The following is a 72,089-nucleotide window of genomic DNA, read 5'->3' as shown; positions in this document are numbered from 1 at the left end:
ACAGAATAGGAAAAACAAGAGACCTCTTCAAGAAAATTAGAGATTCCAAGGGAACATTTCATGCAAAGATGGGCTCGATAAAGGACAGAAATGGTAGGGACCTAACAGAAGCAGAAGATATTAAGAAGAGGTGGCAAGAATACACAGAAGAACTGTACAAAAAAGATCTTCATGACCAAGATAGTCACGATAACGTGATCACTGACCTAGAGCCAGACATCTTGGAATGTGAAATCAAGTGGGCCTTAGAAAGCATTACTACGAACAAAGCTAGTGGAGGTGATGGAATTCCAGTTGAGCTATTTCAAGTCTTGAAAGATGATGTTGTGAAAGTGCTGCACTCAATATGCCAGCAAATTTGGAAAACTCAGCAGTGGCCACAGGACTGGAAAAGTTCAGTCTTCATTCCAATCCCAAAGAAAGGGAATCCCAAAGAATACTCAAGCTACCGCACAATTGCACTCATCTCACATGCTAGTAAAGTCATGCTCAAAATTCTCCAAGCCAGGCTTCAGCAATATGTGAAACGTGAACTTCCAGATGTTCAAGCAGGTTTTAGAAAAGGCAGAGGCACCAGAGATAAAATTGTCAACATCTGCTGGATCATGGAGAGAGCAAGAGAGTTCCAGAAGAACATCTATTTCTGCTTCATTGACTATGCCAAAGCCTTTGACTGTGTCGATCATAATAAACTGCGGAAAATTCTGAAAGAGATGGGAATAACAGACCACCTGAACTGCCTCTTGAGAAACCTGTATGCAGGTCAGGAAGCAACAGTTAGAACTGTACATGGAACAACAGACTGGTTCCAAATAGGAAAAGGAGTACGTCAAGGCTGTATATTGTCACCTTGCTTATTTAACTTATATGCAGAGTACATCATGAGGAATGCTGGGCTGGAAGAAGCACAAGCTGGAATCAAGATTGCTGGGAGAAATATCAATAACCTCAAATATGCAGATGACACCACCCTTGTGGCAGAAAGTGAAGAGGAACTCAAAAGCCTCTTGATGAAAATGAAAGAGGAGAGTGAAAAGGTTGGCTTGAAGCTCAACATTCAGAAAACAAAGATCATGGCATCTGGTCCCATCACTTCATGGGAAATAGATGGGGAAACAGTGGAAACAGTGTCAGACTTTATTTTGGGGGGCTCCAAAATCACTGCAGATGCTGATCCCAGCCATGAAATTAAAAGACACTTACTCTTTGGAAGGAAAGTTATGACCAACCTAGATAGTATATTAAAAAGCAGAGACATTACCAACCAAGGTCCGTCTAGTCAAGGCAATGGTGTTTCCCATGGTCATGTATGGATGTGAGAGTTGGACTGTGAAGAAAGCTGATCGCCGAAGAATTGATGCTTTTGAACTGTGGTGTTGGAGAAGACTCTTGAGAGTCCCTTGGACTGCACGGAGATCCAACCAGTCCATTCTAAAGGAGATCAATCCTGGGTGTTCATTGGAAGGACTGATGCTGAAGCTGAAACTGCAATACTTTGGCCACCTCATGCGACGAGTTGACTCACTGGAAAAGACTCTGATGCTGGGAAAGGTTGGGGGCGGGAGGAGAAGGGGATGCCAGAGAATGAAATGGCTGGATGGCATCGCCGACTTGATGGACATGAGTTTGAGTGAACTCCGGGAGTTGGTGATGGACAGGGAGGCCTGGCGTGCTATGATTCATGGGGTCGCGGAGAGTCGGACACGACTGAGCGACTGAATTGAACTGAATATTTGGCTTTGGGGACACCATTTATGCTTTGTTTTTCATTTCTGGAGAGCATGCCCTCTGGCTCACATTTTGGAAAAATAATATAGCTATGAACCTATGACTAAGAAACATTATTTAAAACTGTGTGGTCACAATATTGTTTAGAATATGGAGAAAAATTGGTTAAGATGAAACTCTTTTGAAATTCCAAAACTGGTTCTTTTTGCATACGTAATTAGAAAAAGCTGGTTTGATAAAATCATAATTCTGACCCTGAGACAACAAAAATATTCCTAGGAAAAAGTTTGAAGTTTTAACTCTAATCACACTTTTGAAATACAAACACAGCCCACTTTGCCTGAGAACTTTGACCTTAGAACTTTAAACCAAAGGAAAAGTGTGTTCAGTTCAGTTCAGTCGCTCAGTCGTGTCCGACTCTCCGCGACCCCATGAATCACAGCACGCCAGGCCTCCCTGTCCATCACCAACTCCCGGAGTACACTCAAACTCATGTCCACAGAGTCGGTGATGCCATCCAGCCATCTCATTCTCCGTCGTCCCCTTCTCCTCCCGCCCCCAACCTTTCCCAGCATCAGAGTCTTTTCCAGTGAGTCAACTCGTCGCATGAGGTGGCCAAAGTATTGCAGTTTCAGCTTTAGCATCAGTCTCTCCAATGAACATCCAGGATTGATCTCCTTTAGAATGGACTGGTTGGACCTCCTTGCAGTATAAGGGACTCTCAAGAGTCTTCTCCAACACCACAGTTCAAAAGCATCGATTCTTCGGCGATCAGCCTTCTTCACAGTCCAACTCTCACAACCATACATGACCACGGGAAAAACCGTTGCCTTGACTAGACGGACCTTGGTTGGCAAAGTAATGTCTCTGCTTTTTAATATACTATCAAGGTTGGTCATAACTTTCCTTCCAAGGAGCAAGCGTCTTTTAATTTCATGGCTGCAATCAGCATCTGCAGTGATTTTGGAGCCCAAAAAAACAAAGTCTGACACTGTTTCCACTGTTTTTCCATCTATTTCCCATGAAGTGATGGGACCAGATGCCATGATCTTCGTTTTCTGAATGTTGAGCTTCAAACCAACCTTTTCACTCTCCTCTTTCACTTTCATCAAGAGGCTTTTGAGTTCCTCTTCACTTTCTGCCATAAGGGTAGTGTCATCTGCATATCTGAGGTTATTGATATTTCTCCCAGCAATCTTGATTCCAGCTTGTGCTTCTTCCAGCCCAGCATTCCTCATGATGTACTCTGCATATAAGTTAAATAAGCAAGGTGACAATATACAACCTTGACGTACACCTTTTCCTATTTGGAACCAGTCTGTTGTTCCATGTCCAGTTCTAACTGTTGCTTCCTGACCTGCATACAGGTTTCTCAAGAGGCAGGTCAGGTGGTCTGGGATTCCCATCTCTTTCAGAATGTTCCACAGTTTATTGTGATCCACACAGTCAAAGGCTTTGGCATAGTCAATGAAGCAGAAATAGATGTTTTTCTGAAACTCTCTTGCTTTCTCCATGATCCAGCGGATGTTGGCAATTTGATCTCTGGTGCCTCTGCCTTTTCTAAAACCTGCTTGAACATCTGGGAGTTCACGGTTTACATATTGCTGAAGCCTGGCTTGGAGAATTTTGAGCATGACTTTGCTAGCGTGTGAGATGAGGGCAATTGTCCGGTAGTTTGAGCATTCTTTGGCATTGCCTTTCTTTGGGATTGGAATGAAGACTGACCTCTTCCAGTCCTGTGGCCACTGCTGAGTTTTCCAAATCTGCTGGCATATTGAGTGCAGCACTTTCACAGCATCATCTTTCAAGACTTGTAATAGCTCAACTGGAATTCCATCACCTCCACTAGCTTTGTTAGTAGTGATGCTTTCTAAGGCCCACTTGACTTCACATTCCAAGACGTCTGGCTCTAGGTCAGTGATCACGTTATCGTGACTATCTTGGTCGGGAAGATCTTTTTTGTACAGTTCTTCTGTGTATTCTTGCCACCTCTTCTTAATATCTTCTGCTTCTGTTAGGTCCATACCATTTCTGTCCTTTATCGAGCCCATCTTTGCATGAAATGTTCCCTTGGAATCTCTAATTTTCTTGAAGAGGTCTCTTGTTTTTCCTATTCTGTTGTTTTCCTCTATTTCTTTGCATTGATCGCTGAGGAAGTCTTTCTTATCTCTCCTTGCTATTCTTTGGAACTCTGCATTCAGATGCTTATATCTTTCCTTTTCTCCTTTGCTTTTCGCTTCTCTTCTTTTCACAGCTATTTGTAAGGCCTCCTCAGACAGCCATTTCGCTCTTTTGCATTTCTTTTCCATGGGGATGGTCTTGTTCCCTGTCTCCTGTACAATGTCACGAACCTCCGTCCAGAGTTCATCAGGCACTCTATCTATCAGATCTAGTCCCTTAAATCTATTTCTCACTTCCACTGTATAATCATAAGGGATTTGATTGAGGTCATATCTGAATGGTCTAGTGGTTTTCCCTACTTTCTTCAATTTAAGTCTGAACTTCGCAATAAGGAGTTCATGATCTGAGCCACAGTCAGCTCCTGGTCTTGTTTTTGCTAACTGTATACAGCTTCTCCATCTTTGGCTGCAAAGAATATAATCAATCTGATTTCGGTGTTGACCATCTGGTGATGTCCATGTGTAGAGTCTTCTCTTGTGTTGTTGGAAGAGGGTGTTTGCTATGACCAGTGAATTCTCTTGACAAAACTCTATTAGCCTTTGCCCTGCTTCATTCCGTGCTCCAAGGCCAAATTTGCCTGTTACTCCAGGTGTTTCTTGACTTCCTACTTTTGCATTCCAGTCCCCTATAATGAAAAGGACATCTTTTTTGGGTGTTAGTTCTAAAAGGTCTTGTAGGTCTTCATAGAACCGATTAACTTCAGCTTCTTCAGCATTACTGGTTGGGGCATAGGCCTGGATTACTGTAATACTAAATGGTTTGCCTTGGAAATGAACAGAAATCATCCTGTCATTTTTAAGATTGCATCCAAGTACTGCATTTCGGACTCTTTTGTTCACCATGATGGCTACTCCATTTCTTCTAAGGGATTCCTGCCCACAGTAGTAGATATAATGGTCATCTGAGTTAAATTCACCCATTCCAGTCCATTTTAGTTCACTGATTCCTAGAATGTCGACGTTCACTCTTGCCATCTCCTGTTTGACCACTTCCAATTTGCCTTGATTCATGGACCTAACATTCCAGGTTCCTATGCAATATTGCTCTTTACAGCACCGGACCTTGCTTCTATCACCGGTCACATCCACAACTGGGTATTGGTTTTGCTTTTGCTCCATCCCTTTATTCCTTCTATAGTTATTTCTCCACTGAGCTCCAGTAGCATACTGGGCACCTACTGACCTGGGGAATTCCTCATTCAGTATCCTATCATTTTGCCCTTTTTCAGTATCCTATCATTTTGCCCTTTTACAAAATTGTGTAAAGAGACTTTTTAAGCTCAAGTAAGTAAATTTAACTTGTTCTGAATGTTATTTTTGGTTTTCCATTTGCCAGTTAAATTGCCATGATATCCATGGTCATGATTCCCCTATCTTTCTATTTACATTTTGTTTTTTTCTTTAAAAGAGGGATTCTTGCTTGAAAAAAGAGAAAATTGTTGGACTTCGCCCTTTTGTTTATTCTGTGTATGTCTATGTGTAAGTGTGCCAGCCATGGGAAGCTCAAATTTGTTTCCCAATGCAACCCCTTGAGGTACATTTTCCAGAAATGGAGAATTTCAGCTGTAAGCCAATGAAATATGAAAAGATGATTTTCCTTTGTAATATATCCTGCCATAATACTCCCAGGATTCACGGGGAAAACTGCCCTTAAATAGATCTTTGAACTAAGTTTATTTACTTTTGCCTTTGATTAAGAGAAAAAACTTAAGATATTTGGATTTATCAGACACATGTCTTGTACCACATTAAAAATTATTCTATAAAAATGTATGTTTTTAGAGTTAATGATATATGCTTGTTTGTTAATCCCAAAATATTGGTATGACATACAGTTCACAATTACTTGCTTCTTGATTTTAAATTGATATTAAGGTTTTTATGGGTTAAAATGATAATATATGTAATTAAAGCTAATAAAATGATCACAAAAAGTATTTCGGTGTCTAAAGAAATTGGTATATATGTTGTCAATGATAGAAGATATGAAGACTGGAAATATATTTGTTGGAGACTGGGTGGGAAAAAAATGGGAGCAATTAAAATGGATTTAGAAAGCTATGAAAATTTTGTAGAAAAAGAATCTTGAAAAAAGAGTTTTGAACATGGCCAGAATTTATTAAGATTAGACTGAATTTAATTAGTTAAATGAATATTGTTACAAACAGTAAGCTAATACAGGTTCTGTCTATTATGAAAACAAAATTCTGTTAGAATGCTGCTTTTGATAACAGACTGAATTTCTTTCTCTAGCTAACTTTAAGATGCTTCAGGCAACTCAGAAAAATATTAAACTAACTGGGATTATTTGGTAGATTAAATTACAAGGGAAACATCATCAAATAAAAGGTAACATTAAGTCTTCTTTATGCTATGTCTATAAAAATGTATTTTATAAGTGTTCCAGAAATTATATGAAATTCCTGGAGATCATATATGTCCTGACATAAAATGTTATCTGTCATCAAAATTGAGGCCCACACTAAATGGACTGAATACAAGTCTTAAGAAAATGCTGTAACTGGCTTTCATGCAAAGGCAACAACAGAATATGTTAAGATTGTGGCACAGGTAGATAAAGTCCATTATACTTATACAAAAAATTAACCCCTCATGTCAGACTTTTGCCATCCTCATATCCTTGAATCATAGCAACAGTTTCTCCTAAATCAGAGGAATTAGGATGGGTAAACAATAGCTGTGAATTAAACAGTCAGGGCTATGGGACACCCAAGATAGTCAACTGACTCTTTCCAGCTCCCTGAACAACTCCATTTTTCTATCTGATGGGTTAAACCCTTCCCGTGATGCAAAGCCAATGCTCTCACAGTGAAAAAGGAAATGACTAAAAATGTATTTTCTACTGGGGTATACTGTCTACAATCTCCAGTGACCAAGGCACTCACTTCACTGGACAAATTACACAAGCCTTAACAAAAACCTCACAAACTTATTGAAATTATCTGTCATTATCCTCAACCATGAGGCAAGGTCAACAAAACTAATGAAAAGAAACAGACTTGAGCAGAACAAAAATTAATTACATAGAATTGAATGAACTAAAAAATACAATTACAAATTGTATGACATTTTGTCTGACATATTACTGGCTTAATCTTTGTTTTTCAGATTTAAAGGAACATTTGCCCTTAAGCTGATTATGATTTATAGCAACTTTGTGAATTATACCTTGTAAACAGAATTGAAATATTTCTCTTTCCTCCCTACCTGATCCCTCCAGAAATTAGAAACTCTCAGATGCCAGAAGCCTTATCAGGTGAGTAAGGAAGGTCAATTCTTAACAAGTTCAAGAATCTCAACAGAGTTCCCTGGTGGCCTAGTGGTTAGGATTCAGTACCATCACTGCTCTGGCCCAGCTTTGATCCTTGGTTGGGAACTGAGATCTTGCAAACTGGGATTATACATAATACACACACACACACACACACATATGTGTGTGTGTGTGTGTGTGTGTGTGTGTGTATCTCAAGATATTTTGAGGACCTTGAAAAGAGAAGAATTCACCCAAATCTATATATACTGCAGGCAGAATCTGTTACAAGTCTTTGGTGTGACTTGACTGACCTTAACACTCCTTTTAAAAGTTCAGTCTGAGAGGCTTTTAAAAGCTCAGTGTGAGATACCTTATGAGTTTCAGCACAGCCAATTTTTTCAAAGCCTATGTGATCAGTTAACCAGACTTACTTTGCAAGCAAACTAATATTAACTTGGCTATGTTTGGTAAAAATTAGGGTAATTTTAGAGAAAAAAATGATTGTGCTTCAATATAAAATTCTGCTGCTGCTACCGATGCTATTTAATCAGTGAGTCATGTCCAACTCTTTGTAACCCATGGACTGCATGCAGCCCACCAGGCTCCTCTGTACGTGGGAATTTCCAGGCAAGAATGCTGGAATGGGATGTCACTTCCTTCTCCAAAGGATCTTCCCGACCCAGGGACTGAACCCATGTCTTCTGCTTGGCAGGGGGTTCTTTACCACTGAGCCACATGGGAAGCCCATGTTAAATTCTAGTTTTGCTTATTGAGGTCAGTATTCACTGTCCAAACCTCATTGCCCAAGTAGCTATTTTTACTGTGTTACATTGTTGTAAAGCTTAATTAATTGAGTTATTGAAAATATATTCTAAGCTTGTTTCTGAAACTGATCACTGAAATCTATTTTGGGGGTGAAGATCAGATGCTCCCTGATCTACAATCAGGGGATTATGCATACTGGAAGAAGCATAATTTAAAGGATTGTCTCCAACCTAGATGAAAGATGACATCAGGTATCCTTAAGTACTTCATGCACTAAGAAACTGAAGGAAATTAACTCTTAAATTTATATTTCCTACTTAAGAAAGGCCACTACATTGGGCTGGTCTGTAGAAAGGACTGCTGTCCCCAAACAATATTAATACCAGGATGAGAAAACAACAGCAGTGATATGCAACTGACCCAGACCAGGCCTTAAAATCTGACATACAAATCTAAGGGAATTGTTTATCAAATGTTTTTCTCCCTATCAACACTGAAAGTTACTGTTTCAGTCGTTTCAGTAACAACTATATGTTGTCCTATAATGGAAGTCTAGAAAAAATTCCAAGTAAGAACTAATTAATATCTACCATTCACTGAGTTGTACATAGAATAATGACCCTCCAAAGATAATTATATTCTAATCCCAGAATTTGTGAATGTGTTAGGTTACATGGTTAAGGAAAATTAAGATCACAGATGGAATTAAGGTTGTTCCTCATCTGACTTTATTTTTTTTAATTGATGTTATATGTATTTTATGACAATTTTAAACATTTAAAAATAGCTTCAAATAACAAACAATAAATTTCACACATTAAAACTATATGAAAAGATCTCTTGTTTTTCCTATTCTGTTGTTTTCCTCTATTTCTTATCATTGATCGCTGAGGAAGCCTTTCTTATCTCTCCTTGCTATTCTTTGGAACTCTGCATTCAGATGCTTATATCTTTCCTTTTCTCCTTTGCTTTTCGCTTCTCTTCTTTTCACAGCTATTTGTAAGCCCTCCTCAGATAGCCATTTTGCTTTTTTGCATTTCTTTTCCATGGGGATGGTCTTGGTCCCTGTCTCCTATACAATGTCACGAACCTCCGTCCAGAGTTCATCAGGCACTCTATCTATCAGATCTAGTCCCTTAAATCTATTTCTCACTTCCACTGTATAATCATAAGGGATTTGATTTAGGTCATAACTGAAAGGTCTAGTGGTTTTCCCTACTTTCTTTAATTTAAGTCTGAATTTGGCAATAAGGAGTTCATGATCTGACCCACAGTCAGCTCCTGGTCTTGTTTTTGCTAACTGTATAGAGCTTCTCCATCTTTGGCTGCAAAGAATATAATCAATCTGATTTCGGTGCTGACCATCTGGTGATGTCCATGTGTAGAGTCTTCTCTTGTGTTGTTGGAAGAGGGTGATTGCTATGACCAGTGCGTTCTCTTGACAAAACTCTATTAGCCTTTGCCCTGCTTCATTCCGTGCTCCAAGGCCAAATTTGCCTGTTACTCCAGGTGTTTCTGGACTTCCTACTTTTGCATTCCAGTCCCCTAGAATGAAAAGGACATCTTTTTTGGGTGTTAGTTCTAAAAGGTCTTGTAGGTCTTCATAAAACCGTTCAACTTCGGCTTCTTCAGCATTACTGGTAGGGGCATAGACTTGGATTACTGTAATATTGACTGGTTTGTCTTGGAAACGAACAGAAATCATTCTGTCGTTTTTAAGATTGCATCCAAGTACTGCATTTCGGACTCTTTTGTTGACCATGATGGCTACTCCATTTCTTCTAAGGGATTCCTGCCCACAGTAGTAGTTATAATGGTCATCTGAGTTAAATTCACCCATTCCAGTCCATTTTAGTTCACTGATTCCTAGTATGTCGACGTTCACTGGAAGATATAAAGAAGAGGTGGCAAGAATACACAGAAGAACTGTACAAAAAAGATCTTCACGACGAAGATAATCATGATGGCGTGATCACTCACATGGAACCAGACATCTTGGAATGTGAAGTCAAGTGGGCCTTAGAGAGCATCACGACAAACAAAGCTAGTGGACGTGATGGAATTCCAAATGAGCTATTTCAAATCCTGAAAGATGATGCTGTGAAAGTGCTGCACTCAATATGCCAGCAAATTTGGAAAACTCAGCAGTGGCCACAGGACTCGAAAAGGTCAGTCTTCATTCCAATCCCAAAGAAAGACAATACCAAAGAATGCTCAAAATACCGCACAATTGCACTCATCTCACACGCTAGTAAAGTCATGCTCAAAATTCTCCAAGCCAGGCTTCAGCAATATGTGAACCGTGAACTCCCAGATGTTCAAGCAGGTTTTAGAAAAGGCAGAGGCACCAGAGATCAAATTGCCAACATCCGCTGGATCATGGAGAAAACAAGAGAGTTCCAGAAAAACATCTATTTCTGCTTCATTGACTATGCCAAAGCCTTTGACTGTGTGGATCACAATAAACTGTGGAACATTCTGAAAGAGAAGGGAATCCCAGACCACCTGACCTGCCTCTTGAGAAACCTGTATGCAGGTCAGGAAGCAACAGTCAAAACTGTATATGGAACAACAGACTGGTTCCAAATAGGAAAAGGAGTGCGTCAAGGCTGTATATTGTCATCTTGCTTATTGAACTTATATGCAGAGTACATCATGAGGAACGCTGGATTCCAGCACAAGCTGGAATCAAGATTGCCGGGGGAAATATCAATAATCTCAGATATGCTGATGACACTACCCTTATGGCAGAAAGTGGAGAGGAACTCAAAAGCCTCTTGATGAAATTGAAAGAGGAGAGTGAAAAGGTTGGCTTGAAGCTCAACATTCAGAAAACGAAGATCATGGCATCTGGTCCCATCACTTCATGGGAAATCGATGGGGAAACAGTGGAAACAGTGTCAGACTTTATTTTTTTGGGCTTCAAAATCACTGCAGATGCTGATTGCAGCCATGAAATTCAGTTCAGTTCAGTCGCTCAGTCGTGTCCGACTCTCCGCGACCCCATGAATCACAGCACGCCAGGCCTCCCTGTCCATCACCAACTCACAGTTCAGTTCAGTTCAGTTCAGTCGCTCAGTCGTGTCCGACTCTCCGCGACCCCATGAATCACAGCACGCCAGGCCTCCCTGTCCATCACCAACTCCCGGAGTACACTCAAACTCATGTCCACAGAGTCGGTGATGCCATCCAGCCATCTCATTCTCCGTCGTCCCCTTCTCCTCCCGCCCCCAACCTTTCCCAGCATCAGAGTCTTTTCCAGTGAGTCAACTCGTCGCATGAGGTGGCCAAAGTATTGGAGTTTCAGCTTTAGCATCAGTCCCTCCAATGAACATCCAGGATTGATCTCCTTTAGAATGGACTGGTTGGATCTCCTTGCAGTATAAGGGACTCTCAAGAGTCTTCTCCAACACCACAGTTCAAAAGCATCGATTCTTCGGCGATCAGCTTTCTTCACAGTCCAACTCTCACATCCATACATGACCACGGGAAAAACCATTGCCTTGACTAGACGGACCTTGGTCGGCAAAGTAATGTCTCTGCTTTTTAATATACTATCAAGGTTGGTCATAACTTTCCTTCCAAGGAGCAAGCGTCTTTTAATTTCATGGCTGCAATCAGCATCTGCAGTGATTTTGGAGCCCAAAAAAACAAAGTCTGACACTGTTTCCACTGTTTTTCCATCTATTTCCCATGAAGTGATGGGACCAGATGCCATGATCTTTGTTTTCTGAATGTTGAGCTTCAAGCCAACCTTTTCACTCTCCTCTTTCACTTTCATCAAGAGGCTTTTGAGTTCCTCTTCACTTTCTGCCATAAGGGTAGTGTCATCTGCATATCTGAGGTTATTGATATTTCTCCCAGCAATCTTGATTCCAGCTTGTGCTTCTTCCAGCCCAGCGTTCCTCATGATGTACTCTGCATATAAGTTAAATAAGCAAGGTGACAATATACAACCTTGACGCACTCCTTTTCCTATTTGGAACCAGTCTGTTGTTCCATGACCGGTTCTAACTGTTGCTTCCTGACCTGCATACAGGTTTCTCAAGAGGCAGGTCAGGTGGTCTGGGATTCCCATCTCTTTCAGAATGTTCCACAGTTTATTGTGATCGACACAGTCAAAGGCTTTGGCATAGTCAATGAAGCAGAAATAGATGTTTTTCTGAAACTCTCTTGCTTTCTCCATGATCCAGCGGATGTTGGCAATTTGATCTCTGGTGCCTCTGCCTTTTCTAAAACCTGCTTGAACATCTGGGAGTTCACGGTTTACATACTGCTGAAGCCTGGCTTGGAGAATTTTGAGCATGACTTTACTAGCGTGTGAGATGAGTGCAATTGTGCGGTAGTTTGAGCATTCTTTGGCATTGCCTTTCTTTGGGATTGGAATGAAGACTGACCTCTTCCAGTCCTGTGGCCACTGCTGAGTTTTCCAAATCTGCTGGCATATTGAGTGCAGCACTTTCACAGCATCATCTTTCAAGACTTGAAATAGCTCAACTGGAATTCCATCACCACCACTAGCTTTGTTCGTAGTGATGCTTTCTAAGGCCCACTTGACTTCACATTCCAAGATGTCTGGCTCTAGGTCAGTGATCACATTATCGTGACTATCTTCGTCGTGAAGATCTTTTTTGTACAGTTCTTCTGTGTATTCCTGCCACCTCTTCTTAATATCTTCTGCTTCTGTTAGGTCCATACCATTTCTGTCCTTTATCGAGCCCATCTTTGCATGAAAAGTTCCCTTGGAATCTCTAATTTTCTTGAAGAGGTCTCTTGTTTTTCCTATTCTGTTGTTTTCCTCTATTTCTTTGCATTGATCACTGAGGAAGGCTTTCTTATCTCTCCTTGCTATTCTTTGGAACTCTGCGTTCAGATGCTTATATCTTTCCTTTTCTCCTTTGCTTTTCGCCTCTCTTCTTTTTACAGCTATTTGTAAGGCCTCCTCAGACAGCCATTTCGCTCTTTTGCATTTCTTTTCCATGGGGATGGTCTTGGTCCCTGTCTCCTGTACAATGTCACGAACCTCCGTCCAGAGTTCATCAGGCACTCTATCAATCAGATCTAGTCCCTTAAATCTATTTCTCACTTCCACTGCATAATCATAAGGGATTTGATTGAGGTCATATCTGAATGGTCTAGTGGTTTTCCCTACTTTCTTCAATTTAAGTCTGAACTTCGCAATAAGGAGTTCATGATCTGAGCCACAGTCAGCTCCTGGTCTTGTTTTCGCTAACTGTATACAGCTTCTCCATCTCAATGTTAGGTCCATGAATCAAGGCAAATTGGAAGTGGTCAAACAGGAGATGGCAAGAGTGAACGTCGACATTCTAGGAATCAGTGAATTAAAATGGACTGGAATGGGTGAATTTAACTCAGATGACCATTATATCTACTACTGTGGGCAGGAATCCCTTAGAAGAAATGGAGTAGCCATCATGGTCAACAAAAGAGTCCGAAATGCAGTACTTGGATGCAATCTTAAAAATGACAGGATGATTTCTGTTCGTTTCCAAGGCAAACCATTCAATATTACAGTAATCCAGGCCTATGCCCCAACCAGTAATGCTGAAGAAGCCGAAGTTAATCGGTTCTATGAAGACCTACAAGACCTTTTAGAACTAACACCCAAAAAAGATGTCCTTTTCATTATAGGGGACTGGAATGCAAAAGTAGGAAGTCAAGAAACACCTGGAGTAACAGGCAAATTTGGCCTTGGAGCACGGAATGAAGCAGGGCAAAGGCTAATAGAGTTTTGTCAAGAGAATGCACTGGTCATAGCAAACACCCTCTTCCAACAACACAAGAGAAGACTCTACACATGGACATCACCAGATGGTCACCAACTCACAGAGTTCACTCAAATTCATGTCCACAGAATCGGTGATGCCATCCAGCCATCTCATTCTCGGTTGTCCCCTTCTCCTCCCGCCCCCAACCTTTCCCAGCATCAGAGTCTTTTCCAGTGAGTCAAGTCGTCGCATGAGGTGGCCAAAGTATTGCAGTTTCAGCTTTAGCATCAGTCCTTCCAATGAACACCCAGGACTGATCTCCTTTAGAATGGACTGGTTGGATCTCCGTGCAGTCCAAGGGACTCTCAAGAGTCTTCTCCAGCACCACAGTTCAAAAGCATCAATTTTTGAGCGATCAGCTTTCTTCACAGTCCAACTCTCACATCCATACATGACCACAGGAAAAACCATAGCCTTGACTAGACGGACCTTTGTTGGCAAAGTAATGTGTCTGCTTTTTAATATATTATCAAGGTTGGTCAAAACTTTCCTTCCAAGTAGTAAGCGTCTTTTAATTTCATGGCTGCAATCAGCATCTGCAGTGATTTTTGAGCCCAAAAATATAAAGTCTGACACTGTTTCCACTGTTTTTCTATCTATTTCTCATGAAGTGATGGGACCAGATGCCATGATTTTGTTTTCTTAAGGTTGAGCTTCAAGCCAACCTTTTCACTCTCCTCTTTCACTTTCATCAAGAGGCTTTTGAGTTCCTCTTCACTTTCTGCCATAAGGGTAGTGTCATCAGCATATCTGAGATTACTGATATTTCTCCCAGCAATCTTGATTCCAGCTTGTGCTTCTTCCACCCAGCGTTCCTCATGATGTACTCTGCATATAACTTCAATAAGCAAGATGACAATATATAACCTTGACGTACACATTTTCCTATTTGGAACCAGTCTGTTGTTCCATGTCCAGTTCTAACTGTTGCTTCCTGACCTGCATACAGGTTTCTCAAGAGGCAGGTCAGATGGTCTGGTATTCCCATCTCTTTCAGAATGTTCCACGGTTTATTGTGATGCACACAGTCAAAGGCTTTGGCATAGTCAATGAAGCAGAAATAGATGTTTTTCTGGAACTCTCTTGTTTTCTCCATGATCCAGCGGATGTTGGCAATTTGATCTCTGGTGCCTCTGCCTTTTCTAAAACCTGCTTGAACATCTGGAAGTTCACGGTTCACATATTGCTGAAGCCTGGCTTGGAGAATTTTGAGCATCACTTTACAGGTGTGTAAGATGAGTGCAATTGTGTGGTAGTTTGAGCATTCTTTGGCATTGCCTTTCTTTGGGATTGGAATGAAGACTGACCTTTTCGAGTCCTGTGGCCACTGCTGAGTTTTCCAAATTTGCTGGCATATTGAGTGCAGCACTTTCACAGTATCATCTTTCAGGATTTGAAATAGCTCAATTGGAATTCCATCACCTCCACTGGCTTTGTTCGTAATGATGCTTTCTAAGGCCCACTTGACTTCACATTCCAAGATGCCTGGCTCTAGGTGATCACACCATCGTGATTATCTTGGTCGTGAAGATCTTTTTTGTACAATTCTACTGTGTATTCTTGACACCTCTTCTTAATATCTTCTGCTTCTGTTAGGTCCATACCATTTCTGTCCTTTATCGAACCCATCTTTGCATGAAATTTTCCCTTTTATCTCTAATTTTCTTGAAGACGTCTCTTGTCTTTCCTATTCTGCTGTTTTCCTCTATTTCTTTGCACTGATAGGTGAGTAAGGCTTTCTTATCTCTCCTTGCTATTCTTTGGAACTCTGCATTCAGATGCTTATATCTTTCCTTTTCTCCTTTGCTTCTCTTCTTTTCACAACTATTTGTAAGGCCTCCTCAGACAGCCATTGTGCTTTTTTGCATTTCTTTAGTTACTAATAAATACCATTTCTAAAATTCTTTGTCTGTATTTTAACAAGAAGATAAAAATATGCTCTTGAGATGAATATTTCTTGTAGAATTTAAGAAGCCTGAAAGGAGAAAAAGTACACTGTGAACTGAAATCAGAAAAGGCATGTCTCTTACTGTTTCTTCACTCTTGGAATCCCATTAACTATCAGATGAAACCAATCATGATGACTGCCAACCATTCAACATTTCCCCCATTCTAGGCTGTTTAATTGCCCAAAACCACCACATCCAGATTAGTCTGAAATGTACTTATTGTTCCTGCTGGAGGTGTTTTAAAAATCAACAAAAACTAGTATCTTCTTTTTTCAATTTATTTATTTTTAATTGAGGGTAATTGCTTTACAGTATTGTGTTGGTTTCTGCCAAACATCAACATGAATCAGCCACAGGCATAATATGTCCCTTCCTTCTTGAAACTCCCACCCACCTCCCTCCCACCCCACCCCTCTAAGTTGTTACAGAGCCCTGGTTTGAGTTCCCTGAGTCATGTAGCAAATTCCCATTAGCTATCTATTTTATATATGGTAATGTATGTTTCCATGTTATTCTCTCCATATCTCCCAACCTCTCCTTCCTCCTCACCATCACCTCCGTAGCCATAGTCTGTTCTCTATGTCTGTGCATCCATTGCTGTCCTGCAAATAATTTCATCAGTATCATCTTTCTAGATTTCATATATATATATATATATATATTCTAGATTTCATATATATATATATGAAAGAAATGGCAGCCCACTCCAGTATTCTTGCCTGGAGAATTCCATGGATAGAGGAGTCTGCCAGTCTCTAGTCCCTGGAGTCACAAAGAGTCAGACATGACTGAGTGACTATCACTACACTATAACACACACACACACACACACATATATGCATTAGTATACAATATTTGTTTTTCTCTTTTTGACTTACTTCACTCTGTATATAGGCTCTAGGTTCATCCATCTCATTAGAACTGACTGAACTGTGTCTTTTATATGGCTGAGTATTATTCCATTGTATCTATGCACCACAGCTTATTTATACATTCATCTGTTGATGGAGATCTAGGTTGCTTCCATGTCCTAGCTCTTGTAAATGGTGCTGCAATGAATACTGGTGTATAAGTGTCTTTTTCAGTTTTGGTTTCCTCAGGGTTTATGCCTAGTAGTGAGATTGTTAGGTCATATGGTGGTTTGTTTCTAGGTTTTAAAAGAATCTCCATACTGTCTTCCATATTGGCTGTATCAATTTGCATTCCTACCAACAGTGCAAGAAGGTTTCTTTTTCTCCACACCCTCTCCAGCTTTTATTGTTTGTAGATTTTTTTTTTTTTTTTGATGAGGGCCATTCTGACTGGTGTGAGGTGTATCTCATTATAGTTTTGATTAGCATTTCTCTAAGACACAGATGAAAGAAATTGAAGACAACATAAACAGATGGAGAGATATTCCATATTCCTTGGTTGGAAGACTCAATATTGTGAAAATGACTATACTATCAAATGCAATCTACAGATTCGATGCAATCCCTATCAAATTACCAATGACATTTTCCACAGAACTAGAATAAAAAATTTCACAATTCATATGGAAACACAAAAGACCCATAACATCCAAAACAGTCTTGAGAAAGAAGAATGGAGCTGGAGGAATCAACCTTCCTGACTTTAGACTATACTACAAAGCTACAGTCATCAAAAAAGTATGGTACGGGCACAAAAACAGAAATATAGACCAATGGAACAAGATAGACAGTCCAGAGATAAACCTATAACCTATGGGTACCTTATTTTTGACAAAGGGGGCAAGAATATACAACAGGACAAAGACAGTCACTTCAATAAGTGGTGTTGGAAAAACTGGACAGCTTCATGTAAAAGAGTGAAATTAGAACATTTCCTAACACCACATACAAAGATAAACTCAAAATGGATTATATATCTAAATGTAAGGCCAGAAACTATAAAATTCTTAGAGGAAAGTATAGGGAGAACACTCGATGACATAAATCACAGCAAGATCCTCTACGACCCACCTTCTAGAGTGAAGGAACTAAAAATAAACAAGTGGGACCTAATTAAACTTAAAAGTTTTTGCACAACAAAGGAAACTATAAACAATGTGAAAAGACAACCCTCAGAATGGGAGAAAATAATGGCAAATGAAACAACTGACAAAGGGTTAATTTTCAAAATATATAAGCACCAGCTCATACAAGTCAATACCAGAAAAACAAACAACCCAATCAAAAGTGGGGAAAAGGCCTAAACAGACTTTTCTGCAAAGAAGACATACAGATAACTAATAAACACATGAAAAGATCCTCAACAAAAGCTAGTACCTTCTTAACAACAAAAAAAAAATGCACTGCTTGTTTGACAGCTTAAGGCTGAAATACAGAGAAAAACCACTGGTCCAAGCAGAGAAGATAAGTCCTTGAGTAAAACACCAACAAGGGCTTCCCTGGTGGCAGTAAAGTATCTGCCTGCAAAGCAGGAGCTGCAGAAGATGCAAGTTGGATCCCTGGGTTGGGAAGATCCCTTGGGAGAGGGCATGACAATTCATTCCAGTATTCTTGCCTGGAGAATCCCATGGACAAAGGTGCCTGTCGGGCTATAGTCCATAAGGTCACAAAGAGTCAAACATGACTGAAGCTTCTTAGCATGCACATGCAAGATACCAATACAGAAGTTCTAAAGACATACACAGGAGACCAAGCAAGAGTTTTAAACGCAAGAGAAGAAGGAACATTCCTTCGGGGAATAAAGAGGATACAAAGCTAGGTTTTCGGCAGCTCTTGGCAACTTCATAGTCTTTTTCTCTTCTCTGTCCAACTAACTCAAGATAGATGTGTGGTTGTGCAAAGGTACTAATTACATATTTCAGGGAGATATGCTTGTTAAAACTGTGAAAGTAACATGGTTTAATTTTGTGACAGGACATAATTTGGAAAATTTTATTTTAATCATTCTTTGGTCCCAGCTTCCCAATTCACTGTATCTCAAAAAGGCACTCAGCTGTTCAACACTGAATAAGTGTATATGGGAAATGATGAGAAGGATTGCTCAGTGAATGACTCCAAAGGCTCAGAATCCCTAGAAATGAACTAGCTGGTTGAGGAGCCCTTTTAGTGGGAAAGGCTACATACAATCTTACTTCTCCAGGTCTCAGGTTCTATTTTCTCAGTTTTCCCAGCACTCCACTGGGCTTCCCAGGTGGTGCCAATGGTAAAAAATCTGTCTTCCAATGCAGGAGACACAAAAGAGAAGCAGGTTCAATTTCTGAGTCGGAAAGATCCCCTGGAGTAGGAAATGACAACCCACTCCAATATTCTTGCCTGGAAAATTCCATGGGCAGAGGAACCTGATGGGCTCAGTCCATGGGGCCACAAAGAGTTGGACACAACTGGGCAACTGAACCACCACCATCACCCAGCTCTCCCCAAAATAGCTGAGTCCAAGTTCAAGCTGCTTGGTATCTGGTCCTAAATTTACTCCCATTACCACTCTCCATCACCTCCCACCCGGACAAGAACCTTGCTATATTTCTAACAGGGACTGGGGAGGCTTCATAAGAGAACAGTCCTGAGTCATGGCTAGTTCAATCATAACTATACAAACTATATTATATATTATATACACTATATATATGTATATAATATATAGTAATACAATAAACTACAATTTATAACAATTTTATAATTATATATAACCATATTATATCTGATAATATACATTATTAGATAATATCTGATATCTGATAATATCTATATATTATATATATTTGCATATATACTTAATCCATCAGGAGGGGTGGCCTTGAGGAGATACCCCTCGTCGAAGGTAAGGTGCAGTGGCTGCGCTTTGCTGGAGCAGCTGTGAAGAGATATCCCATGACTAACGTAAAAGAAACGCAAATAAGACGGTAGGTATTGCGAGGGGGCATCAGAGGGCAGACACACTGAAATCACAGAAAACTAGTCGATCTGATTATATGGACCACAGCCCTATCTAACTCAATGAAACCAAGCCATGCCGTGTGGGGCCACCCAAGACAGAGGGGTCATGGTGAAGAGGTCTGATAGAATGCAGTCCGCTGGAGAAGGGAATGGCAAACCACTTCAGTATACTTGCCTTGAGAACCCCATGAACAGTATCAAAGGGCAAAATGATAGGATACTGAATGAGGAATTCCCCAGGTCGGTAGGTGCCCGGTATGCTACTGGAGATCAGTGGAGAAAGAACTCCAGAAGGAATAAAGGGATTGAGCCAAAGCAAAACCAATACCCACTGGTGGATGTGACTGGTGAAAGAAGCAAGGTCCGATGCTGTAAAGAGCAATATTGCATAGGAACCTGGAATGTTAGGTCCATGAATCAAGGCAAATTGGAAGTGGTCAAACAGGACATGGCAAGAGTGAACGTCGACATTCTAGGAATCAGTGAATTAAAATGGACTGGAATGGGTGAATTTAACTCAGATGACCATTATATCTACTACTGTGGGCAGGAATCCCTTAGAAGAAATGGAGTAGCCATCATGGTCAACAAAAGAGTCTGAAAAGTAGTACTTGGATACAATCTTAAAAATCGACAGAATGATTTCTGTTCATTTCCAAGGCAAACCATTCAATATTACAATAATCCAAGCCTATGCCCCAACCAGTAATGCTGAAGAAGCCGAAGTTGAACGGTTCTATGAAGACCTACAAGACCTTTTAGAACTAACACCAAAAAAAGATGTCCTTTTCATTATAGGGGACTGGAATGCAAAAGTAGGAAGTCAAGAAACACCTGGAGTAACAGACAAATTTGGCCTTGGAGCACGGAATGAAGCAAGGCAAAGGCTAATAGAGTTTTGCCAAGAGAACGCACTGGTCATAGCAAACACCCTCTTCCAACAGCACAAGAGAAGACTCTACACATGGACATCACCAGATGGTCAACACCGAAATCAGATTGATTATATTCTTTGCAGCCAAAGATGGAGAAGCTTTATACAGTTAGCAAAAACAAGACCGGGAGCTGACTGTGGCTCAGATCATGAACTCCTTATTGCGAAGTTCAGACTTAAATTGAAGAAAGTAGGGAAAACCACTAGACCATTCAGATATGACCTCAATCAAATCCCTTATGATTATACAGTGGAAGCAAGAAATAGATTTAAGGGACTAGATCTGATAGATAGAGTGCCTGATGAACTCTGGACAGAGGTTCGTGACATTGTATAGGAGACAGGGACAAAGACCATCCCCATGGAAAAGAAATGCAAAAGAGCGAAATGGCTGTCTGAGGAGGCCTTACAAATAGCTGTGAAAAGAAGAGAAGTGAAAAACAAAGGAGAAAAGGAAAGATATAAGCATCTGAACGCAGAGTTCCAAAGAATAGCAAGGAGAGATAAGAAAGCCTTCCTCAGTGATCAATGCAAAGGAATAGAGGAAAACAACAGAATAGGAAAAACAAGAGATCTCTTCAAGAAAATTAGAGATTCCAAGGGAATATTTCATGCAAAGATGGGCTCGATAAAGGACAGAAATGGTATGGACCTAACAGAAGCAGAAGATATTAAGAAGAGGTGGCAAGAATACACAGAAGAACTGTACAAAAAAGATCTTCACGACCAAGATAATCACGATAATGTGATCACTGACCTAGAGCCAGACATCTTGGAATGTGAAGTCAAGTGGGCCTTAGAAAGCATCACTACGAACAAAGCTAGTGGAGGTGATCGAATTCCAATTGAGCTATTTCAAATCTTGAAAGATGATGCTGTGAAAGTGCTGCACTCATTATGTCAGCAAATTTGGAAAACTCAGCAGTGGCCACAGGACTGGAAAAGGTCAGTCTTCATTCCAATCCCAAAGAAAGGCAATGCCAAAGAATGCTCAAACTACCTCACAATTGCTGCTGCTGCTGCTGCTAAGTCACTTCAGTCGTGTCCGACTCTGTGTGACCCCATAGACGAAAGCCCACCAGGCTCCCCCGTCCCTGGGATTCTCCAGGCAAGAACACTGGAGTGGGTTGCCATTTCCTTCTCCAATGTGTGAAAGTGGAAAGTGAAAAGTGAAAGTGAAGTCGCTCAGTCGTGTCCGACCCTTAGCGACCCCATGGACTGCAGCCTACCAGGCTCCTCCATCCATGGGATTTTCTAGGCAAGAGTATGGGAGTGGCTTGTCATTGCCTTCTCCAACCGAACAATTGCACTCATCTCAAATTCCTGTAAAGGCATGCTCAAAATTCTCCAAGCCAGGCTTCAGCAATATGTGAACCGTGAACTCCCAGATGTTCGAGCAGGTTTTAGAAAAGGCAGAGGCACCAGAGATCAAATTGCCAACATCCACTGGATCATGGAGAAAACGAGAGATTTCCAGAAAAACATCTATTTCTGCTTCATTGACTATGCCAAAGTCTTTGACTGTGTGGATCACAATAAACCGTGGAACATTCTGAAAGAGATGGGAGTACCAGACCACCTGACCTGCCTCTTGAGAAACCTGTATGCAGGTCAGGAAGCAACAGTCAGAACTGTACATGAAACAACAGACTGGTTCCAAATGGAAAAGGAGTACGTCAAGATTGTATATTGTATATTGTCACCCTGCTTATTTAACTTACATGCAGAGTACATCATGAGGAATGCTGGGCTGGAAGAAGCACAAGCTGGAATCAAGTTTTCTGGAAGAAATATTAGTAACCTCAGATATGCAGATGACACCACCCTTATGGCAGAAAGTGAAGAGGAACTCAAAGCCTCTTGATGAAAGTGAAAGAGGAGAGTGAAAAGGTTGGCTTGAAGCTCAACATTCAGAAAACAAAGATCATGGCATCTGGTCCCATCTCTTCATGGGAAACAGATGGAAAAACAGTGGAAAGGGTATCAGACTTTACTTTTTTGGGCTCCAAAATCACTGCGGTTGCTGATTGCAGCCATGAAATTAAAAGACGCTTACTCCTTAGATGGAAAGTTATGACCAACCTTGATAGTATATTAAAAAGCAGAGACATTACTTTGCCAACAAAGGTCTGTCTACTCAAGGCTATGGTTTTTCCAGTTTTCATGTATGGATGTGAGAGTTGGACTGTGAAGAAAGCTGAGCGCTGAAGAATTGATGCTTTTGGACTGTGGTGCTGGAGAAGACTCTTGAGAGTCCCTTGGACTTGAAGGAGATCCAACCAGTCCATTCTGAAGGAGATCAATTCTGGGTGTTCATTGGAAGGACTGATGCTAAAGCTGAAACTCCAATACTTTGGCCACCTCATGCGACGAGTTGACTCACTGGAAAAGAATCTGATGCTGGGAATGATTGGGGGCGGGAGGAGAAGGGGACGACAGAGAATGAGATGGCTGGATGGCATCGCTGACTCGATGGACATGAGTTTGAGTGAACTCCGCGAGTTGGTGATATACAGGGAGGCCTGGCGTGCTGTGATTCATGGGCTCGCAAAGAGTCGGACACGACTGAGCGACTGAACTGAACATATATAATTAAACTTTTATATATATAACTATATATTAGCAGATAATACTTATATATCTGATAATATACGTTATATTATTATTACATATATGATTATAATTATCATATAGTACAAATAATTATACAGTTATATACAATTGTGTAATAGAATTATACATGATTATTATTGCATATGCTCATACTAATAATTATGCAATATTAGTTGCTATCACTTATTAAGCTCTACAGTGTTAACACATTCTTCCCATTGCCTGATCCCTATCACCTTTCTCTTAGTAATGCTTACTTGCTCTTCAGATCTGGCTCAGCTTGGTCATCAGTTCCTTCAGGAAGCCTCCCCAACACTGTCCTAGCCTGGATTAGATGTCCCCGCTGCCCTCCTAGTTCCCCTTATTTTCTCTTTTGAAATACATATCACACTACACTGCCTGCTGATGTTGATCTCCATAACAAAAATATGAGCTCCATGAAAGGAGAGAGATCTAATTGTTTTGTTGCTCTTTATACTGCCTGTGCCAGTATAGTGTCTGGCACATAGTAGGCATTCATTAAATATTTGTTGCTAGGCACTTTATACAACAGGAAAAAAACTAGTATGTCCTTTGTCAGTTAACTCAACTTCCTTTTCTTCACTGTGGTTATAAAAAGGCAGACTGAAGTGAAACTGATTCGCCACTGAAAGAATGCCATGCTGTGTGCAGAAGTTTATAGTGAAAAAGATGGCTCGTCACCACCTATGGATCTTGCTCTTTTGCCTACAAACCTGTGAGTTCTGACCCTTGCTGATACCCTCCTAATTTTCTATTAAGTTTTGGAAACTGCCCTTAAGGAGGCTATTGAAATGTCCTTTTGGCCTGCTTTAATAGAAACACCCTGGGCCTCAAAAGGAATCTTCCTGACTGGGAAGAGACTTAAGATCCAAACCTATCTGTTTTTCAGCTTTAGAGTTTATATATCTAAATTTTATCTGTACTCAGCCTCTAAACATCTGAGAAAAACTCTTCTGCTCAGAAGCATTAGCTCATGGTAGACCTGCCCAGAAAACCAACAAAGGAATAGATAGTCCAAAACTTTGAAAAACTTAGAAGCAATTTTTTGGGGCGTTAGAATGTGTTATATAAATTTTAACAGAGATATGACTTAATTATTTTATTGCTCCTGCAGATTAAAGTGACACATGATAATAATTATCATTGTAAAAACTTCATCTCTTTAAGTTCCCTTTATTTTCAAAGCACATTCAGAGCTGTTACTCTGCTTCTGTCCTCCAAAAACTCTAAAATTAATGGAGAAGAGAGTATTATCCTTGCTTTATGAATAAATTAGTTCTCAAAAAAGAAATGGAGACATTGAACTAAAAATCCTGTTTTTGTTACTTAAGGCTTAACAGTAAAGTATAATGGTCAAATGAATATTGCTTGTTGTTAGTACAAAGGAAACTATGTAACATTAACACAGCTTTGGGAGTGTTTTGCCGTTGCATATATTATCTCACTGGATCCCAGCAATTGCCTTGTTTATGTAAAAACTGTCATTTCTAAAAATACTTATAGTGTCTCTTATCAACTTTGGAAATGCACTAGCAAATTCCTGGCATGAGTTAGAACACAGAGAATCTAGTGGGTTAGGATTTCTGGAAAAGGTAGAATTGGTGCACTTTGGTATCTGATTCCCTTGACCACTTAAAACTATGGCTCCTTCAATGTGAGCTTCCTTGAGATCGTATCCACTGGGCAGGTCAAATTTTTAGAGCTTGTGCTAGTCACCCTGACAGACAAGTAGAAAATGCAAGTAAATGGGGAAAAATATTGGATAGAACCTAAGTGAAACTCTAAGGATGTCCCCAGTCTTTCAAAGAAGGACTGAACAGGGAGGCATTTGATACCACTTAACTAGCAAAGCGTTCACAATTTTTATATACACACTCTTATGTGATACATACTAAGACCATTGAAATAAGCAAGATAGATGTTCTTAATTTCATTATGCAAAAAAAGTAGAATCTAAGACTTGAGTTAAACAATTTACCTAAAATTTCACAGCCTAAAATTTGTAGAGCTGAAAATAGACATTTGTTAATCCCAGGGCTATAGTTCTTTCTGCTTCACACTTCTCTGACCATTCACTCATTCAGTTTTCAAGTCCCTGATGCTCTTCAAAGGGCTACTGTAAACTACATGAAAGGCAACTCTAAGATAAACTTACCTCATCTACTGAACTGGAAATCAAAGTTATTGAATCAGCTAGCAATGAATCATTCATCCATTAGTTTTAGAACTTTGGGAAAGTTACATAAAATCCACCTGTTGTCAGAAAGGGGAATGTTTCCCTCTTCCTCCTCTTGAGTTCTGTGGCTGGACTAATAATAAAACTGACATAAAAACAAAATTCTGTAAAGCAATTATCCTTCAATTTTAAAAAAAATGAATTTTTAAAAAACTGACATGGGATAGACTTCAGGAGAAAAGAAACAATTTTTATAATTTTTTCAATTTTTTATTTTGTATTGGAATATAGCTGATTAGGGGCTTCCCTGGAGGCTCAGTGGTAAAAGAGTCAGTCTGACAATGCAGATATTGCCAGAGACACTGTTTCGATCCCTGAATGGGAAGATCCCCTGGAGTAGGAAATGACAACCCTTTCTTGCCTGGAAAATTCTGTGGACAGAGGAGCCTGGCAGGCTGCAGTCCATAGGGTCGCAAAGAGTCAGACATGACTGAGCATGTGTGCGTGCACGCACGCACACACACACAGAGCCAATTAACAATGTTGTGATAGTTTCAGGTGAACAGCAAAGGGACCCAGCCATATGAATACATGTATCCATTCTCCCCCAAACTCCCTTCCCATCCAGGCTGCCACATAACATCCCTGGGCCATACAGTAGGTCTTCGTTGGTTATCCATTTTAAATACAGCAGTATGGAGGCTAATTACTTTACAATATTATATTAGTTGGTTTTACCATACATTGACATGAATCCACCCTGGGTGTACATGTGTTCCCCATCTTGAACTCCCCTCCCACCTCCCTCCCCATCCCATCCCTCTGGGTCATCCCAGTGCACCAGCCCCGAGCATCCTGTCTCATGCATCGAACCTGGACTGGCAATTCATTTCACAAAAAGATAAATAAAAAATAAATAAATACAGCAGTGTGTACATGTCCATCCCAAACACCCTAACTATCCTGTCCCCCCATCCTTCCCTCCTGGCAACGATAAGTTCGTTCTCTAAGTTTGTGAGACTGAGAAACAAATTTTAATTTGTGCACACAGGGTCTCATAGAAATGGAAACTAAGAAGTGGCCAAAACAAACAGCTTTTACTTTTTAGACAAAGAAACAATGAATTTTTGAAGAATCAACAGGACAAAGAAACTCAGGCTTTTGGTTCTCAGTGAGTGAAGAATGTAAACAGACTTGGGGCTTGCAGTGGCAGGTTAAAATAACAAGGTTTGTTTGTATAAGCTTCTTGCCCCCCAAATTCCCTGTCTTTGTTGACAAGGATGTCCTTAAACCTCCAGATGCTGTGAGGTTTATTTTCTGCTTTCCGGGGGACAGAGAAGAATCAGAGTGTTTCTCTTGCACTGGCTTCTTCTCAATCAAATTTTATTCAAAATAATCAATATGGAGAGTTTCCTGGTGGCCAAGTGGTTATGATTCTGGGCTTGCACTGCATGGCCTAGGTTCAATCGCTGGTCTGAGAACTGAGATTCCCACAAATGATGCAGCCAAAAAAAGAAAAGAAAAGAAAAAATCATATGTCATAGTGGCATATTTGGGGGCAATCCATCCTGGGCTGGGTTGGATTCAGCCAACCCAACACTGCTATTCAGACTTCAAAATGGGAGAATTCTTAGTACAATAAGATTGTTTTGAAAATCAAAATGATAACCCAGGTACAACAGTTGACACAGTATCTGAATATAGTAGGTGCTTGCCAAATACCAGCTAATGCTGTTGTTTTTCACATCTGCTTTTCATATGGTATTAGGAAAGGGCCAGGGCTTTCTTACACAGAGATCCTGGTCAAGAGTCCTCTGTTTAGGATGATCCAAGGAACATGAGCCAGTGAAAAGATGGTACAAATTTGAACTCAGGTGTGGGCTTTTGAAGTTCCTGAAGAGAAAACCAGGGATGAAATTTTCCCTTTGTCAAGGGCCCATTAATGAGATGTGGGAGTTTGTTTTTATAGCTGTAAAACCAGTACTTTCTTGTACCACTTGGTTTTGTTGAATGGATATGTTTGCCTCTTAAAGATTATTCTACCAACACTTCCTGAGTGCAAAAATGTACCCCAAATCCCTCTTGCTGCTATTCCTGACAAAGATGGTCCCTGATATTTAGCATTGAGCTTAGATGTCGACACTGACTGTACTTACTTCCCTGGAATGAATTCTGAACAATTTAAGCAGCTGAGATGCAATGGGAAAAGGGAATTAGAAATCCCCTTTTTCCCTGGAAAGCACTGAAATAAGAGAAGTCTGAGTGTGCAACCTCATGACCATTCCATGTTGGAAAAGTTTTCTTGAAGAGCCAAGACTCACAGTCTTATGTTTGTGATCTCAGCTTACTCATCATGACCTGTGAATACTATGACTCTGACTGTCCTTCCAAGTATTTTATTAGCCACCAACCATTTGGGATAAAAAACAAGAGCCCACCACTTTTGCTCCATACTCACTTCCTTCTACATATTCTCTCTCAGTCAGTCAGTCAGTTCAGTCGCTCAGTCGTGTCCGACTCTCCACAACCCCATGAATCACAGCACGCCAGGCCTCCCTATCCATCACCAACTCCCTGAGTTCACTCAAACTCATGTCCACAGAGTCGGTGATACCATCCAGCCATCTCATTCTCCGTCGTCCCCTTCTCCTCCCGCCCCCAACCTTTCCCAGCATCAGAGTCTTTTCCAGTGAGTCAACTTGTAGCATGAGGTGGCCAAAGTATTGCAGTTTCAGCTTTAGCATCAGTCCTTCCAGTGAACACCCAGGATCGATCTCCCTTAGAATGGACTGGTTGGATCTCCTTGCGGTACAAGGGACTCTCAAGAGTCTTCTCCAACACCACAGTTCAAAAGCATCAATTCTTCAGCGCTCAGCTTTCTTCACAGTCCAACTCTCACATCCATACATGACCCCGGGAAAGACCATAGCCTTGACTAGACGGACCTTTGTTGGCAAAGTAATATCTCTGCTTTTTAATATATTATCAAGGTTGGTCATAACTTTCCTTCCAAGGAGTAAGCGTCTTTTAATTTCATGGCTTGAATCAGCATCTGCAGTGATTTTGGAGCCCCAAAAAATAAAGCCTGACACTGTTTCCACTGTTTTTCCATCTATTTCCCATGAAGTGATGGGACCAGATGCCATGATCTTTGTTTTCTGAATGTTGAGCTTCAAGCCAACCTTTTCTATTCTCTCTCACACTCCTTTAATTCTTCCTTTTCTTCATACCCTCCTTGCTTCTTCAACCCCTCCCCTTGCTGCCTTCTCCTCTCTCATCAATGATAGTAATAATTGACCACTTATGGAGCAGTCACTACACATCTGTCATTACTCCAAGTAGTCTGCATGTGTTATTTTGTCTAATCCTTGTAACACCCTTTGAGATGGGTACTATTAATATTACAGAAGAAAATAGAGGTCATTTAGCCAAAAACTGGAGGAAGTAGGATTTGAACTCCTGTCTATAGACTTAACCACTGAGTCAGTGCTGCCTTCACCACTTTGATGCTGAAATAGAATAGTAGATTTTCTCTGAGGCTGATGATTATCACCCTTTGGGATTTATCATGATTGGTAATTATTCAGCAGAGACTGGGCCTATCTCTGTACCCACCTACAGAGGAGGTCGGAAGCTGGTGGGCAGGCCTTTACCAATAACAGAAGTTTAGGCACACCAGGAAGGTAGAATATCCAAAGAAATGACCATATCAAGAAGTGGTTCAAGTACCATTCACAATGAGCATGGTTATAGAATGATTTGAGTTTGCTTTTTCAAAACAAAAAAAGATCCAGTATCAACAAGATCTCAATGTTCTGCTGAATGCAGAGCACAGTCATGAGGCATTCCAGCAGCTGACACAAAAAATAGGGGAGAAAAAAAGAATGAAAAATAAATAAATCCAGGAAAGGTGAGTGGGACACTCTAGATATCTGTTTATGGATAAGTAGGCCCCAACCATCATCCTAGGAGTTGGAGACAAGATTTCACTCCTGGAGAAGAGTCTTGGCAAGTGTCAATTTGCCATTAGTCCAAAGTCCTATTAGAGAGGGGCCTTCAGCTTCTCTCATAGCTCAGTTGGTAAAGAATCCACCTGCAATGCAGGAGACCCCAGTTTGATTCCTGGGTCAGGAAGATCCACTGGAGAAGGGATAGGCCACCTATTCCAGTATTCTTGGGCTTCCCTGGTGGCTCAGCTGGTAAAGAATCCATCTGCAATGTGGGAGACCTGGGTTTGATCCCTGGGTTGAGAAGATCCCCTGGAGAAGGGAAAGGCTACCCACTCCAGTATTCTGGCCTGGAGAATTCCATGGACTGTATAGTCCATGGGGTTGCAAAGAATCTGACACAACTGAGCGACTTTCACTTTCAAGATAAAGACAAAGCCTTTGTTATAGAAAGAGATTTGAGCAGACTGCTGCCATAGACCTTCCAGAAGGGCTTAAAAACAAAAGCCCAATTACAGAAATGGAAGAACATATTATGTATGGGGAAAACTAGGTATCAGGACCTTAGCTTTAAAATCTAGTCTCCAAGAGATGCTTGAGGCTGCATCCGTATAACAACGTGAGACTCCAGGAGAGGGGGTATGAGCCCCTCATCATCCCAATATGCCAGAGCAGCCTGGAGATCAGAGTGTGACCCAGAGCAGCCAGAGTACTCCCACAACAGAAGCCCAAAGCTCAATGCTAACTTACTTGGGCTACTCGAATAATTCCCAAATCAGACTTTTGTTCTCTTGAACTTAAGAGAAGGATGAATCTGTAAGTTTGGGGGTAAATAGACTCAGTTATGTGGAAGCTAGAAAAGAAAGAGGTCTGAGCAGTCAATTGGGTGACTGATGTTAGTGGAGGTACATTCCCACTACACCGTTTCCTTCATTATACTCAATTTTTTATTATATGCTTAGTGTGCTGTTGTTATTGTTCAGTCACTAAGTTGTGTCTGACTCTATGATCCCAAGGACTGCCACACACCAGGCTTCCCTGTCCTTCACTGTCTCCCAGAGTTTGCTCAGATTCATGTCCATAGAGTGGTGAGTAATGATAAAATGATGAGTGACAGGATCTCATCTTTGAGAATCTGTGTGTGTGTGTATGTGTATTTATTTTGCAGAAGAGGATTCATGTCAACCCAAATCTCAATAAAGATTATATAAAGTAAAGGAAAAAAAATCCAGCAGAATATAGTATAATATTGGAAGGACTGATGTTGAAGCTGAAACTCCAATACTTTGGCCACCTGATGTACAGAACTGACTCATTTGAAAAGACCCTGATGCCTGGAAAGATTGAGGGCAGGAGGATAAGGGGACGACAAGGATGAGGTGGTTGGATGGCATCATCAACTCGATGGATATGGGTTTGGGTGGACTCTGAGAGTTGGTGGTGGACAGGGAGCCTGGCGTGCTGTGGTTCATGGGATTGCAGAGTCGGACACGACTGAGTGACTGAACTGAACCGAACTGTATGGGGGTGGTATGTTCCTTGTTCTAAAACCCTCATAAGCAAGGAGTTTCCATTCTCTGGAAAATTACACAAAACGTCTCACCGCTAACCCTTTGCTTCCTCTTTGTCCTTCTTTCCCTTCACTCAGAGTAACCAGTTACAACCATCTCTCTTCTGGGTGCTGCTACCTCTGGTGACTCTTCCAGACCTGCAGCACTAAGGGAAGCAGTGGATGGGAGGAGACAAAGGGAAAGTTAGCTATGGCTGAAGAAATATCAAGAAATGCTGATTTGAAGGGTCCTAAAGAAGCGAGGGGATTTGGGTAGCTATTAAGCAACAATACGCCCTTCCTTATTTCCATTCCCATGAAAACCTTCATGCTGGCCTTTTGTAACATCTCCATAATACTCCAGTTCTCCTTTTTTCCATAAGAGTTGTCTGAGGGTATTATTTTAATCTCTGTAACAATGTTTTCTTATTTTACATAACAAGCACTTATGGTGCCTCGTATATGCCAAGTACTTTTCTAATAGGTTTACAAATATTAACTCATTTAATCCTTCCATTCCGTCGCTCAGTCGTGTCCGACTCTATGCGATCCCGTGGACTGTAGCCTACCAGGCTTCTCCATCCATGGGATTCTCCAGGCAAGAATACTGGAGTGGGTTACCGTTTCCTTCTCCAGGGGATCTTCCCGACCCAGGGATCGAACCCGGGTCTCCCTCATTGGAGGCAGACGCTTTAACCTCTGAGCCACCAGGGAAGCCCATTGGAGAAGGCAATGGCAAGCCACTCCAGTACTCTTGCCTAGAAAATCCCATGGATGGAGGAGCCTGGTAGGCTGCAGTCTGTGGGGTCGCTAAGGGTCAGACACGACTGAGCGACTTCACTTTCACTTTTCACTTTCACACATTGGAGAAGGAAATGGCAACCCACTCCAGTGTTCTTGCCTGGAGAATCCCAGGGACAGGGGAGTCTGGTGGGCTTCCATCTATGGGGTCACACAGAGTCGGACACGACTGAAGTGACTTAGCAGCAGTAGCAGCAACCCTTCTATGAAGTGCTCCTGTTAGTCTATTTAGAAGCTGATAAAACCAAGGCACAGAGAAGTGAACACAGGGGTTAACTTTCCCAGGGTCTCATGGCTAGAGCCTGGCAGGAGCAGGATTCAAGCTCAGGCAGTCTGGGTTTTCATCACCAAGTCATGGTGCCTGACACAGGGGCAGAAAGAGCATGCCCCTCGTGGCAACGCTCCCTTTGGGATCTCTAGTTTCTTCTCTATTGCTCTATATACTGTATACGCAGTGTCATGTCATCTAGTTTTCACACTTCCTCAAAAGTAGTAGAGAAATTTTATTTCATTTAATATAGAATACTGTGGTTTAGCAGGTAATTGGCTTAGTCATGGTCATTTAGCTAATTGACAATAGAACCTTGGCTCAAACTTGTTTGTTAACCTTTTACTCACCATGCTATGAATCCCTAGCCTGTGGACATATGCAAATTTTTGTTAAAAATATGAGAATACTGAAGTGGAAAGGATTTACTGTTAACCAACTGCTCTTTCTTTTTAATCAGTTTATACTCTGAACCTTCCTTACCAAGGGCCAGAGAACTGTAGAGTTATTTCTTGCCCTCACTGTTTCTCTTACTCTGAGCTTTCTACCTTGCTTTTTATTGCTAGAAAAAGGGAAAGTGGGTCAGTTACCAAAAAAGTATTTATTCTTTTAACAAATATTTAATAATCATCCACTAATTGTAAGGGAAATACTAGTGACCAAACAGAAAAGGACTGCATGGCAATTATATTCTCATGGGGGCACAAGGTGGGGAAGACAATACATAAATTTGCACGTGCAATGCTTTAGTAGTCATAACTGCTGAGGAGAAAAATAAATAAGGCAAGGTGACAGGGAGTGATGGGAAAGAGACGGCTGCTAAAACTTGGTGAAGCTCTCTCTGAAGATATGACATTGGAACAGAGTTTCACAGTGATGGAGTGCTGGGAAGGATGTTGTAAAAAAGAGGACAGCAAGTATTTAATAAAAAGGGTTCTAAGGTGTTCTTAGCCAGTTTGAAGAACAAGAAAGTCAGTGTGGTTGGAGTGGACAGGGGAGAGAAGGGTATGAGATCAGGTGGGAGGAGAGGGGTCAGAACAGATAGGATCTAGGAGACTAGGGAGTCCCTTGAAACCCCAAATGTACAGTCTTTGTTTTTAATAGACTCTAAGGAGAACTATCAAGTTTAGGTCTAAATGCCCTCTCTGTTGCCATCAATACTTGTTATTTTGTAATCTCTTTGGGTTTCACCCAACTTCTCAGTAAATTTCCCTTACTCAGGTCTGAAGAATTTCCCTCTAGCCAGTTAACCTCCTCCTACCCCCTCAATATTTCTAACCCAGATGAAGTTTCTGATTCTTTATTTTTTCCAAACACATTTCTTAGTCTCATATTCTCTATTTCTTTCTTTCAATCAGTGGTTTTGGGCAGCTACTTTATCATGAAATGTACATTTGTAAAGTTCACCCATTCACATGGGTTCATCCAGGGAAACAGGAGTTATCATCTAAAACACAAAAGATATATAAGGCTGAGAAAGATGTCCAGCTTCCCTTCCAGGAGGGGAAATCCAGCTCCAGTGAATAGCCCGTCCATGGTGTTCTCTGTTCAAGCTGGTATCATCCTGAGCTTCCAGTTACCCCTTCACCATAGCTACCTAGAGGTCATGGGGAACCTATTTTTCCATCCAAGCCCACATCATTGGAGTTCCAGCCTTTTCTTGCCTTTGCTTCTCTTCTAAAGGTATTGCCTTTCTCCCACCCTATCCTACTGTGGTCTGGCTATATAGGGAGTCAGGAAATCACACTCATTCAGTTCAGTTACTCAGTCATGCCTGACTCTTTGCAACCTCCTGGACTGCAGCACACCAGGCTTCCTTGTCCATCACCAACTCCTGGAGCTTGTTCAGATGCATGTCCATTGAGTCAGTGATGCCATCCAAACATTTTATCTTCTGTTGTCCCCTTCTCCTCCTGCCTTCAATCTTTCCCAGCTTCGGAGTCTTTTCCAATGAGTTAGTTTGCATGAGGTGGCCAAAGTATTGGAGTTTCAGCTTCAGCATCAGTCCTTCCAATGAATATTCAGGACTGATTTCCTTTAGGACTGACTGGTTGGATTTCCTTGCAGTCTAAGGGACTCTCAAGAGTCTTCTCCAGCACCACAGTTCAAAAACATCAATTCTTTGGCACTCAGCTTTCTTTATAGTCCAGCTCTCTCATCACATACATAACTTTGACTTACACGAACCTTAATTGGCAAAGTAATGTCTCTGTTTTTTAATATGCTGTCTAGGTTGGTCATAGCTTTTCTTCCAAGGAGCAAGCATCTTTTAATTTCATGGCTTCGTTCACCATCTGCAGTGATTTTGGAGCCCAAAAAATATAGTCTGTCATTGTTTCCATTGTTTCCCCATCTATTTACCATGAAGTGATGGGACCAGATGCAATGACCTTAGTTTTTTGAATGTTGAGTTTTAAGCCAAATTTTTCACTCTTCTCTTTCACTTTCATCAAGAGGCTCTTTAGTTCTTTGCTTTCTTCACACTCATTAGGAGATATTATAAATGTGGGTCATCTCTTTTTCACTGGGCCCCAAGCCTTCTCACCAGTCCCTTCATCCCCTCCGTCAACCTGTTAACTCCCTGAGGGTGTTCCCTAGAGCAGCATTTCCTCAAAAATTTTACATTCATCAAAATAATAATAGCAACTATCAACTTTGCCAACCAAGGTCCGTCTAGTCAAGGCAATGGTTTTTCCCGTGGTCATGTATGGATGTGAGAGTTGGACTGTGAAGAAGGCTGATCGCCGAAGAATCAATGCTTTTGAAATGTGGCGCTGGAGAAGACTCTTGAGAGTCCCTTGGACTGCAAGGAGATCCAACCAGTCCATTCTAAAGGAGATCAATCCTGGATGTTCATTGGAGGGACTGATGCTAAAGCTGAAACTGCAATACTTTGGCCACCTCATGCGACGAGTTGACTCACTGGAAAAGACTCTGATGCTGGGAAAGATTGGGGGCGGGAGGAGAAGGGGAGAATGAGATGGCTGGATGGCATCACCGACTCTGTGGACATGAGTTTGAGTGAACTCCGGGAGTTGGTGATGGACAGGGAGGCCTGGCGTGCTGTGATTCATGGGGTCGCGGAGAGTCGGACACGACTGAGTGACTGATCTGATCTGATCTGATCTGATCATTTTTATGTGCCAAGAGTTTGTGCTAAGTGTTCTTTTTTCATAATTGCATTTAATCATTACCTATATTTTAAAGGTAAGGAATCTAAGAATCAGAGAATTTCAATTGGTGTCCCCAAATAACATATCTAGGTTCAAATATACCTAGATTCAAGACCTGTGCCCCTAACTTTATACTTCTTAAAGTCCCTCTCCTGCCTCCTCTTGCTTCCCACATTACTGAAAATATGAAGGCCAACAAGCATGACTATCTACCATTTTATCTTCTCTACTCTTACTCCTTGGAAGGAAAGTTATGACCAACCTTGATAGTATATTAAAAAGCAGAGACATTACTTTGCCAACCAAGGTCTGTCTAGTCAAGGCTATGGTTTTTCCCATGGTCATGTATGGATGTGAGAGTTGGACTGTGAAGAAAGCTGATCGCCGAAGAATTGATGCTTTTGAACTGTGGTATTGGAGAAGACTCTTGAGAGTCCCTTGTACTGCAAGGAGATCCAACCAGTCTATCCTAAAGGAGATCAATCCTGGGTGTTCATTGGAAGGACTGATGCTAAAGCTGAAACTGCAATACTTTGGCCACCTCATGAGATGAGTTGACTCACTGGAAAAGACTCTGATGCTAGGAAAGATTGGGGGCAGGAGGAGAAGGGGACGACCGAAAATGCGATGGCTGGATGGCATCACTGACTCTGTGGACATGGGTTTGAGTGAACTCAGGGAGTTGGTGATGGACAGGGTGGCCTGGCGTGCTGTGATTCATGGGGTCGCGGAGAGTCAGACACGACTGAGTGACTGAACTGAACTGAACTCCAAAAAGTCCTCTACATATTAAGCAACATCTATGTGCCCTACCAACAATTTCATGAGGTAGGGATTATTATATCCTTTCTTGTAGCTAAGTAAGATAAGGGCCTCAGTAACTGTCAGGAATTGAACACAGGCCCATCTGACTCAAGCCATGTGCTTCTTCCATCTTGCCAAGCAAACTTTCTTCTATCCTTACTCCCAACAAGACCTCAAAATATCAGTATCCTTTCACTCATCCTTTCCTTTTCTCCTTCCAGTTCAGACGAAGGCATGACCCTCCTCTGACTGAAAACATATACCTTTCTCTGCACACCATTTCCCTTTCACTTTTTGTTCCACACAAGCCTTAGTGGCCTGTGTATACTTCACTGTGCTTGGTGCTTGGGATTTTACGACAAGATTCCTGGATTCAAGCGACTCAGTGTCCAAAAACAGACAGGTGGGTTCATGACTACCACCCAGTGTGGCAAGTATTATGAGGGAGAAACAAAGAACTCTATGCGTAGGGACATCTCTCCTAGAGTAGGCATGATCGGGGAAATCTCTATCTTCTTTTCCTCCTTACCACAATTCCCCCATCAATACCTTCTATTTTAAAACAAAATCAAATAAATTAGTTTTGCTTGGCCCTCTAGCTCGCTATTTGTTCTATTTTATAACCTTTCGTTCACTATGAAGCTTCTCCACTTCTTTACCACCTTTTCTATCCTCAAATCTCTACACTCTGGCCTCCATTTGAGCCATCCTAACTTGAACTACATTCTCAAAGGCCATCAATAACCTCCTAATGGACAAATCTAGGGGCCATTTTCAGTCTTTAACTCACTTGAAGACTCTGGATCACTAGACGTCAGTGACAGTTACCTTCTTGAGATTCTTTCTGCTCCTGGGTTTCATGATTTTGTCCACTATTGGTGCCTCTCTTGCCACTGTATCGCTTGGTCTATTCAGTTTCTTTTGATAGTGCCTCTTCTATAACTGTAAGCACTTATCACAAGGTTCAGCCTTGGACTTCAGCCTACTCTTCCTGAGTGACCCTCTCCTTCAATCCCCTCCTCTCCATGGATGATTCCTAAACCACTTGGATTTCAGTTTGATGGCGAGTGACAGAGACTCAAAAATAAGGATTCCTTAAAGAAGAAAGAAATTTATTTCTTGTTAGTGTAAAATGACTGGAGTTGGCAGTTCAGTTGGTAGAATAGTTCACAAGGTCATCAGGGATCCACACTTTTTGAGTCTTCCTCCTCCATAACTCTCAGTACTTGGCTTCCTCTTCTTGATCCAAAATGTCCAAGATCCACTGTCATGGCATTACAGCCTACAAGAAGCAAGGAAGAGATGAAGAAAGCAAACGCCGTCTTCTTAATGACATAACAGTCAATACAATACTTGCACTTTCATCCCATGGACCTGAACTTAGTCACATGACCAAACTGAGATTGCAGAAGGCTGGGCAATGTAATCTTTATTCTGGGTGACCATACCCCTTCTAAAAACTAAAGATTCTGTTACTAAGAATGAAGCAGAAAACAACCAGCAGATTCTGCTACAGCCCCCAAATGATAATTTGAATACATCGACTTTTCTTATCTTCCATTCTTCTAACTTCTTATTTAGTGGTGCACCATCATCTCACATTCGGTGTTTCTGACTCTAAACTTGTCTTCTCCTTTTGACTTCTTTCAAGTGTAAACTTAATCAAATTCCAGCAGCTATTTGTTTTCCACTCTCACGAAGTAGACATCCAATATACTGTTGAATTTTATGGCATGCCTCTTCGTTCCTTGCCTTTCTTTGTGCTATCTCTCAAATTCATCCCTTCCTTTCCATTCCCATTATCACCCCTCGATTCATGCCCAGATGGCTACAGTAACCGCTGAAATGGTCTTTCAAGCCCTGCTTTTCTTTCCTCTTATTCCTCCTACACATTAGTACCACATAACTCTAACCCTAAAGCATTATTAGTCTTTGTTCTCAAAAACTTTAATAGCTTCCCCCTGCCTGTGGTGTAGACTTCAAACTCAGGTCTGTCCTAAATCTAAACCTAAATTTGTATTTCTAGCCTGATTGCTCTCTACTTTGGTAAGCAAATCTATACTTATTCAACCTACATCACACATTCTTCTCTTTCTAAACCTTTGTTCAGAACCTGAAGACCTGAGACACTAATTCTTTCCCTTTCTATCTAGTAACATTCTTTTCACTCTTCAAGGTCCTCTTCAAATTCTGTTTCCTCCAAGAAGTTTTTTCTAACCACTGCAGATCAAAGTGATCTATCCTTCTTCACATTCCTATTGTAATTACTGTCTCTACCATTCATTTGAATTTATCATTTACCAGTTCATATTGCAAAGGTGAGTTATGAGTGTGTATGTGTGTGTGTGTCTTATTTCCCTAACCATATATGAAATTTTTTAAAATGACAGAGTACTCATCTTGGTCATAGACTTGCATAGTGCTTTTCGTAGTAAGTCCTTAAGACATTTTTGTGCCACAAATTCTCTCTGAAATTAAGTTTTCTTAAGGTTGCCTCCAACATTAATATAGTGTTCGAGTCCCCTCAGCACCTAGAAAAATAAATATTAGCATTGGTTGATATGGAGATTCTTAAAACACCGAAGTCTTTAAGAGAAGAATAAAGGCCACCAAGTGCAGTGGTACTGAAAACTGTCCCTCTGTGCTTTACCTGAATTAGCCTTTAATAATGGTTCTTCATACATTCTTCAGTATGGTCTTGGTGTTACCAAGGTCATCATAGAGATGGACTAGGCAAGTCCTAAAGGGCATATCCTAATTGTTAAGATGAGGATGAGAATGAGAATCATTATCATTAACAACCTCAGAAATAACTAGCATTTATTTTGCCTTGATGGTCAACAAAGAGTTTCCACTCATATATGATTTTTCTGATCACTAATTAGATAGGAAAATTTTATAGTTACTATTGCCATTCTGCAGATGAAGAAACTGAGACTCTGAAAAGCCTTATGACTTTATTAAGGTAGACCAGCTCATATGCAGAAGTAGCAGCTAAGGCTACCCATAGCACCTGTGACTTCATCCTCCCTATCTTGTCTTTGCATGCTGTCATTTTGTGGCTGCCTCATACCTCCGTTGGGTGTTCAAAGGTACATATTATGCTTGTGCAAGCCCTACACTTCTTCTCAGAAAGCCCAGGAGTCTCACCAACAGCACCACAGCACAAAATAGTAAAAGGACTTCCTCCAGCTTAGTTATCTGACATCCTCACTGCCTCACCCTTTGATACCCAAGCACCACTTCCTGAGTGACTCGCGAGAGGAGACAAAATATACTTCAAAAAGCAACACCACCCGCCAACCATTCTGTGACTGCACAACTGCCCTCCTACTAATATCTCAGCCTTAGAAAACTGCCCACCATTTCCTGGGGTTTGATGAGAAAACCCACCAGAATTATGAGTCTGTGGAACCCCCACATTTTCCATCTTCTCACACTGAACCTGAATCCAAAGAGTGAATGGAAATTAGGCACAAGGACTTGATATCAAAAAAGAAAAAGAAAAAAACCTTGTGATATCTGGCACCACGGCCAGCTGTACACTTTGCGGAACCCAGTAGAATATGAAAATATAGGGTCCTTTTACAAGTAATATGAAGAAGTTCATGACAACACAACAGCATTAAATCAAGTTCAGGTCCTTCTGAGCTCAAGGCTCTGTACCCTGCACAGGTCACATGTCCAGTTGGGAACATTCAAGGATTCAGGCTGGGACACTCCAAGTGTCACTCTACCAGATCTCATCAACACAGTGGCAGAGCTTATCTGGGGAGAATTAATCTTCAAGGAATGGATTTTAGTAAACTCTGACTCCTGCACCAAAGACAAGCTTAGTCTCTCTTTCTGTTCCCCCAGTAGTTTGGTTCCTATTGCTTTTACTGTTTAGTACTCATCGTATTGTATTACTGTTCACATGTATGCACATGCATCTTATTCTCTGGGCTCTGAGTTCCTCAGAGCTGCCACCATGTCCTATTCATCCCTGAGTGGCACTTGTTTAGTCATGTCCCACTCTTTTGCGATCCAGCGGACTGTAGCCCGCCAGGCTTCTCTGTCCATTAGATTTCCCAGGCAAGAATACTGGAGTGGCTTGCCATTTCTTTCCCCAGGGCAACTTCCCAATCCAGGCAGATTCTTTACCACTGAGCCACCTGGGAAGCCCTAGCACTTAATAAATGTTTGTAGATAAGGGTCCTTAGTCTCCTTTTTTCCCCCAGGACCTTGTTACATCTCCATCTCTACTTAGCCCACCCCAACTAAGTCACCAGTCCTTGCCTGGGACATTCCTTCTAAGGGAAAATCTTGGATGTTCTGAAAGGAAAGAGGTTTATGTAAGCAGTCCCTGGCTTGTCCAGAAAAGTACTGGGCTAGAGCACAAGGGTGGCCATAGTGAGACAGCACCTCAGTCTAAGACATCCCTTTGCTTTTCTGACACATCACAATGACTTGTATTCTCAGTGACCTTTATCTTATCCTCTTTATGCCAAGCCCTGACTAAACTTTAGAGTCAGGCTGAACCCACTTACGTGAAAAGTTTTGTTCTGCTCTTTGGGGCTTATATGCAGTCAGTACTCAGCAGAATGGCCCTGTTAGTGTTTATGGCTGAAGCTCTTCCTGATTGGTCAGTGCTTGTGCCTCAGTTCAGTTCAGTTCAGTTCAGTCGCTCAGTCGTGTCCGACTCTCCGTGACCCCAGGAATCACAGCACGCCAGGCCTCCCTGTCCATCACCAACTCCCGGAGTTCACTCAAACTCATGTCCATAGAGTCGGTGATGCCATCCAGCCATCTCATTCTCTGTCGTCCCCTTCTCCTCCCGCCCCCAATCCTTCCCTTGATTGGTCAGTGCTTGTGTCTATTGGTTATTAAATGTTTTGAATATCATACATGCTGGCTCAAAACACCCTCTCACACCATATAGCTCAGTGAGAATAACAGAGTAATGAAAGAATAGAAGAAAAGGGAGAAAATAACACCTTATAATTATATTGCCATTCATTTTACAAACTATGTATTATATCAGTTTATCTTCATAAGGTAATGGAGGAGAAGAGAACAAAATAAACTTTTCATTTTTTTTCCTATGTTAGATTTTCATCCTTCAGCTTTATACTGAATACTACAATCCCCAAATTATTCCTGGATTCCCAGAATGAATCAAGTCCCTTTCCTATTCTCTCTCAAAGTGCCATGACATTTATCGTATTTATCAAACTTGTTCTCTTCATTTAAGTTCCAGGGAACAGAAACTGTCTATTTTTACTCACACAGTCTCTTTACATCATGCTTTAAAGATTAGAGGCTCAACAAGCATTTGTATTATAATCAAATTAATAAATACTTGCTATAAGATCTAGAACAAAGTTATCCTTGAATAAATATGTCCATTCATTCATAAAAGTAAGAATTAATAAATGAACTTTGCTTACTTCAGAAGTTGCTCCAAAAGAGCCTAGGCAACACATAACTGAACTTAATTTATTAAATCATCCCACAAATATTTGCTAAGCACCTTCTATGTGTCAGGTACTCATCTACAGACTGGGGTTACAACAGTGAGCAAAAAGAGCCCTCAAAATCACTAACTTGGGGAACATTTACTTCAGAACCTCTAAAGCACTCTCTGCCTATATCTTCTAGGAATAGAGGCATAAATGCAACTCTTTTTTGCAAAGACCATGGCAGCCATCGCAGGCTCACATCCCCAGCTCCTCTACCACTTGGCAAGATGACCTTGGGAAAGAAAATATTTAATATCTCAGACCTCAGAGGTTTAAATATGGAGATTTATGGTCTTAATCTCTCAAATTCCATCTAACTCTTAGAGTCTAGGTGTCCAGATAAATATGTTTTAATGAAATAGATTGCTTAAAAATTCACTGGGAAACTTAGTTTTTGAATGAGAATCTTTTAGAAAATTTAGCCATCATAGCATGCTAAATATGTTTAAAGTAAAATCCAAAAAAAGAAAAAAAGATATCATCAAGAACCTGGATCAGCTGCTCCTCAGGGAGATTCGAGTCTGGAGAGACAGAGAATTCTAAAAGGAGCAACAGTCAAATGGTTATGGTTTTGTCAAATGTCTATGGTTTTCTATTTATGTTTTCAGGTCTGGAAGCAGCTGGAAGCGACACAGACATCTTCATAGTGAATGGGATTCTGGGGGAGTCAGCTACTTTTCCCTTAAACATCCAACCATCACAGAAAGTTACCATCATTTCTTGGCATTCCAAAACATCTGTTGCTTTCATAACACCAGGAAACTTCGGAGAAGAACCCATAGTTACCATAACCCACCAAAATTACCAGGAACGAATAAGAGTCTCAGGTCAGAACTATAACCTGGAGCTCAGAAATCTGAGGATTGAAGACTCAGGGATCTACAAAGCCGACATAAATGTAGAGACCTCTAAAACGACCACCACCAGGTCCTACAACCTTCAAGTCTATCGTAAGTTGTGGAAAGAGAGGCTTGTCTTTTTATTTTTACTTTGCAATTTGCTACGTAAAAATACCTTTATTTCTGACAGTTGGGTTCCCTAAATCTTTTCATACTTATAAGTACTTACATAAATATATTGATGCTTATGGAGAGGGTATGGCTTTGCTTGCATTTAGCAATGTACTCTTCCCGTGGACCTTGTTTTTCTTTTCTATAAAATGCAAATAATCATACTATTTACTTCCCATAGTTATTGTGAGGATCAAGTAAGATAGAGTATGCAAAGCACTTTTAAAAAACTCTTTTTATTTTGAAATAATTATAGAGGCATAGAAAGGTGTAAAGAAATGTATAGGGAGTGCCTGTGTGCAGTTCACCCATCTTTTCCCAATGGTAACAGCTTACGTAACTAGAGTACAATATCAAAGCCAGGAAATTGGCATTGGTACAACCTATAGAGCTTATTTAGATTTCAGCAGTTATATAGGCACTCATTTATGTGTATGTGTGAAGTTCTGTACAACTTATTTACATTAATAGCTTCATGTAACCATTACCATAATCAACAACTTAAGTGGACCAATGTCACAAGATTCTTTCATCCTTTACAGTCACTCATTACCACCCTCTTTCTCCTCTCAAACTCCTGGAAGACATTAATCCATTCTTCATATATAGAATTATGCTACTTCACAAATGTTACATGGATAGAATCATGCAGTATGCATGCTTTTGAGATTGGCTTTTTTCATTCATCATAATTTCTTTGAGTCATCCTAATTATTGCAACTATCAATAGGTTATGTATTTTTATTGCTGGATAGTATTCCATGGTATAGATGTGCTACTTTTTTTTTTAATTGGAGGCTAATTATTTTACAATATTATATTGGTTAGTTTTGCCATACATTGACATGAATCCACCCTGGGTGTACATGAGTTCCCCTTCATGAACCCCCCTCCCACCTCCCTCCTCCCTTGATCCTCCCTCTGGGTCATACCTGCACACCAGCCCCGAGCATCCTGTAACATGCATCAACCCTGAACTGGCGATTCGTTTCACATATGACAACATACATGTTTCAATGCCATTCTTCCAAATCATCCCACCCTCACCCTCTCCCACAGAGTCCCAAAGACTGTTCTATACATCTGTGTCTCTTTTGCTGTCTTGTATACAGGGTTATCATTTGCATCATCATTCACCTACTGAGGGATATTTCACTTGTTTCTAGTTTGGTGCTAAATCACTTCAGTCGTGTGTGACGGTTTGCAACCCCATGGACTGTAGCCCACTAGGCTTCTCTGTCTGTGGGGTTCCCCAGGCAAGAATACAGGAGTGGGTTGTTATTTTCTTCTCCAGGAAGCTTCCCAACCCAGGGATCAAATCTGCATCTCTTATGTCTTCTGCATTGGCATCACCTGAGAAGCTATTCTAGTTTGGGGGTAATTACAAATAAGTTGCTGTGAATATCTGTGTACAAGTTTCTACGTTAAATGACTTTCTGTTTCTTTAAGATAAATGCCCAAGAATGAAATCGTATGGTAAATCCATTTTTCTTTTTTTAATTTTTTATTGTGATTAAATATACATAACATTTAACATGTTAATTATTTTTAAATGTAACACTCAGTGGTGTTAAATACATTCACATTGTTGTGCAATCATCAACACTCTTCAGGACTTTGTTTTCCCCTTTTAAATAGATTCTATTTTTTAGAGCAGTTCAAGGTTCATGAAAAAATTGAGTAAAAGTACAGGAGTTCCCATATGCATCTTGCCATTGACAACATACCTAGACTCCTACATTATCTATATCTCCCACCAGAGTGATACACTCATTACAGTTAATAATGTATATTGATACATCATTATCAACCAGAGTCCATAGTTTACATTAGGGTTTGCTCTTAGTGTTGTATATTCTATGAGTAATGGTAAAATATAATGATATTTATCCACCATTATAGTATCATTCAGAATAGTTTCACTGCCTTGAAAACCCTCCATGTTCTGCTTATTCACCCTCCACACCAACCCTGGCAACCACTGATCTTTTTACTGTCTCCATTGTTGCTGTTTAGTCGCTAAGTCGTATCTGATTTTTTGTGACCCCCATGGACTGCAGCATGCCAGGCTCCTCTGTCCTTCACTGTCTCCCAGAGTTTGTTCAGATTCATGTCCATTGAGTTGGTGATGCTATCTAACCAGCTCATCCTCTGCCACCCTCTTCCCCTTTTACTTCAGTCTTTCCCTGAATCAGGGTTTTTTCAAAGAGGAAACTGTCTCCATGATTTTGTCTTTTTCAGAATATCATTTAAGTTCTCTTCATACCTTTTCATGGCTTGATAACTCTCTCCAAAACTTTTGAGTCATTTTTAGTGTTAAAAGTATTGCCAAATAATTTTGCATTTCCATCAAAAATATATGAATGATTTGGTGTCTCTAGCATTTAATGTTGTCAGTATATTTTATTTTGGTCATTCCGATGAGTGTGTAGTAATATTTCATTTTGGATTTTAATCTTAGTTTCACCAGTGGCTAATACAAAATGCTTTTAAGAGGTAAAATATTAATACAGTTATTATCACTTAAATTGAATTCACTGGCAGGTGTGTGGTGTGTTATGCAGTGCTATTCAAAATACGGTCTGTATGTGGCAGCATCTTATTGGAAACGCAAATTCTCAGGCCACAATCCTTACCTTTGGTGGTGAAGCCCAGGAATCTGTATTTTAACATTCTCTCTGGACTGTTCCTCTGTGTGCTACAGTTTGAGAAGTGCTCATCTAGAACTGCCCTGTTCAATATGGTAGTCAGTAGCTACATGTAGCTCTTAAGTATTTGAAACATGATGAGTACAAATCGAGATGTGCTGCAAATGTAAAATACACACTAGATTTTGAAAGGTTGCTGCTATGAGCCATGAACGACACTGAGATTCTTGGCCTCTGGAGGAGAAAAATTTGATTCAGGGCCAGTGACTAGGCTTGATCGCTCAGAGCTTTTTGTGTAATGAAGTTTTATTAAAGTATAAAAGATATAGAGAAAGCTTCTGACATAGATATCAGAAGGAGACAGAAAGAGTGCCCCCTTGTTGGTTTTTAGCAAGGAGTTTTATACCTATTAGCAAGCTGCTAATTTGAGAAAGGCTTTCACATAGTCAATGAAGAAGAAATAGATGTTTTTCTGGAACTCTCTCGCTTTCTCCATGATCAGGCGGATGTTGGCAATTTGATTTCTGGTGCCTCTGCCTTTTCTAAAACCTGCTTGAACATCTGGGAGTTCCAGTCCCCTATAATGAAAAGGACATCTTTTTTCCTTTGACTGTGTGGATCACAATAAACTGTGGATAATTCTGAAAGAGATGGGAATACCAGACCACCTGACCTGCCTCTTGAGAAACCTGTATGCAGGTCGGGAAGCAACAGTCAGAACTGTACATGGAACAACAGACTGGTTCCAAATAGGAAAAGGAGTGTGTCAAGGCTGTATATTGTCACCCTGCTTATTTAACTTATATGCAGAGTACATCATGAGAAATGCTGGGCTGGATGAAGCACAAGCTGGAATCAAGATTGCTGGGAGAAATATCAATAACCTCAGATATGCAGATGACACCACCCTTATGGCAGAAAGTGAAGAGGAACTCAAAAGCCTCTTGAAGAAAGTGAAAGAGGAGAGTGAAAAGGTTGGCTTGAAGCTCAACATTCAGAAAACAAAGATCATGGCATCTGGTCCCATCACTTCATGGGAAATATATGGAAAAACAGTGGAGACAGTGTCAGACTTCATTTTTTGGGGCTCCCAAATCACTGCAGATGGTGATTGCAGCCATGAAATTAAAAGACGCTTACTCCTTGGAAGGAAAGTTATGACCAACCTAGATAGCATATTAAAAAGCAGAGACATTACTTTGCCAACCAAAGTCCATCTAGTCAAGGCTATGGTTTTCCCCGTGGTCATGTATGGATGTGAGAGTTGGACTGTGACGAAAGCTGATTGCCGAAGAATTGATGCTTTTGAACTGTGGTGCTGGAGAAGACTCTTGAGAGTCCCTTGTACTGCAAGGAGATCCAACCAATCCATTCTAAAGGAGATCAATCCTGGGTGTTCACTGGAAGGACTGATGCTAAAGCTGAAATTCCAATACTTTGGCCACCTCATGCGAAGAGTTGACTCACTGGAAAAGAATCTGATGCTGGGAAAGGTTGGGGGCGGGAGGCGACGGGGACGACAGAGAATGAGATGGCTGGATGGCATCACCGACTCGATGGAGGTGAGTGTGTGTGAACTCCGGGAGTTGGTGATGGACAGGGAGGCCTGGTGTGCTGTGATTCATGGGGTCGCAGAGAGTCGGACACGACTGAGCGACTGAACTCAACTGAACTGAATTAGAGAAAGGAAATGCCTCAAAACTGAAAGAGTTTCACCAGGCACTTCACCCACAACATGCATTTTAAGATATCATTGGCATAAGGTGAGTTATTCTGGGCCATAAAACAATTGACATGAATCTTGAAGAAAGGAAGATTTCCAAGCAAGTACATCGTTTCATTAACATAGCTTAAGAGAACATCTTCATAAGAAAAATGCATTCACTAGCTCAAGGTTTGAGTTCAGGCAACCAGGTGTTGTCATGGCAACACAGAATTTTAAAAGAAACCTCCTTTTAATTTTGTATAGAGAAGGAAAAAAAACATCTGACACTTGTAGTTTGTTTCTTCCTGCCACTTAAAAGAGTGAAAAAAAAAAAAAGCATCTGACACTTGCAGTCTATTTCCTCTGCTTGGGGACCCCTAACCTTCTTGCCTGTTACCCTTCAATTTCAAAGTCTTATCATCAAAAAAGAAACCCATAAAATATCTCATTAATTATTTTTATATTGGTTCCATGTTGAATATATTGAGTTAAATAAAATATATTATTACATCACCTGTTTATTTTCACCATTAGAAAACCTTAAATGACATAAGTGAGTAACATTTTTTCAGCACCAATTTCTAGCATAGAGAATATTTGAACCATGTCTCAAGGATTTTACCATCTCCATCTGCCCCACAGTAGAGAAACACAGAAATGTGGCTAATACAATTCAGGTATATAGTTAGTCCACTAAAATTCAAGGTCCATAAAGGCAGAGACTTGTATATGATGTGTATCACTATATCTCAAGCTCCCACCTTGCCGGGCATACTGAGGGTGCTGCAGAAGTATCTGTTGAATGAAAGAATGAGTTAAGCATAGTAGTCCTGGATCCTAATACAATCTCTGGTGATTGTAAGTGCTCAGTTAATATAGCATAATTGAAAGAACCACACCTAAGTTAGACACTTCAGAAAATATCTGACGCATTCAAGACCTTTGCTTGTGAAAATAAAGAGGGCATTCAATTTTATGGTATTTGTTTTCATCCCTTTATATGTTTAGTTTTACCCACTCAGTCTTTAGATGTTTTACCATCTGTAGTTAAGGCAGACTGCAGTAAAATCTTAGAGAATTTCCAAGACAACAAAATCTGTGCTTTTGGAGTAGTGAGCTGAGAAGACAAAGAGGGAAAAAACTGACATTTACCAGACAATACTTGTCTGACAGTCTACTAATTTTTAAAAATGCATAAAGATTATACATATTTAGGCAACATATGCACAAAAAATAATACAGTGAAAAGCAACTCTCCCTTCTCAGGGGCAGTCACTGTTACCAGTTTATTTTGCTTCTTCAATAGAAAATTAAAGTACATATAAGCGTAAATAGAGTGAGGATAGATAGACAAATTGATGGATAATAGAGTGGTCTATCCCTGTAATAACTCATTTAATCCTCTCAGTCACCCTAGGTAGAGAAATCTGTTGTCCCTACGTTATAACTGAGGGAGCTGAAGCTCAGTACCACTGGATACCTTCCCCACAATTTCATAGTTAGAGAACAGTGGAGCCTGGATACTGAAGCTGGTCTCCAATGGCCACCCCACTCTTTGACTTGGAAAGATGATGCCCTGTTAGCCACAACTCTGATCTTCACTGCCCATCAGATTTGTGTAGGATATGTCGGGGAGTGTGTAATTACCTCAGTTCTGTCTCACTGCAGCAAATATTTGAAATAGCAGACCAGTGTTACAGCTTGGTTACAGCTCAGTTTTAGTTGGCAGTCAAAGGATAGTACACCCTCAAGGTGTGAAGGTGGGCTGACCCAAAAGGAGAGAGGCTCAATCTTGGCTCCTCTTATTAAATGTTTTGTCTCCTCCTCCTGAGCCTACCCTGTGTAAATTGGGCTAGCCAGGAAGGCTGTTTGTTTCACCTGAAGTCCTCACTCCAGTTCTCAGATTTTATTTTGTTCCATTTTTGTGGGCTTTTCCCTTTCTTTGTCTTTTAGCTACCACCATTTTTGGACTCCTTTTTCCTATTCTAACTGCCTAACATTCCCCCCTCAAGAGGTGGGAGGCGCAATTCTTTGGCAACTAAGGGTGTTGAGGTCTCTCTGGCTACTTCCTGCTGAGCTGGGACAGCAAGGAACATTGAGCCTCCCTCTCTTGCTTATCTTAATCTTCAGAGTCCTTATAGCAGTGTCCATCTAATGGTGAGTGATATTTCCCATGGTCGGCTGTAGTTTTATATATCCTTATTGAACTGGCACTGCATGTTGTATTTTGTTGACCTGGGCAGAGATAAAATGGGTTAGACAATTGATACTACATAGAGCAATCATCAGCAGCATCAAATGGTGATAGCAGGGATTATTAGGGGCATTAGTCAATTCCAAATCCTCCCTCACCAGGAGAAGGATCCCCAAGGAGAGATTGTAGCCACCCCAAGAACTCTCCAGATCGTTCTTTGAGATCCCATAGGATCTGAATGTTTTTCTTGAATACTGTGATACTTTCTTTAACTTGGCTTGAGGTATTTACCCAGAAACAACACATTTCATTCAAGATGGCTCAAGTCCCTCCTTGTCCAGGGATCAGGAGATCTATCTCCTGTCTGTTTTGGAGTATAACCCCTGCCAGGCTGTGTTGGCTCTTAAGAGCTGTCCTGAGAAATCTTATCCCCAGAAACTTAATTTTGGGGGTGTTCATTAGAATGGCACTCATTTGTAGTCCTGAACAGTTTTCTGAGATCTCCCAGGGGTTCACAGGTGTATTGAGTGTCCTCTTCTGTTTTCTTCCATGGTTTGACTCATGAGTAGTGAATCCAGGAGTTGTATCCTGGAAACTTGACTGCTGTGGGTGTAGACAGTATTACAGGGCAGGGGCCCTTCCATGTGGGCTGGAGTTGAGCCTTTGGGGACCCATATTTCCAGTCTTTAATTAGGACTTGAGTCCATGGAGCATATAGTGGTGGCTCTTTAGAATCTTTTGGGTCCTGGTTGACACCCCATAAGTGTATGTTTTGTGGGAATTGCCCAATGGCCATGTTGTAAGACTGGAGGGTCTGAGCCTCTGGACCTAGGAAGAAGTCACTGACATAAACAAAAGTTCTCACGTATAGTATCTCATAAGGACTAAGACCAACCTGTTCCTTAGGGCCAATATGGGTAGAGAGCTATTGGTAAAGCCTCCTTCCACCCCAGGGAGATCTCCTGGGTTATCTTTTTTATCACTGATTTTAAGAATTGGTTGGCTCTTTCTACTTTTCCTGAAGACTGAGGCCTCTAGGCACAACGAAGATAATAAGTAACGCCCAAAGCTTTAGAGACCCCTTGGGTGACCTTAGAAGTAAATGATGTCCCACTGTTACTTTGTGATGACTTGGGCAAGCCAATTCTCAGAACAATTTCATGGAGCAGTTTTTTTTACCATCTCCTTGTCCTTCTCAGTCCAGGTGGGAAAACCTTCAATCCATCCTGTGAATGTATCTATCATGACTAGTAGGGTATTTATACCCTTGAGAAACTGGCATCTGGGTGAAGTCCATCTGCCAGTCCTTCCCTGGGTAGGTCCCACACCGTTGGACAGGCTGGGCCAGCTGGGGTCTTCAAGCTTCTTCAGTTCAGTTCAGTTCAGTTGCTCAGTCGTGTCCGACTCTTTCTAAACCCATGAATCGCAGCATGCCAGGCCTCCCTTTCCATCACCAACTCCCGGAGTTCACCCAAACTCATGTGCATCGAATCGGTGATGCCATCCAGACATCTCATCCTCTGTCATCCCCTTCTCCTCCTGCCCCTAATCCCTCCCAGCATCAGAGTCTTTTCCAATGAGTCAGCTCTTCACATGAGGTGGCCAAAGTATTGGAGTTTCAGCCTCAGTATCGGTCCTTCCAATGAACACCCAGGACTGATCTCCTTGAGGATGGACTGGTTGGATCTCCTTGCAGTCCAAGGGACTCTCAAGAGTCTTCTCCAGCACCACAGTTCAAAAGCATCAATTCTTCGGTGATTAGCTTTCTTCACAGTCCAACTCTCACATCCATACATGACCACGGGAAAAACCATTGCCTTGACTAGACGGACCTTGGTTGGCAAAGTAATGTCTCTGCTTTTTAATATGCTGTCTAGGTTAGTCATAACTTTCCTTCCAAGGAGTAAGCGTCTTTTAATTTCATGGCTGCAATCAGCATCTGCAGTGATTTGGGAGCCCCCCAAAATAAAGTTTGACACTGTTTCCACTGTTTCCCCATCTATTTCCCATGAAGTGATGGGACCAGATGCCATGATCTTCATTTCCTGAATGTTGAGTTTCAAGCCAACTTTTTCACTCTCCTCTTTCACTTTCACCAAAATGCTTTTGAGTTCCTCTTCACTTTCTGCCATAAGGGTGGTGTCATCTGCATATCTGAGGTTATTGATATTTCTCCCAGCAATCTTGATTCCAGCTTGTGCTTCTTCCAGCCCAGCATTTCTCATGATGTACTCTGCATATAAGTTAAATAAGCAGGGTAACAATATACAGCCTTGACGTACTCCTTTTCCTGTTTGGAACCAGTCTGTTGTTCCATGTCCAGTTCTAACTGTTGCTTCCTGACCTGCATATAGGTTTCTTAAGAGGCAGGTCAGATGGTCTGGTATTCCCATCTCTTTCAGAATTTTCCAGTTTATTGTGATCCACACAGTCAAAGGCTTTGGCATAATCAATAAAGCTGAAACAGATGATTTTCTGGAACTCTTTTGCTTTTTTTATAATCCAGCACATGTTGGCAATTTGATCTCTGGTTCCTCTGCCTTTTCTAAAACCAACTTGAACATCTGGAAGCTCACAGTTCACGTATTGCTGAAGCCTGGCTTGGAGAATTTTGAGCATGACTTTACTAGCGTGTGAGATGAGTGCAATTGTGCGGTAATTTGAGCATTCTTTGGCATTGCCTTTCTTTGGGATTGGAATGAAAATTGATCTTTTCCAGTTCTGTGGCCACTGCTATGTTTTTCAAATTTGCTGGCATATTGAGTGCAGCACTTTCACAGCATCATCTTTTGAGCTTCTTGGGGATTGTTTAATTGGCAAATGGGACAAGAGAAGGCCACTTGCCTTATAGTCGTTTGGAGACCTGTTCCTCTGAAGGGCCTTTCTAGTAATCTTGGAGGGCCTTCTCCCCTAAATGAGTGGTGGTGTGTAAGGAGTTAACCAACTTCCATTGTAGGTTCCCAGGCAGAAAAAGGAACCCCTCTTTTTGGAACCACCCCATATGATCTTCTTGAAAACCCTCACTCTTAGCTTTAAGAGTCTAACCTTCAGTATATGAAAGAATTTCTGGCAAATTACTCTGTGGAACTAAGGTCACCTATTACATCACTGTTTTGTAATGCTTCTCTCTTAGCTGCCTGATCATCTGCTTGGTTCCCTCGTGCCACTTCTGTGCTCCCTTTTTGGTGTCCTTTACAATGGGAGACAGAAACCTCAGTGGGCAGATGGACTGCTTCCAAGAGCCTAAGGATTTGATCACCATATTTGATTGGGGACCCTCGAGTGGTCAAGTGGCCTCTTTCCAAATAGCAGCATGTGCATGTAGCACCAGAAAGGCATACTTGGAGTCAGTGTGAATGGCTACTGTTTTTCCTTTTCCAGCTCTAAAGCTCTAGTCAGGGCTACAGGCTCAGCCAATTGGGCTGAAGTACCTGGTGGAAAAGGTTTAGCCTCTGTGGTCTCAAAATTGGAGACTACTGCATATCCAGCTCTTCTTTTTCCATCCAAGACAAAGCTGCTTCCATCAGTGTACCAGATTTCCTCAGGATTGGTTAGAAGATCTTCTGACAATCCTTCTCAGGGTTTTATCCAATGATCCAAAGTTTCTAGGCAAGAGTGAAAGGGGAGAGAGCCCTTCGGGGTAGGCAGGAGGGTAGCTGGGTTAAGAACCTCACAAGGGGATATACTCAGGCCTGGATTTTCCATCAACACTACTTGATATCTGAGGATCCTTTGATCAGAATAATGTGATAAATTTATCATAAATAAATGGCCTCTCCCATCAGGAGTTGTTTCACAAGGTGGCTGGTAAAAGTAGTTAGTTTGCCCCCAAAAGAGAGTTTTAAAGCATCTTCTATCAGGACTGCAATAGCAGCAAGATTTCGAAGGCAGGGAGGCCAGCCTTGGGCAGTTGGGTCGAGCCTCTTGGATAAGTTAGCTACAGGCTGGGGCTCAGGTCCCAACCTTTGAGTTAACACTCCCAAGGCTATTCCTTCGTTTTCATGCACATATAGGTGGAATGCTTTCTCTGGGTCTGGCAATCTCAAGGCTGTCCTTGATTTAAGGCTTGTTTTAGTGTATCCTCTGCCTCCTTTTGAGGAATTCCCCACATCGATGGGATTAAATAATCTCGTCCCTTCAAGGGCTGGGCAATTAGACCACAGTTGGGTATCCAAATTCTACAATACCCGGTTAGCCTCAGGAAAGCTCACAATTGTTTTTGAGTCATGGGGGAGGGCAAATGGAGGATTCCTTGCACTTGATCAGAGGACAGCCTCCTAGATCCATGTGTAATCTGAACTCACAGGTAGGTGACCTTTGTCTCAACCATCTGTGCCTCAGCACAGGAGACTTTATATCCTCTCTCTGCCAAAAGTTTAGAATCTGAATTGCATGTTGTTGGACATTTTTCTCATCTGAAGAGCAGATAGTAGGTCCTCTACATATTGTAATATTTTCCCAAAGGTCCCAGAATCAGATCTAGGAGATCCAGGCTAAGAGCTTGCTCAAACAGGTGGGGGCTATCTCTGAACCCCTGAGGTAATACTGTCCAAGTCATCTGTTGGTGTTTTTCTCCTGGAGCCTCCCACTCAAAGGCAAAAAGATATTGGGATTCTTTAATCAGTGATATGCAAAAGAATACATCTTTAAGATCCAGGACTGTAAACCACTTGGCACTGGGCAGGATTTCTCCCAAGATTGTATAAGGATTGGGTACTGTGGGATAGAGGGGGACTACAGCTTCATTTATGATCCAGAGATCTTGAACCATTCACCGGGTCCCATCCTTTTTCTTTACAGGGAGGATTGGGGTGTTACATGGTGAATTGGTGAGGATCAATAGCCCACAGGCAAGGAATTTTCTTAGAGACCCTAGTCCTTCCCAAGCTTCTCTTCTGAGGGGGTATTGTTTCCAGTTTGGAAGCCAAGTGGGATCTCGGAGGACAATGATGACCAGTTCAGCTTGGTGGGCTTGTACAAGAGCCCCCTTGTTCCACACCTGGGGGTTAATTTTGTCCTCCCATAGTTTTTGGTCCCTCCCTGTTGGAGAGGGTATATTGGGTTCCTCAGTAGTAACCAGAAGCTGTAGAAAAGCTTCACATTACAAGGGTGGTCCCCAGTTTAGTGAGTTTATCTCTTACCAATAAGCGAGTAGGACACTCAGGGAACACCAGAACTGGTGGGAAAATATTTGTCCAACCCAGCAACAAAGAAGTGCTCAGGTGAATCTTTTTGTAATTGTTTTTCCTGTGGCACCCAAAATGGTAAAGGTTTGGGAGGAGAAGCCTCCAGAATAGGAGGTCAGGGCAGAGTAGTTAGCCCCTGTGTCAACCAAGAAATTCTCAGACCTACCTGCCACATCCAGTTGCACCCTTGGCTCCAGCCCCATGATGATTATCTGTGACAGGCAGGCTGGCTGGAGTGGACCACTTCAGTCCTATTGAACCATCGTGAGGGAAGGCTTGGCACTTGACCTTGAGGCTCTTGGGTCCCGAGGGCAGAGTGCCACCCAGTGTCCCAATAGATGGCATTTGTAGCAAGCCATTTAGGAGACTTGTCATGGTTTGGACACTCTTTGGTCCAATGTCTCACCTGTCTACAGATTAGGCATTTGCCTTGTGCCTTGTCCTTCAAGGACTCAGGGTTTGCCATAGTGTTTCCCTGGAGGACGGCCAGCATCTGGGTATGCCTTGTCTCTTTCCTTTTCTCCCTTTTCTGGGCCTTGGCATCCCTCCCGTGTTCTCTGTTATAAAAGGTACTGGTGGCTGTCTGGACCATCCCATCTAAAGAAGCAGAAGGGTCCTGCTGCTGTAGCTGTTGTAACTTTATCCTAATATCTGAGGCACGTTGGGACAGGTACAGAAAAATCACCTGTTCCTTGTAAGAGTCTAAGTCCAGATTGGTAAATTTTTGAAGGGCCTCTTTTAGCCTTTCCAAAAAGGCAGTGGGGTTCTCGTTGGGATGCTGAGTTATTGCTGAGACCCAGGCATAGTTGATTACTTTTTACTGGACTGCTTTTAGTCCTGCCTTTACACAGATCAGAAAATGATCTCTTTCCCAGATGTGCTCAGGGTCATTATATTTTCAGTTAGGATCTGAGGAGGGGACTGCAGTTTCCCCCACTGGATACTTATTGCTTGACTTGTTGAAGCCCTGTAACATACCCTCAGGCTTCCTTTATGACCCTAGCATGCTCAGGGCCAGATAAAGTTTGACTCAATATGACCATGTCCTTCCACATCAAGTCAAAGGCCAAGGTAATGTGTTGGAATGTATCTATACATTTGCCTGGGTCATCTGGATAACTTCCCAGGTCTTGTTTTATCTGTCTTAGTTCTAAGTGGGAGAAGAACTTATAGACCAAGGTTGGTCCACATTCTCCTCCAGTTTCAACTAAGGGACATACTTGAGTTAGCTTCTGTGGAGGGGGTGCTCCCGGATATGGAGGCACATTTGGATACAAGGAAAGGGCACCAGGCAACTTGGGAGCCATCGGAGGTGAGCCTTCACAGGAGGCTTCCTTCTCTTGGTTGTCTGTGCCTAACACCATCTGCCTAGTAGGCTCACTTTTAGGGCATACAACAATCCTTGGCATTCAGCTTCTACCACGTGAACTTTTGCCAAGTTGGGCTTTTGCTGTGCTTGGTCTCTGCCTCACTGGGACTGAGCTGATGTTCTTTCAGCTAGTTTACAACGAATTATGGCACCAGATATGTCGTCAGGGGAGTGTGTAATTTCCTCAATTCTGTCTCACTGCAACAAAGATTCGAAATGGTGGACCAGTGTTATAGCTCGTTTACAGCTCAGTTTTATTTGGCAAACAAAAGATAGTACACCCTCGAGGCATGAGGGCAGGCTGACCCAAAAGGGGAGAGGCTCAATCTTGGCTCCTCTTTTAATATGTTTTGTCTCCTCCCCCTGAGCCTGCCCTATGTAAATTGGGCTAACCCAGAAAGCTGTTTCACCTGAGGTTCTCAGTCTGGTCCTCAGATTTTCTTTTGCTCCATATTTGTGGGCTTTTTCCTTTCTTTGTCTTTTAGCCACCACCATTTTGGACTTCTCTTTCCTATTCTAACTACCTAACAGTAACATCTGTTTGCCTGCTGAGAAAAATGAGATGGAATCCTATTTTCACCACTATCCACCACCTTCAGTCAGTCAGTCAGTTCAGTCGCTCAGTCGTGTCCGACTCTTTGCGACCCCATGAATCACAGCACGCCAGCCTCCCTGTCCATCACCAGTTCCCGGAGTACACTCAAACTCATGTTCATTGAGTTCGTGATGCCATCCATCCATCTCATTCTCTCTCGTCCCCGTCTCCTCCCGCCCCTAATCCCTCCCAGCATCAGAGTCTTTTCCAGTAAGTCAACTCGTCGCATGAGGTGGCCAAAGTATTGGAGCTTCAGTATTAGCATCAGTCCTTCCAATGAACACCCAGGATTGATCTCCTCTAGAATGGACTGGTTGGATCTCCTTGCAGTCCGAGGGACTCTCAAGAGTCTTCTCCAGCACCACAGTCCAAAAGCATCAATTCTTCGGCGATCAGCTTTCTTCACAGTCCAACTCTCACATCCATACATGACCACGGGAAAAAACATAGCCTTGACTAGACGGACCTTGGTTGGCAAAGTAATCCACCACCTTAACATTCACAAAAAAAAAAAAAAAACTTTCTAAAAACAAGTGAACAACAAGCAGAGACTTAAAACATTGTGGTTAATCAAGTTTCTGAGGAAACATACAATTTGGTTCCTTTCTCACTATCTGTATCTGTCACTGTTACAGCTAATCAAGGTCTTTACTTTACTTTACTTAGAAGCTTTTTTGCCAAGTCATCACTAATTCTGATCTGGAATGTTCCCCTCTAAGAAACTCTTCCTGGAAGAGGGCATGGCAACCCACTCCAGTATTCTTGCCTGGAGAGTCCCATGGACAGAGAAACCTGCTGGGCTACAGTCCACAGGGTCACAAAGAATGCAAGCATGCACAAGAGACTCTTAGAACCAGAGTTTCTGATTAGGGTGGAATCAAAGCCTTTACAGCTCTTATTTCACATTTTGTACATCCTCACAAGTACAAACAAATAGTTTCTATCTCTACACTGCCAAATTTACTGCTTTTACAGACTCTATGTTAATTAGAAAGTTATGTGCCAGTTCCTTCCTCTATTCCCTCCCTCACATGGCAATAGTGGAGGGGCAAACCACATCACAGCAGATTTGCCAAGAATGAACTAAACTTATAAACTTTGAATATGGTCCTTTTCTTATCTCCTGGCAAAGGATCTTTCCTATACTTCTTCCAGCTCCAGATCTAGTTATTGCATCAACTTACATATAATTGGTTTTTTGTAATCCTTTACACCTAAAACTTCTATCATTTACCTTTTGATTGCTTTAGTAAAAACATTTTTTGAAATGAACTTTTAAAGAGGTTTGAACTTTTCATCATGGGCACTTTAAAACAAAATAAATGAAAAGAAAAAAAAAAAAGAAAACACATATTCACCAGAAAACAGAGCCAAACAAAAATGTTCAAAGATTGTTTCATACAGTGGGGCGCTGATAAATTTTCAAGTAGTTCTTAATGATGTGTGTGTCTGTATACACACACCGTTAACTGTATTGACATAAAGGAGATGTGGCACACAATTGTACAAGTGATAATATACAATAGTCTTTATTGTAAATTCCATATAGCCAGTTGTTCTCACAGAATGCTTTCACTGGTTTTTGCTGAGCATTTATATCCCTCGCCAACATGCAGTTGCAACTGATGAATGAACCAACATGAAAGTGGATGAACACAATCAACATAAATATTGGTTGATATTTTAATTTAAGTTTATTAATAAGAAAAAAGTGATTCAGTAAAGACACATGTATTGGAACTTCATTTGTTCATCAATGATGTTGAGCAACTTCTTTGCTGAGCTGGATAATGGTTCTCAAATTCTAGAAGAATATTTCTGACTTTTCGTGTGCTATTCACAATGTAAAGTCTTCAATTTTGTTTTTTTGTTTAATCTGCTTTAGAACCCTTTCCTCCATTGCTTTCTTAAGTCTGGAGTGACAATCAGGAAAGCAATAAATCAAGCCCTAGTTTGTAGCATTTGCCAATTCGTTTGATGTAAATACTCCCACTGTGGCTGATTTTAAGTCATGCAGAGTTGGGAAGACTTTTTACATCATTACAAGGGATAAATATGATAGATATAAATAACTCCTAGAGCATAGATTAAATTTGGACTTCCCTATTGGTCTAATGGTTAAGACTCCGCACTTTTACCGCAGGGGACATGGGTTTGATCCCTGGCTGGAAAACTAAGATCCCTCATGGCACTGCCAAAAAAAACAAATAAAAAAGTAAATTGTCCAAAAACATTAGAAAGTGATGAGTTTTGAGGATTTATTAGCTTTGTTATTAATGAAATGTATTTCACTGTAAGTTTTTAACAACCCTCTTGAAAATGTCTGAAAATTTAATAGTTGACTCCCTCAGGCTGATATACTCAGGCTCATGTCAAAACACTGGCTCATGTGTTTTCTCCTCACAGGTCGTCTTGGGAAGCCAAAAATTACTCAGAGTTTCGTGACATCTGTGAACAGCACTTGTAATGTCACACTGACATGCTCTGTGGATAAAGAAGAAAAGAATGTGACATACAGTTGGAGTCCATATCGGGAAGAGGGCAATGTCCTTCAGATCTTCCAGACCCCTGACAACCAAGAGGAGGCTTATACGTGTACAGTGAGGAACCCTGTCAGCAACAATTCTGACTCCATCTCTGGCCAGCAGCTCTGTGCAGGTAACCGAGCATCTCTGTTCATCTCTCCCGGAGTCTCAAAATTCACTCTGACCTGCTGCAAGGCCTGAATCTGGCCCAAGTTCTCCAGAGGAAGGTGCTTTCGTTATGCCATGGCTGGACCCAAAATGCTTCTCCTCCCAGTAAGCCCCAGAAGAGTCCAGGGCCTTCTGGGAGATGCCAGGCATTTCAAGGTATTTTGAGGCAGTCCCCACTCAGCTGCCTGATTCAGTTTCTGATCTTGACCTTATTTAATAGCGGAAAGTACAGTTTTCCTTGTAGCTTTGGCACTCCCCTGGAGGGCACCTAGTATGGATAGTGTTCTTGAATGTGGACAAGCTTGCCTAACCTCTCTGGCCCATCTCCTGAGAGTCAAGTCTCATTGCATCTTCTGTTTTCAGACATCACAATGAGCCCCCATATTCACCGCACTGGACTGATGAGTGGGCTGGCTGTGCTTTCTCTGCTTATAATCATTCTACCTTCAGTGGTTTTGTTCCTTTTGTGCAAGAGAGGAGAAGGTATGATATTCTCACAAGGTAAATGGAGAAATGTACCTTTGTTTTTCCTGGGATTAAAGTCAGTTATCCAAGGTGGGGTGGAAATGTCCTTTGTTCCAGGGAATTAGTCTTTCTAGAATCCTCAGTCCCCCATCTTACCATCTCCCAGAAAGACGGCCCTGATTACTGTATTACATTACCCTGAATGGTCTTCCAAACATGTTTCTGGGATCGGCAGGATGCCATGGGTCTGGAACTTGGGTCCAAGTTTAAGTGAGTAAGTAACTGTTAGTCATTTAGTTGTGTCTGACTCTTTGCCATCCCATGGACTGTAGCCTGCCAGGCTCCTCTGTCCATGAAATTCTCCAGGCAAGTATACTGGAGTGGGTTGTCATTTCCTCCTCCAGGTCTCCTGTAGGAGAAATTAAAATTGGACACCTCAAGTCAAAGAAAGCCCCTGGTTTCAAGTTTAGCACTGCCATTAACAAACTGTGCTCCATAGGACACATATATTTACCTCTCTGACTCAGTGTTCTCACATGTGAAATAAGATTTGGACTAAGTCTCCAAGGTCACTTCCAAGTCCACCAAAACTGTGACCTTTGAAATGTCATTGAGGGACAAGTACTAATTGTCACTAGATCCCTTTGGGTCCCTCTGGATCATTCTGTAATTGTAACCATTCTAAAATCAGAAAACCTGATCTTGGGCCCTGGGGGGGGGGGGGCGTCCACTCTCCTATTCCTCTTAACTCTGTGTCCACTCAAAATCTTCCTTTCCCACCCATCATAATAGCAGCCCTGCAGGTAGAGAGGCTCTACCTCTGATTCCATGTTCCTGACTCTCTTTTGGGTCTGATTCCTCAGGTTCCTTCTTGAAGCACTTCAGTAAGAACCCTGGTAAGTTCTCAACCTGGGCTTCCCTGGTGGCTCAGAGGTTAAAGCGTCTGCTTCCAATGAGGGAGACCCGGGTTCGATCCCTGGGTCGGGAAGATCCCCTGGAGAAGGAAATGGTAACCCACTCCAGTATTCTTGCCTGGAGAATCCCATGGACGGAGAAGCCTGGTAGGCTACAGTCCACGGGGTCATAAAGAGTCGGACACGACTGAGCCACTGAATGGAACGGAACAGAAGTTCTCAACCACTAGTTTCCCTGGATGACGATTGGAAGAGATGAGTTCACAGCAGAGTGGTGACGCCCAAGCTTGTACTTGGCAGACAGTCTGGGCTGAAGGTCCCAGCTTGACCATTTATCTGCTACCAATTATTTCATCACTGTCTTGGTTTTCTCAGTTGTAAAATACACATAAAACCAGGATGTGTAGCATATACTTACTAAACAGATTTAATGAATTACACATATAAAGTACTTGGCCCAGTGCCTGGCACATTGTGAGTACTCAGCGTTAGATACTATCCTTACAATTGGCACACCTGAGCTTGGCACAGAAGGAGGCATTCTGGGGGAAAAGAGTTTGTAACGTGAACTGTAGCTCAAATAGTCTGTCAATGGAGAGAAGTCACACAGCCTCCTCAGGTCAATCCCTCAGCCTTGTTGGAGGCAAGAAGGCCTATGTTTTCATCTGCAGATGAAATAAGAAGGAGCACTGAATCTGGTTCACTCACCAACTCTGAGGCAGGGACTGGGACAGGACTAAACTCTGAAACACTGGATCCCTGTAATAATAGCACTCAGCCCAGACCTGTTGTCTGCAGACATGTTGGTGCTTTGGAATATGAAGGCCCTGGATTCTGGCTATCTGTTTACAACTTGACCCTCAAATGTTCTGCATTAGGAGCAAAGAAAAGCAGTACAATGGGAGAAATGCCTCTATTAGTCCATGAATTCTTAAAACATTAATCGCTCAGTTGTGTCTGACTTTTTTTGATCCCGTGGTCTGCAGCCAGCCGGTTCTTCTGTCCATGGAATTCTTCAGGCTAGAATACTGGAGTGGGTAGCCATTCCCTTCTCCAGGAGATCTTCCCAAACCAGAGACTGAACCCTGGTCTCCTCTTGTAGCTCAGCTGGTAAAGAATCCGCCTGAATTGCAGGAGATTCCGGTTGTAGTCCAGGGTTGGGAAAATCCCCTGGAGAAGGAATAAGCTACCCACTCCAGTATTCTTGGGCTTCCATGATGGCTCAGATGGTAAAGAATCTGCTTGCAGTGTGGGAGACTTGGGTTTGATCCCTGGGTTGGGAAGAACCCTTGGACAAGGGCATGGCAACCCACTCCGGTATTTTTGCCTAGAGAATTCCAAGGACACAGGAGCCTGGCAGGCTATAGTTCATGAGGTCACAAAGAGTCAGACATGACTAATCCCAGCACAGTTCCCACATTGCAGGCAGATTCTTTACCATCTGAGTCACTAGGTGAACCCTGAATTCTTAAAAGTAGGAATTCTTAAATTTCTCACACAGCTTGGCAGGTAGCGAGTTGAACAAATATTTGACTCTGAATCAATCAGTCAAGTAACAAATGTGTATGGAATACCTCCTACATGTCTAACTTTGAGGTGGTGAAAGAAAGGTATGTACTGGAAGAAACCTGCACAGTGTGTAACTAGAGAGAATCAGTCTAGTTGGAAACCTAAGACCCTCATGTGAAAAGACTAGCCATACAAGGCAGTCAGTGCTAAATGCTGGAGACACTAAGGAAGACCCTGGGTGGAAAAGCTACCTTCAGTGCCCACACAGAGACTGGGGAGAATCTCTTTATCCTACTGTGGACTGAAAAGAATTCCCTCTGAGCTCTGGGTGAGACCTGAGCTAGGTGTCTCCTGTACTGCATGGCATCCCTAAGAGAGAGACAAGCAAGGATTCAAACATCCATCTCAAGAGGACCAGAGTCATTTAACCTCTTGGGGTTTCATTTCTTCACTTGAAAAAGAGAGCGTTAGAGTAAGTCATCTCTAAAAATTCATCCACATTTTCATGTACTGTGGTTCTATGCTTGTTTATGACTCAGATGCTTCCTCGAAGAAAACAATATACACATACATCACAGTTTCAAGAAACACCCAGCCAGCTGAGTCCAGGATCTATGATGAGATCCCCCAATCCAAGGTAAGGCGGTGCTACTCGCAGGTCTCCACCACCACCCCCAGGACAGGGAGTCAAGAGGCTGGGGGTGCGGGACCTGACCAAGAAATACCATGTCAGGGAAATGATCCTCTGAGTCTTTCTATGAGGACAAGAAAGTGGCCAAGTGTCACCCCCTCGTACCCTCCCGAACTTGAGACCTCATGCTTCTAATTGGGCCTGGCTCCAGGTTAGATGTCATCACTAAGAGTAAAGCACCTTCTATAGGGGACCCATACCAGGGGAGCCTCTGATGTGAGGTGAGAGCTGTTATGTGGCCACTGACTAATAAGCAAGTTGCTAAGGGGATTTCAAGCGCACAAAATTGAGAGAGGTCCACCTGAACTTGACTTCTTGGTCTGGCTGCAGCAGCAGCTTATTCTCCGCAGGCTGATCCACTCTGCCCCACAGCCTGCCCTCCCACCTTCCTTTGACCGGCCTGTCCCTCCCTCACCTCCACCAAGAACCAGGCTTCCGCATGGTATCACCTTCCTCTGTGCTTCTACCAGTCTGCTCTCCTGAAGTCTCCAAGGAGAGACAGGGAAATTGAGGTCTGCCTGGTCAATCCAGCCCTGTACTTGGACCAGTAGTTCATCTGGGTTTGTAGAGCCCATGGAAAGCTAAAATTCTGATTAAGCAAGATTCTGTCTGAACCACCAGACTGTTCTTCTTGGCTTCTGAGGTTCTTGTCCAATTGCTACCTATACCCACCCCAACTTGACCCTGATCCTCTCCACCTGGATGGAACCAAAGGTGAAGCTGGGCGAGGAGACCATTTAGTGAAAGTGGGACCAGGGAGGGCTGATGGGCAGAGGCAGAAGCAGGAGATTTGCCTGGGCTCCCTCACTGAGGGCAAGATGGGTGTTTTACAGGTGCTCCCCACTAAGGAGGAGCCAGTGAACACAATTTACTCCATAGTGCAGTGCTCTGATAAGGTAAAGTCTTTCTGATTTTTATGACTGTTGTCCTGTCTGTCCCAACTTTTCTTTGGCATCTTATCTAACCAAACAGGAGTAAACTGGTTCCCTTGGCACTCTGTGCATCTCAGGATTAATTGCATTGGTCTCCTTCCACACATGCACACAGCTCTGCTTCTCAGGTCCAAGGACATTTATAAGCTGGCTTCCTTGATTGCTGTTCCCAGCCTTTCTATGAAGGAGCACCTAGGTCTCTGAACTGCAGCGTGGAAACTTCAGCCTCTAATAACATCCAGGGCCATTGCTAACTCACAGTATATAAATTGGAAAGCAGGTCTGCCATGCCCCAGGCAGACACAGGGCCACACGAGATGCACAGATAGGCAAGTGGAACACAGGTTGAATCCCAGTTCCCACTGGTTCCCTCAGCAGACCTTCACAGTGTGCCACCTGTACAAGCATTTGTAGTGCTCTAGTGATGCTCATGTTCCCTGTGCCCCAGCATCCTTCTCTCAAATATGCAAAGAGAGAAGGTAGATCCTCACCTTTGACAGGACTTTCAGTTTGGGGAACCTGGTTCGGTGATGTTACTATCTGAAAGTCCTTGTTTCCACCACAATCAGGACAGCTTTGGGGTCTCTGGGTGAATCAAATATTTTGGAAGTGTTTCTAATAGCTGAGCTAATAGGCAGGAAGCTAACCATGAAAGATAAATTTGAACCCGGATGTCTGGGGAGAAAGGGATGATAATGATAACAAGTGATGAGTAGGAGGAAATATTGGGATGTCAAAACAGAATGCAAATGAATTCATGAATAAGAATTAAAAGCTGATTCTATGAGTCATCTGTAAGCTGGACAAGTAGGAAGGTCATAAGGGAACTCAATGCACAGGTCAGTTTGAATGTGAAGATAAACCAAGTGACCTGGAGAATAAGACAGAAGGACTTTGACTTCCTCAAGGACCAAAGATGGAAGGAGAGAGAAGAAAAGGAAGAAAATGAGTGAGGAAAGGAGAGGAGGGGTAAAGGGGGAGGAGAAGCAAGTGAGAAGCAGGGCGCCAGCGTGTCTGCCCCGGGATTAGAAGCAGAGTGGGAGGAAGCAGTAGATTTGAGGGATTAATCAGGGACTCCTGGATTGAGACATCTCATAGTAAACTGTCTAGACAAGTTGGTTGGCAATTACCAGTTTGGTTAGTATGTAATTTAAAACCTAGGACTCCATGAGCCAGTGGAAGAGTTGTCTGCAGTATTCTAAGCAGCTATAGCATATGACACCAGTGAAAGTGACTCACCACTACATAAGCCAAGGTGAAGTTATTGGGGTAAAGGAGAAATGAAAGCTTAACTAGGAACAAGGAAGGCAGGTCACATGAGCCTGAATGTCGCTTCAAGCCTGTAATCAAAATCAATGCAGATACCTGCATTCCCACCTGCTGTTTTTTCTGAGTTAAGAGGGCTTCCAAATGGAGTGACTGAAACAGAGGTGAGGGACTCAGCAAAGGGCAGGGTCCTGCTACCCCAGTTTACCCCAGAACCAGGGAAATCTAAGGTGTCTCTCTAAAGGCTCCCTGTGGGACTGGAATTCCTGAGCAGTGCCTTTAAGTCAGCATTTCCCCCTTCTCCCTTTTGTACAGATGGAGAAAACGAGCACTCAGAACAGCAAACCTCTTGGGACTTCAAGCTATGAAATTGTGATCTAGGCTCCCAGATGGAATTCTCCCCATGGAAACTGAGCTGCAACCACACATACTGGCAGATGATCCAGACCTAGACTTGCTCTGCCCAGATCTTACCCAGAGATTACAGATCACCAGATTCCAACATGTAAGCAAAGAAGGAGACACTCTGTTGCTGGGCATAACTTGTACTGAAATAGACAAATGGATCATGCCCGTTCTAAGATGGCTCACTTCCTAACAAATAACAAGGCAGATCCCTTGGCACAGTGCTTCCCATCCTTCTTCACACTGCATCACATGGAGAAAATAATTTTTATGATACAATGGAATAAACAATCAAGATTGCTCATGGCTGGAAGCTGTATGTGACTGGAGGGGATGACTCTTCCCAGCAACCCCATATGTGGAGGATCAATATTTACACATCTGTAACCTGCCATGACACAGCACTTAAGAGCCTCTGTTTACACTCAATATATGGGAGAAACCCGGGTGCATGGCCTCACCCAGTCCCCCTGCACCTAGCCTCTCACTCAAGTGTGTGACTTGATGTATAGAGTGTGAACTGCATTTCAGGCTCTGTTTGTCCCTTTGTGTGGGAACGTTTGTTCAGGGTATACCTGGCTGGACCAGCCCAACCCTATATCACTATGTGGCATGGAAAGATGTCAGAGCTGTGGGTCTTAGCTGTGCAGACACACTCTTCCAATAAAGTGTTGGAACACGTTCTTTCTGTAGGGACTAGACTTCTGGGGCATTTTTCTCTAGACTCCACTTCAGAAACCTCATAATATTTTTTTCTGGCTAAGTTTTCCTCTGTAATGGTTCATTTTGTGTGTCAACTTGATTGGGACATGGGTTGCCCAGATATTTGGTTAAACATTATTCAGGGTGTGAGTGTGAAGGATGAGATAAGCATTTGAATTAATAGACCTTATAAAGCAGATTAATCCTCGCCTCCGTGTGGGTGGGCATCACCAAATCAATTGAAAACCGGAACAGAAAAAGAGGCAGAGTAAGGGAGAACCTAGGGCTTCCCTGGTGGCTCAGAGGTTAAAGCGTCTGCCTCCAATGCGGGAGACCCGGATTCGATCCCTGGGTCGGGAAGATCCCCTGGAGAAGGAAACGGTAACCCACTCCTGTATTCTTGCCTGGAGAATCCCATGGATGGAGAAGCCTGGTACACTACAGTCCACGGGGTCGCAAAGAGTCGGACACGACTGAGCGACGGAACGGAACGGAAGGGAGAATCTATTCTCGCTTACTGCCTGACTGTCTTTGAGCTGAGACATTAGTCTTCTGCCTTGAATTTGGACTGGAACCTCCACCATCAGCTTTCCCGGTTCTCAGGCCTTTCAACTCAGACCTCTTCAGCTTGCTTACAGACCTCAGAATTTCTCAATCTCTGTAACCACATGAGTCAGTTCCTCTATAGCTATTTGCTATAGTTCTGTCTCTCTACAAAACCAAGCTAAGATACACTCCAAACTGCCCCATCATGAAAAAGAAGGCATCTCCAATAAAGCCATTCTCCAAAAGAACTCAGTTCAGTTCAGTCGCTCAGTCGTGTCCGACTCTTCATGACCCCATGGACCACAGCATGCCAGGCCTCCCTGTCCATCACCAACTTCCAGAGTTTACTCATCGCCACTAAATCGGTGATGCCATCCAACCATCTCATCCTCTGTCGTCCCCTTCTCCTCCCGCCCTCAATCTTTCCCAGCAGCAGGGTCTTTTCATATGAGTCAGCTCTTCACATCAGGTGGCCAAAGTATTGGAGCTTCAGCTTAAATATCAGTCCTTCCAATGAACACTCAGAACTGATTTTCTTTAGGATGGACTGCTTGGATCTCCTTGCAGTCCAAGGGACTCTCAAGAGTCTTCTCCAACACCACAGTTCAAAAGCATCAATTCTTCTGCACTCAGCTTTCTTTATGGTCCAACTCTCACATCCATACATGACTACTGGAAAAACCATAGCCTTGACTAGACAGACCTTTCTTGGTAAAGTAATGTCTCTGCTTTTTAATATGCTGTCTAGATTGGTCATAACTTTCATTCCAAGGAGTAGGAATTTTAATTTCATGGCTGTAATCACCATCTGCAGAGATTTTGGAGCCCAAAAAAATAAAGTCTGACACTGTTTCCACTGTTTCCCCATCTATTTGCATTGAAGTAATGGGACCAGATGCCATGATCTTAGTTTTATGAATTTGAGCTTTAAGCCAACTTTTTCACTCTCCTCTTTCACTTTCATTAAGAGGCTCTTTAGTTCTTCTTCTAACTACTCAGCTATATTTCTGGCATTTTAGGGAAACCCAAACATCAAAACAAAAGACATTGAAGGAAGCAGTCATTCTCCAGAGGGAACTTGGGAGATGATGATATACATTATGAAACTGTGTCCACCCCAGTTACTAAGGCTTAGCTCAGAGAGTGGTGGAGTTCAAGCTATGGTTAGTGACCCTCCCTCTTCCCCTAAGTGGAACTTTCAGGTAAGCATTTGAAAAATTGTTTCCCTCATGTATTAACAAGCATAACCAGCTAAATCCTAAACCACCATGAACAACCCCAGTTTCAATAGCAGAAATGAACTGCTTTTAGGCAAAATGAAGATGTTAGTCCCCATTAATGGGTCCATAGAATCATCTAGCCCTGACTATCATTATCACTGTGTTGGGGGCTTCAAGCTCTCCAAAGTATAAGATGAACATGATGTCTGACTTGGTCTAACTACAGCACAAACACTACAGTTAAATCCTGAGCTACATGCTACCTGACACAGTCAGAAGAGACCTCGTAGAGGAAATGAAGCTGAAGTTGGACCTCAAGGTGTGGATGGGATTTGGCAGAAAATGAAGAAGACAGAAGGTATCCAGGTGAGGAAGGCATAGAGAAAGAAAACAACAGAATCTGTGTCATGTATTTTGGTTACCTCCCCAGATACACCATGCATGATCACAGTCCCTTGACTATGTGTGGCATAGTGCTCAACTAGAATGTATGGCCCCATCCCTTGTTCATTTATACATCCTTCAATACCCAGCTCAAATATTACCTTATCTATGAAGCTTTCCCTAGTCAAATTAACTATGGTTCTTTTTGCACTCCTTTCCCCACTCCTATGGTCTTTCTGTCACTAAGACTCATTTCATTCTACCCTACAGTATAGATAATTGATTGTTTCCTTATGTATTGTTCATTACTTAAAGGCAAGGCCCATGACTTCATGATCATGAAGAGGTGATCATGACATGTATTAAGTTTATTCATCTCTGCATCTATCATAAACCAACATGGTGGCTTGTACCTTGTTTTACGAGCTATAGATGCTGTTGAATAGAATTGAAAGTGATCAGCTAACTTGAAAAAAGGGTATATATTAGAAGTACTGATGGATAGAAGCCAATAAGCATAGTGGAATCAAATTACAACAAGCACTAAATATCAGCATGAAAACATCAGAGACTATTCCCATTACAGGGGCATTTGGAGGGAAAAGATTTTCAGAGTTAGACAGATCTTCTAAGACATCAAGTAAAGCAATGAATCAGGTGTAAGGCAGTCACCCTAGGGAAGGGTATGGAAGAAGAAATAAGAGATGTAGTCCTAAGGGATGGAGAAGTTCCAAAGTCACACTGAGTAAGATATTTTTCCTAAAATAAAAGTACTTCTTTGAGTTGAGAGATCACTCATGAACACATTCATTCTGTAACTGCTGCCCCTGCCTCTCCCTGGTGTGCTTACTCAGTCTTGTTCCTAGTATTCGAACGCCCCAGTAGAGAAAGGAAAGAAGGAAGGAAGAGGAAAGAAAGGAAGAAAGAAAGATGAAGGGAGGAAGGAAGAAATGAAGGAACTAGAAGTAAGAGTTCCTTAGGTCTTCCCAGGAGAACAAACCTGGGGTGCAGCCAGTGCACAGAAATTCTTCAAGCGACTTTTGGGACTCAGTAACACCATGTTTGATTCTTTCCTATGAATCTTCTGATTTATGAAGGCATAAGCTACTTACCCCATTCCCAATCAGTTCTCAGATTATCCTTCTGTATTATGAATGTGATCTTATTTTCCCCTTCACATCTTTCCATATAAGCTATATTATGACCAACAGGTCTATAAAATCAAAGTATTCTTTCAGTGGAACAGAATATTTACTTTTTAACTGGCAGAAAATTGCTTTACAATGTTGTTTTGGTTTCTGCCATGCAGCAACACGAATCAGTCATAATTATATATATCCTTTCCCCTTTAAGCCTCCCTTCCCTCTACCCATCCCACTCCTCAAGGTCATCATAGAGCTCCAAGTGGGATCCCTGTGTTATACAGCAACTTCCCACTAATTATCTCTTTTACATATGATAGTGTATCCGTCCCGCCCTCACCTTCCCCTAGTATGCCCACAAGTCTGTTCTCTGCTAGGTTCATCAGTACCACTTTTCTAGATTCCATACATATGTGTTAATACAAGGTATTTGTATCAGATACTTGTATCAGACCAAGATGTGCCAGTTTTTTTGTTTGTTTGTTTGTTTTAGTGTACTTTGAAATTGAAATCTCAGGGGCAGAGACCTCTAGTGGAAAGCAGTGGTAAGACAAGACATTCCCTCTCAAGTCACCATGGGTTTTTTACCAGGGAGAGAAAGTGCAAATTGTTGCAGATTTTTCTGCATGCCTCTCAGAAAAAGAGAGTGAAGCTGATTTAAAATGAGATTTTTTTAAAGCTATAGAACATTATTAACTGCACAGCCCACAAGAGAAGAGTTTTCCTGGGCCACTTCTGGAAAGTGGGCGTAGGAAGGAGCCTGGCTTGTCCAGGCTGTGTCAACAGAAAGCACGTCTCATGTTCCTCCTGGAAAACAGAAATGACAGGACTATATTTTCTTCAAGATACATTTCTTTCCTTCTATTTGGCTTTTCCATGAATTTCCCTTGATTTGTAAACATTTTCTTTCATGTAACTTCTGACTGTAAAATGAAGCTTAAGGACATAATAGGAAGAAGTATAATGAGTGGTCACAAGTGTGGGCTCTGATGCTACAGTACCTGGGTTGAATCCTGGTTTCTTGTTTTAACCTCTCTGTGCCTCAGTTTGCCCATCTGTAAAATTGGGATAACACTGGCTCTTACTGTGTAGGATTGATGTGAGGATTAAATGAAGTATTCCATGCCTGTACACAGTAAAGCCCTGGATCATCATATTATCTGTTATTATAGGCCTGAAACCATTATAAGATGCTAAAACCAAAGTTGTAAAGGTCCATGCAACAGAAATATATCTGATGTGGTGCTAAATTAACTTTGTATGTCAAACTTTTAACTCTAATCCTCCTAGATCAAGATCTGCTCCTATTTCAATTACCACACCACATCCTAATTACCTGATAGCATACCTGTCTCCTCAACCAGTGAGAGAACAGGGGCTATGTCTGAATGATAGTGAAGGAAATAAAGGGCCTCTTGAGGGCAGGGTGCCTATAATATTTAATTGATAGCTTACTTTGTATATCAACTGCTACACTGGATGATGTAAATTGGAAATTAATTCTTCTAGTTTACATTAAAGCTAAGGGAATAAAAATCTTAGCAAGGATTTGAACTTAGGACTTTTTGTCACCAAGAACCAAGCTGGACTCTACCATGAGAGTGAGTAGAGTCCATACTTGGATTCTCTGCCTGCTCTGGATTCCCAACACCTGACACTTTGCCTCAGGTATAGCCCACACCTGGCACTTCGTTTGACACATAATAGGTGGTCCACAAATATTTGTTGAATGAACATGTACATATAATGATATTTTAGAGATACTAAAACTGCAGCTCCAGGTAAATGTGTTCACATATTAATTCTGTTGTTCTCTAGATAAACACTCAATTTCATTTGGGAAACACCCACTAAAGAAGCTTGGATAAAAACCGTGCCTGCATTTTGGGCAGAACTGGTTTCCTAGAAAACAAGGAATTCAGGTGTTAAGCATTTCTGATGAGTTGTTACAAAATGAGAGAGATGCAATGTAAATTTGCACTATTTATGCCAAAAGAAAAACAGCAATGAAAGAGGTCAGAATTAGGGAGCTGTGCTACACTATTTCATGGTTAAGAAACAGCTACACACCTTGAGATTTTAATGATCTGCAGTCCAAGTGTGAGGAGCCCTCCATGGTTGTTCAAATGAGATTAAAGTGTAAATACATTTTGACAAAGACCCTTAGTAAAAGTCTTGAAGTTCTGATTTGAGGAAATAGAGTAATGACTAGTACATTCTCTAGAGACTTGTAGACTTTGAGAAATTTATTTAGAAGAACGCATAAACAGAACCACTCTTTATTTGAATGATAATTACTGTCATCACTCTTGCTGGCTGATTGCCCAGTCAGTTTTGAATAGCCTTGCACAAGGTTCTGGGTTTGGATGAATCAATTCTGGGAACTGAAAGTGGTCATATCTTTGCAACTGAGAAATTTTTCTTATGAGATCATATTGTAGACAAATAATTGCATAAATTATCTGTCAAGGGATTTTTTTCCAATACACATAATCACAATGATTAATTTATAACCTATATTTCCAACTATTTATGGATCATTTCTGCATGAATGTCAGAAATCACCTTAAATTCAGTGTGACCCAAATTGAACTCACAGATCTTTCCTCAGCCTCCCCAATTTGCTTTCAGTCTGTTTTCCCCGTGCTAGTTAATGAGCTACCAAAATCATAATAGCTGACAATTATTGAGTGCTTACTATATACTATTCCCACCCTGATGTTTTATATATATTCACTCATTTAAAGCCCATAAGAAATATTAAAACTTATCTACCCCAAAGAAAACGCAGTCATCCTCCATTTTGCAAATTAAGAAACTGAGTCACAGAAAGGCTAAGTAATTCAGACAAGCAAATATTAAACTTAGAAATCAATTCCTAGCCTTCCAACTCCAAGGGCTGTGTCCTGAATTGCTGTTGTTCGCTGCTCCACCCATCAGCAGCTGCCAAGAGCAGAGAGCTTTTTTATCCTTTTCTTCTTTCTTTCCTCTTGTCACCCCAACTTCCCTGCTATATCTAATCAGCTGTTAGGTTCTGTCAGTCCCAGCTCCTTTCTACGGCTCCTCTCAACCACGTCCCCTCAATGTGTCTAATTCTAAAACACACTCTGTCTCTCCACCCCAGTCTCTCAGTTCA

The 72,089-nt window shown here is 41.7% G+C and overlaps 1 protein-coding gene across 5 annotated transcripts; it reads left to right on the top strand.

Annotated features, from left to right (window-relative positions):
- The first annotated feature begins 23,450 nt into the window (after nucleotides 1-23,450).
- Nucleotides 23,451-65,651, top strand: CD84 (CD84 molecule). 5 transcript variants are annotated; one of them, XM_055403264.2, is made up of 8 exons: nucleotides 23,452-23,873; nucleotides 41,986-42,327; nucleotides 58,491-58,742; nucleotides 59,141-59,278; nucleotides 60,106-60,138; nucleotides 62,205-62,302; nucleotides 63,190-63,252; nucleotides 64,870-65,651. In XM_055403264.2, exons 1-8 carry the CDS (start codon nucleotides 23,792-23,794, stop codon nucleotides 64,933-64,935), a joined length of 1,074 nt encoding a protein of 357 aa, XP_055259239.2. In that variant the 5' UTR covers nucleotides 23,452-23,791; the 3' UTR covers nucleotides 64,936-65,651. The 5 variants fall into 5 exon arrangements, with proteins under 5 accessions (XP_055259241.2, XP_055259239.2, XP_088692073.1 ...); XM_055403265.2 differs by having other exon boundaries at nucleotides 23,455-23,873; nucleotides 59,141-59,260; XM_055403266.2 differs by lacking the exon at nucleotides 63,190-63,252 and having other exon boundaries at nucleotides 23,451-23,873.
- The last annotated feature ends 6,438 nt before the right edge of the window (nucleotides 65,652-72,089 follow it).

The sequence above is a fragment of the Moschus berezovskii genome, chromosome 4, assembly GCF_049115385.1.
Source record: "Moschus berezovskii isolate FMDL1 chromosome 4, NW_MosBer_1.0, whole genome shotgun sequence".
Lineage (NCBI taxonomy): Eukaryota > Metazoa > Chordata > Mammalia > Artiodactyla > Moschidae > Moschus > Moschus berezovskii.
The sequence above is the reverse complement of the archived record's forward strand: the minus strand, read 5'-3'. Positions and strand labels throughout refer to the sequence as shown.

Coding starts and splice junctions, on each gene's coding strand:
- CD84 (XM_055403264.2), top strand. CDS start 23,792: ATGCCATGCTGTGTGCAGAAGTTTATAGTGAAAAAGATGGCTCGTCAC. Junction 60,139..62,204: donor GCACTTCAGTAAGAACCCTG/GTAAGTTCTCAA, acceptor TTTATGACTCAG/ATGCTTCCTCGAAGAAAACA. Junction 62,303..63,189: donor ATGAGATCCCCCAATCCAAG/GTAAGGCGGTGC, acceptor GGTGTTTTACAG/GTGCTCCCCACTAAGGAGGA.